The 72,089-nt window shown below is 34.8% G+C and overlaps 3 protein-coding genes, 1 long non-coding RNA gene and 1 other non-coding gene across 7 annotated transcripts; 3 read left to right on the top strand and 2 right to left on the bottom strand.

Annotated features, from left to right (window-relative positions):
- Positions 1 to 17,028: 17,028 nt before the first annotated feature.
- Positions 17,029 to 26,969, bottom strand: LOC125653509 (peroxisome assembly protein 26-like). 2 transcript variants are annotated; one of them, XM_048883063.2, is made up of 6 exons: positions 26,743 to 26,969; positions 26,368 to 26,508; positions 23,154 to 23,373; positions 22,810 to 22,903; positions 17,993 to 18,130; positions 17,029 to 17,539 (listed from the first exon to the last, which is right to left on the bottom strand). In XM_048883063.2, exons 1-6 carry the CDS (start codon positions 26,931 to 26,933, stop codon positions 17,502 to 17,504), a joined length of 822 nt encoding a protein of 273 aa, XP_048739020.2. In that variant the 5' UTR covers positions 26,934 to 26,969; the 3' UTR covers positions 17,029 to 17,501. The 2 variants fall into 2 exon arrangements, with proteins under 2 accessions (XP_048739020.2, XP_048739019.2); XM_048883062.2 differs by having other exon boundaries at positions 17,029 to 17,552; positions 26,743 to 26,967.
- Positions 26,970 to 27,125: 156 nt separating this feature from the next.
- Trnay-gua (transfer RNA tyrosine (anticodon GUA)) lies at positions 27,126 to 27,215 on the top strand. Its single transcript is given in 2 exon segments — positions 27,126 to 27,162; positions 27,180 to 27,215. It is a non-coding gene; the product is annotated as a tRNA-Tyr (tRNA).
- A 1,526-nt stretch (positions 27,216 to 28,741) lies between these two features.
- Positions 28,742 to 44,712, top strand: LOC125653518 (stress response protein NhaX-like). Of its 2 annotated transcripts, none has more exons than XM_048883081.2 (4): positions 28,742 to 29,133; positions 35,614 to 35,694; positions 38,867 to 38,973; positions 44,226 to 44,712. In XM_048883081.2, the coding sequence occupies exons 1-4, from the start codon at positions 29,049 to 29,051 to the stop codon at positions 44,424 to 44,426; spliced, it is 474 nt and encodes a 157-aa protein (XP_048739038.2). In that variant the 5' UTR covers positions 28,742 to 29,048; the 3' UTR covers positions 44,427 to 44,712. The 2 variants fall into 2 exon arrangements, with proteins under 2 accessions (XP_048739038.2, XP_048739037.2); XM_048883080.2 differs by having other exon boundaries at positions 28,760 to 29,133; positions 35,614 to 35,709.
- Positions 44,713 to 53,117: 8,405 nt separating this feature from the next.
- On the bottom strand, positions 53,118 to 55,182 carry LOC125653511 (putative ankyrin repeat protein RF_0381). Its single transcript, XM_048883065.2, has 3 exons — positions 54,542 to 55,182; positions 54,029 to 54,252; positions 53,118 to 53,892 (listed from the first exon to the last, which is right to left on the bottom strand). The coding sequence occupies exons 1-3, from the start codon at positions 54,814 to 54,816 to the stop codon at positions 53,696 to 53,698; spliced, it is 696 nt and encodes a 231-aa protein (XP_048739022.1). The 5' UTR covers positions 54,817 to 55,182; the 3' UTR covers positions 53,118 to 53,695.
- A 7,145-nt stretch (positions 55,183 to 62,327) lies between these two features.
- LOC125653520 (uncharacterized) lies at positions 62,328 to 69,572 on the top strand. The gene is made up of 4 exons (XR_008796766.1): positions 62,328 to 62,392; positions 62,623 to 62,815; positions 68,893 to 68,941; positions 69,413 to 69,572. It is a non-coding gene; the product is annotated as an uncharacterized LOC125653520 (long non-coding RNA).
- Positions 69,573 to 72,089: the final 2,517 nt, after the last annotated feature.

The following is a 72,089-nucleotide window of genomic DNA, read 5'->3' as shown; positions in this document are numbered from 1 at the left end:
CAATAGAAAAACTCAGGATGCAGCTAAAGGAGGCGGTGAGTCAGATATAGTGAAATTCTAATTCAACAATCTAAAGATGAAACATAATATTCAGTGTTAGAGTCAGATGATACGCTTGTGAGGTCTTGGATGATAAAAGTGAAATGTCTCCAAATAAGAACTTTTGTAAACCTATTTGGAGTAGTCAACTCTAGCAATCTGAAACCATTAATTTTGATTTGTAGGAGGATACTTTAAAACAAGAAACAATTGCTCGAGTAGAGGCAGAAAAACTGGTAAGTATGCATATTATAAAAGGTGTTTCTTTACCCTCTCCATGTGTAGACAAGATAAAACTTATTTTCATCAATTTATAATGAGAAATATGATAAACATTGAACATTATATATATATATATATATATATATAGGTCAATGATATTAAAATTCCTTATTTCAACAGCTTTTGATATAAAAATTCCCACTTCCTAAACCTTTCATCAGAAATAGGTCATTATTCCTTGAGACATAGCCTTTTGGACTAAGGTCATTTTGTAAAGGTCAAGGTCACTCGGAACATATACTTTAGTTTAGCAAAAAGTTCTTTATTAGTCCCCTCTCGACAAAGTTGAAGGGAATTTAGGTTTGCGCTACGTCTGTCTGTCTGTTTGTCCTGATATTTGGTACATTGCTTTGTCATAAGTTATAGATCAAGATTGAATTTCGTCTTGGTCCGTTGAGTTTTCACCAAATCATGACCCTTGGACCTAGAAAAATAAGAAAAGTCATTAAGATAGGCCCGGTCTCAATAGAGAAAGGAAGCCATGCAGAGAAAGCTTTTGTATAACCAAGTCAGTAGATCTCCTAATTAGTCGTTAAGATTGACCCGGGCTCAATAGAGAAAGAAAGCTTTTGAATAACCAGATCAGTAGATCTCGTAATTCGTTGTTAATATAGGCCCGGGCTCTATACAGAAAGGAGGCCTCTGTACATCCAGGTCAGTAGATCTCCTAATCAGTCGTTAAGATAAGCCCGGGCTCTATACAGAAAGGAGACCCCTGTATATTTAGGTCAGTAGATTTCCTAATCAGTCATTAAGCTAGGTGTGGGCTCTTTACAGAAAGGAGGCCATGCAGAGAAAGCTTCTGTATAACCAGGTCAATAGATATCCTAATCAGTCGATAAGATAGGCCTGGGCTCTATAGAGAAAGGAGACCGTACAGAGAAAACGTCTGTATAACCAGGTCAGTAGAACTCCTAATGAGTCGTTAACGTTAAGATAGGCCCGGGTTCTATACAGAAAGGAGTCATACACAGGAAGCTTCTGTAGAACCAGGTCAATAGATCTCCTAATCAGTCGTTAAGATAAGCCCGGGCTCTATACAGAAAGGAGGCCTCTGTATAACCAGGTCAGCAGATCTCGTAATCAGTCGATAAGATAGGCTCGGGCTCTATACAGAGAGGAGGCCATGCAGAGAAAGCTTCTGTATAACCAGGTCAGTAGAAGTCCTATTCAGTCATTAAGATAGGCCAGGGCTCTCTACAGAAAGGAGGCCATGCAGAGAAAGCTTCTGTAGAACCAGGTCAGTAGATCTCCTAATCAGTCGTTAAGATAGGCCCGGGCTCTATACAGAAAGGAGGCCCTCTGTATAACCTGGTCAGTAGAACTCCTAATCAGTCATTAAGATAGCCCGGGCTCCATACAGAAAGGAGGCCTCTATATATTCAGGTCAGTAGATCTCCTATTCAGTCATTAAGATAGGCCATGGTTCAATAGAGAAAGAAAGCTTCAGTATAACCTGGTCAGTAGATCTCTTAATCAGTCGTTAAGATAGACCCGGGCTCAATAGAGAAAGGAGGCCTCTGTATATTCAGGTCAGTGAATATCCTAATCTGTCAAACACTGGGTCATCAAGGAATAAAAATATAAATCAACATGGTCAGTGTCCTTCATTTTGTTAATACATACACGGGTGAATCACCTGGCCTTTCATAATGAATATGTCAGGGTGTTTATAAGTTTGGGATAATTAGCGAGGGTGATGAGATCGTTAAAATGGAATATCGCTAGAAATAGGTGATAGTGATCTTTTCTGGGATTATTAAGTCACTGAAATTAACTCTTGCTAAATATGTACTATACCCATTTTTATGGAGAAATCGCTAAATTTGTATCTCGCTAAAAATTGCACTTTTACAGTAGTTTATTGACTAAATCAGCAGTTTTGTCATTTTCATTTATGTAGGATAAAATCACCTAAATGTTTGTAGTTTGTCACAACAATAATAAACAAACAGGAAAGTAAACATTTTGATGGTGACCCTGCATTTAGCTCTTGTTTGCTAGACTGTCTGGGATTTTTCAGTTACAAGAACTTCGGGGTAACATTCGCGTGTTCTGTCGTGCCAGGAAAGACGATCGAACAGGATGCTGTCTGAAATTCCCCACAGACTCGGACATTGTCACTATTGACAACAACCAGCAGGAAAAAATGTTCTATTTTGACAAGGTGTATGATCCCAACTCTACACAGGAACAGGTATGTGGAATTGTGGGATTGGATAAGGATTGTGGGATTGGATAAGGTTTGTGGGATTGGATAAGGTTTGTGGAACTGTGGGATTGGATAAAGTGTGTGGTATTGTGGGATATGATAAGGTTTGTAGAATGGTGGCATTAGATAGGGTTTCTGGGATTGTGGGATTGGATAAGGTTAGTGAAATTGTGGGATTTGATAAGGTTTGTGGGAGTTTTTTGGAATTGTGGGATTGGATAAGCATTATGGGATTAGAAAAGGTTTGTGAGATTAAAACAAATGTGTAAGATTGGAGAAAGTTTATGGGATTTTGGGATTAGAGAAAGATTAGGGATTTGGTTATTGGCACATGTTTCTGGGATTTGGGTAGTATATAAAGGATTATCTCCCTCATACATAGCTCTTATCCTTGGACGAATTTGACTCCACTTTTTTGGCACGCTGTTTTTGGTTATATTTAGCTCTAAAGCTTCAAAGTTATTTCGGATTTCAAACATTTCGGTTGAGCATCACTGAAGAGACATTATTTGTCGAAATGCGCATCTGGTGCATCAAAATTGGTACCGTATAAGTTTTACATGTAAGAGTTTGCTGAATTGGGAAAGGTTATTGTGGAATTATTATGAGATTTAAAAGCATTTTTTAAATTGGACTTGCATGTGAAATTTGAACATTTCTTAGCATTGGACACTGCCAGGTATGATAAATTATGTGGGAAAGGATTTGATTTGGAACAGGTTTGTGTATTATGCGAGTAAAAAGTTTTGTAGAATTCTTAGATTGAAAGGGTTGGTGGGATTAGACAGTGGCATTGACACAAGCTTGTGAAAGCATGAGGTTAGGAAAGGGATTTAGAATTATCCGATTGTTAAGCGGTTCTTGGCACACTGATTTGACTGCAGATAACCCCGTTTTTTACCTGATCAGGATATGGGGCTCACGGCGGGTGTGACCGGTCAACAGGGGATGCTTACTCCTCCTAGACACCTGATCCCACCTCTGGTGTGTCCAGTGGTCCGTGTTTGCCCAACTATCTATTTTGTATTGCTTGTAGGAGTTATGAGATTGATCACTGTTCGTTATCTTCACCTTGCATTGGAGTCTATATAAAGAATAGCGGGATTTGGATGGGATTGGGGAATTGTGAGTTAGATGAATGTGGAGAATGGTTGGATTGTGATGTGCTTTTTGAAGAGTCAGATTTGGTTGTGTTTGACAAACTATGGGATTAAGAGATATGTGGGATTAGAAGATCAGCTGGTTACTGCAGTTTGAGAGGTAAATATTTGATTGTGGGATTGAAGTATCAGGAATGTAATGGGAAGGGGCCAAGTACTTGGAATTGAAAGAAAGCATTTGGAATTGGAACAGTTATGTGTGGGTTTGGAATAGATATATAAAATTTGTCAATCTAGTAAAACTACCATTTGAGAAGTTTTTCTTGATTTACAACACCCCATTCTTACTTTTTTTTTTTTTATTTTTTTTTTTTTTTTTTTATTTTTTTTTTTTTTTTTTAGATCTTTGAAGACACGAAGGAGATTATCACATCCTGTGTGGATGGCTATAACGTCTGTCTAATGGCGTACGGACAAACAGGATCGGGTAAAACTTTCACCATGATGGGGCCTGAAAATAACCCCGGAATAAACATTAGGTGAGCAAAGTCAATACAAGCACCAAATTCAATACAATCACCAAAGTCAAAGTCAATACAACCACCAAAGTCAATACAACCACCAAAGTCAAAGTCAATACAACCACCAAAGTCAATACAACCACCAAAGTCAATACAACCACCAAAGTCAAAGTCAATAAACCACGAATGTCAAAGTCAGTACGACCACCAAAGTCAATATAACCACCAAAGTCAATAGAACCACCAAAGTCAATACAACCACCAAAGTCAAAGTCAATATAACCACCAAAGTCAAAGTCAATACAACCACCAAAGTCGATATAACCACCAAAGTCAAAGTCAATATAACCACAAAAGTCAAAGTCAATACAACCACCAAAGTCAATATAACCACCAAAGTCAATACAACCACCAAAGTCAATACAACCACCAAAATCAATATAACCACCAAAGTCAATACAACCACCAAAGTCGCTACAACCACTAAAGTCAATACAACAACCAAAGTCAATACAACCACCAAAGTCACTATCAACACAAAAAAGTCAATACAACCACCAAAATCGATACAACCACCTAAATCAATACAACCACTAAAGTCAATATAACCACCAAAGTCAATACAACCACCCAAGTCAAAGTCAATACAACCACCAAAGTCCACTCAATGCAAATGAAATCAATTCATTATTGAAAATTAAGAATATTTGAAGTTTGTTAGAAAAAGTTGCCTTTACAGGAGAAATATAAATACAGCTTGATTTTCTATTTCAGAGCTATGAAGGAGTTGTTTGATGTTTGTAAAGAGAGGACGGATACAGTTACCTACACATTAAAGGTTAGAGAACTTTGTGTCAGTCACTGATTATAATATGCTGGGGCACCCTCAGTCTACCTGTATCAAGTAAGACTCCGGGTCTTGATTTGTCATGTGTAGGGTAAACCTCTAGGGCATCCTTAGTCAGTCATAACTGGTAAAACTCGGGAAGGGAGGTGTATGTCACCCTGTGCTGGGTAAAACATGATAACTGTCAACTCAGGGGTAGGAGATGACTTACTGTAGCATTGATCATGACACAGTTTTCAATTAAGTCTTACATCACAGACATTCAAATAAATTTGTTTGTGTCTTGCAGATTTTTGTGGGGGTGGTCTTGATTTGATTCCGTTTTATACAGTGGGAGGCCATTATTGTGGATTATATCAAGATTTTATAGCTATGCTGGGATATGATTTCATGGATAAGGTTTATGAATATTGAAATGTTTTATAAAACTGTATTGCATTGTGGTTTCAAATTTGTGGGTATCTACGAAAATTGATCATCCGTGAAATATTAGGATTCCACACTATTTCTTTACAAATGCAAATGTTGAAGAACTACAGCACAACCCATTTACACAGAAAATCTACAGTCAGTCAGATATAAATACCCAAGATCTCAATTTCTATTCTATAGTATTCTGTTGTGTATTCTGACTTGGCTGAATGGCCATCAAATCGAATAGTTAACTACTGATCTAAGCGTCACCTTAAAAAAGGAACATCTAGTGAAAAAGTGAGGCTGAGATTAAAAGTGAGCTCGTTTCATTTTTATTGTGTCAGTGATGTTAAGAGACTGTCAGTTTTATTGTGTAAGCTATGTTGTGATCTTATCAGTTTTATTGTGTAAGCTATGTTGTGAGCTTATCAGTTTTATTGTGTCATTGATGTTATGAGACTGTCAGTTTTATTGTGTCAGTGATGTTATGAGACTGTCAGTTTTATTGTGTCACTGATGTTATGACACTGTCAGTTTTATTATGTAAGCTATGTTGTGAGACTGTCAGTTTTTGCGCTACTGAACGATTCCCATGTTGTGGTTAATTTCCAGGTCTCCCTGATTGAGATCTACAACGAGACATTACAGGACCTACTGACATCGGACGTTAAGTCTCTGGAACTGAGAACAGCTGGAAATAAGGTGTCCATCCCACATCTTAAGGAAGTGGTCATTCGGAATCTGGATGATATCAAGAAAACTATGGCCCAGGGTGATAAAAACAGGACTGTGGCTTCAACGAAGATGAACTCAACTAGGTTGTCTATCAATGTTCTAACATAAAATAAGTTTGGGAAGACATTGTGATACCAGAACCTACGCTGAAATGCTTGTTAGTTTTTGTCAGTGTACTAAACACCACAAACCCAGGAAATATTAAAGATCATGTAGTTGTATTTTCTTGTTGGAACAGTTACATTTCAATTGTTCTCTTTTATTTCTTTTACAGCTCTCGCTCTCATTTGCTTCTGATGCTGATTGTTGAAGGTCAGGACAAGGTCACTGGTTCAGTAACCAAGGGAACGCTGACACTGTGTGATTTAGCTGGGTCAGAGCGAATCTCGAAGACGGAGGCTGAGGGTCAGAGGTTGGTGGAGGCGGCAGCCATCAACAAATCACTCTCAGCTCTTGGACAGGTAGGACCTTTTCTATAATATAAAATATACCAAAGTTATTGTATTGTCGACCTTGAAATGGTGCAAAATCCTTCAATTTGATATAATGTCGTATATTATTTGAGAGAGTTTGTGTCTTATAATGTATTACTGTTGTAATTAACTGAGTTCCTCTCTGAAAATACTGTAAAACATGCTTATAATGAACATACTTATAACGAATTCATGCTTATAACGAATTGATGTTTATAACAAATTCATGCTTATTGTGAAGTTATGTTAATTCTCCTATGAGAGGAAAGTAAAAAAAAAACTTCTGTTAGGTATAGTGAAGTTTGGTTATAACGAAGTGTTTTTCGCTGGCCCTGAAGGTTCACTATAACCTTGTTTGACTGTACAGCACGGTATACAGCTCTGGCAGACATTTATAACCAGTCAAGAAGGAACTCCTTTACATGAGATTAAATACCTTTGAGATGCTGATGGCAAATAAACTTTTCTGATTTTTAAAAAAAAATTAAAAACTGATTAAATGTTTGCACATGGTACACTGAATGAGTGTGTGTATTCTGAAATACTATTATGTATTCACACAGGTGTTCACTGCGCTCAGGACAAGTCAATTACACGTTCCATACAGAAACTCCAAGCTGACCCAGATTCTGCAGCCTTCACTGGGCGGGGACGCCAAGGTAATGTTCTCTAAAAAAGAACAGCCCGTAACAGACACAGTTAATGTGTTAAAGTGACTCTAATAGATCAGATTATTAATAAGTTCAATGTCCCTCCAACTCCACAAACCTTCTAAGAGTTCATATTAGTACTTTTGATAACACTACACTAAACTCCACTTACTTTTGATACTTTAGATTAATGAAGTAAAAGTGGTTATTTACGCTGGGGGGGGGGGGGGAGGGGGGATAAGTACGCGATTTTACATGTACAATATTATGCATGGGGGAAAAATACACGGTAACTGAATATGATATATATTATATCAGATATTTATAAATATGATCGTGGTGGAAATTTTCGCGCTTATTGCGTGACCGCATAATTAGTGTAAATTTCCCCCACGCGTAAATAACCACTTTTACAGTAGTTTGAAAAACACTGTTGGCTCATTAAGATTATGAAAGTTCTATAGTTCAGACTGATAGGTTCATAAAGGTATTATCCCACTCAGATGGCCCCAAAGAGACTGTCCCATGGTGATTATCCAACTGAGAATAAGAAACTGTACGACTAGAGGTTTCAGTTAAATGTTAAATATTTGTTTGTTTCAGGCTTGTTTGTTTGTTAATGTTAGTCCAGATGTGAACAACATCTCAGAAACAGTGAGCACACTGAACTTTGGATCCAATGCCAAGCAGATAGCACTGGGGCAGGCTAAACAGAACATTAGGAAGGGGCCGTAGTGAGAACACCAGTGGTTGTAGGGGGATTTCTGAAGATCATCATCGTTTACAACACAAAAGCTTCACTGTCCTGTTCGGCAGTCTGGGATCATCATTCACAGGAATCATAACACTTGTTGTTATTTCACCCAACGTGAAGGCTGAGTTGAGCTTTTGTGGTTGAAGTTTGTCCATAGATCTACTTTTTCATGAAATTTCATGATTTCATGCTATTAAAAACAACCCTCAACTTAGCACTTAGCAAGTGTCACCCACCCATCAAGGCAAGGATGAAAAGTGCAAACACTACATATATTCATATTGTGTATACCGATTATTATTTATACACAGGGAATATTTTAATGGTTCTAATCATTGTTATCAAGTTGCTCCACTTTGGGATTACAACAGGGATGCAAAATTTGAATAGGGGTAGACAAAGTGCTCTTCTTCAAGAACAAATTTAGAAGTCATGAAATTTAGCATCCTTGTGTAGTATCAGTTTTTGCTGGTTTCTTCTCAACATGGTTTCTAGTGGACAGAACTTTATGTATACCTACCATTGTTGTCCACATGGAGAACATCTTTAGAAACCATGTCAAGGTGAATCTGGTGTCCTGATGTAGTACCTAGGTGTCTTGTGACAGCCTATTGGCTGATGTCTCACTGTAAGGTTGCAAAGATGAAAGATCAAGTCTAACGCGGGCAATTGTTGTAGCCCATAGGCTAATAATAGTATTATGATGCTGAATGAATTGTTATATTTAGTGTTTAAATGAATGATCCCCATAGATTAGAAAAGCTCAACTGGAACCTTTTTGTAAACAAGTATATTGTATGATATTCGTAAAAAGCAACAAGGGAAATTTATTTTAAGATTTTGATTCAGATCTGTGTTGACAACGCATTAAAAGGTTTTAAAGGGCCGGCCTGTTAAAGAGATTACATATATATATATTTTAATGATACAGATGAACATATTCGCTCAACAATCATCTCCAGAAGATGTGATGTGTGTCTCCTTTGTTTTAAATGTATAAATTATTTGCAAACACATTCTACAGAAAACAATCTGTGTCTAATATATGACATGCTTGGAATAAGATTAAGAAAACAAGACCTATTTTAATTCTTTGGAATGCATTAAAATCCTATATTTTTCCATATTACATTAATTTATTGTGGATTTTGTTAGCAATATCATTACTAAACTTACAGAGGCATTATTGATGTATAAGAGTTCTTTTTTGTAGTTTTTGATTTTATTGAAATTTATTGGTGAATATTTCTGTGTTGAATGTCAGGGATTTTCGTTAAGAAATTGTTACTAACTTTAAAATTTGTGTGAATTTTTGAAGAAAAAATACGTATTGCTGTTTGCCTTCATTCCTCAGTATTTTGTTGTTTGTAACGGAATGAGCTACTTACTGAGACAATATCTGAAGAAGCCGAGCAATCCATAGAACAAAAGTCCTGTCAACTGAACATGAGAGGTTTAGTTTTTGGGAAAACTTTACAAAACTTAATGATATACCTCTGTACATTTATTTTTGTAATAATGAAAGCCTGCATCCTGTTGCCTTAGTTACAGGGTCTTTCACAATCAACAAAGATGCTGCATCTACATGTACCTTCATGCATGCAGTATTACTGATAGATGAATCGGATTCAGAAATCCAATTGAAATATTGATAATTTCCGTTCTTGCCTGTACACATGTATTTCAAATTATTGCTCAATTTTTAAAACAGTTCCAGAACTGTTAGCCATTGTGTAAGAGAGAAACTTGAGATACACATTTAATACTGCAAATAAAGAAAAATTGGTACAATATAAATTTTAGCACTTTAGGTGTATTTTGCAATGCTTCAGTAAATTCAAATTCTACATTCCCCTTTTAATTTTATTTTGGATAGTTCTAAATAATTTCTGAGTGATTGAGAAATTACTTAATGGACATCATGACAGTTTGTTTTCTGCCAGTGTTTCAGCACTTGCTTTCGCACTACATAATGTACCGGTATGTGTACCAAATTTTCTGGTTTTACAGTATCAGTCTTGGGATTCTATGTCATAGAGGGTATGAAGTCATTCTGAGATCATTTAATAGATCGTCATGCTGGTCGTGATAGATATCACCAGAAACATACCCAGACTTCAATGCAGTATTAGTACGTACATGTACCGACATGTACTGTATCAATCAGTACTGACAAAGTCATTACTGTGAACTGATTCTATCGTACAATATTTGATGGATACTAAGCTTATAATCTTTACACTGACTATGTCAGTCAGTATAGACATCACCACCTAAGCTCTAACAGCCTTACAGGGCTTATTCTCATGTTTTTATTATTATAACATGTGTAATCGTCCAGTTTCTGTGATAACCATTTTTATTTTTTGACAACCCTTTTTTTCAATATTCCGTCCTACGTATTGTGATGTACTAATGGGACTTCGCCTGTACGTGATTATATAAGTACCGAAGTCTTGTAACCAAGAAACAGAGTACTCATTGTAGTCGTGCGTACTGTTGTTTTTAACCTAGAAACACATCAACTATCCCCCCCCCACCTTTTACAAGAGTCTTCACCCCTGTACATCCTCAATCTGTTACGTAACCGATAACAGCGTCGAAGGAAAGCATGAAATTTGTAATTGTCAATTTTATACAGATTTTCTTCATTGAATGAAATGGTAAATTATGACACATGTGAATTTTTTTTTATTTCTTGAGGTTTTTAGTTGTAGCTTGAGAACTAATTGCCAATGACAATTTGTACCTCAGCCTTGGTACAATAGAGGCAAAACACAATTTGATGGTTGATATCAATAACTGAGACCAGAACTAGGTATTGTGTGTCCATCTAGTAAAGTGTATACTTTTGGTGTTTATGTTTTGAATATGTATTTGTCTTTGTCTTTCAGTTCTATTGAATTTATTTATTGTTCCGAAGAAAAAAGTGCTAAGATTTTGCAATGGTTATTATTGTCAATACTAGAAAAATTGATTTTCAAAACTTGCACAGTCAGTTTGATTGTTTTCGATTGGTGATTCGCAGACAATACTTTTATCATGCTGATACTGTACAGGGATTACGATCATGTTCGCAATCATTATTTTGTTTTTTAACTGCTATTTATTTAACATTTATGTTTGTATATGTAGTGTAGTATCACATGTATACCAGTAATGACCCACATTAACATTATAAAACAGTTATATATTCATCAAATATAGGAGCCGGTAGTATCAATCCTGCGTTATGAATAAACAATTATTGGACTTTCATTGGACATAATAAACATGTATTATGTGTGGTTTGCTCTCTGGCATACCCAACAAGCAACACTGAAAACAGAGTACATCATCTCAGATAAAACTGCTTTGAGTCTTCAAGTGATCATTATAAAAGGATGTTTTGCAGCTAAATTTCTTCAAGGATGATGAACATAAAATTCCTTTCCGCGGTAGATCTTTTACTCAAGTTTTGCCTACTATGAGTAAAATGAATAACACTTTATTTTAGTATTAAGATTTTCACATGGAACATGTCGAAAGTTGGTAAAATTCAGTTTCAGTTTACTATGAGGTTTTGACTCAAATCTTAGATATTCCAAAATAAATATTTCTATTACATTTCAGTAAATCTTTTAAAAGTCTATTTTGTATTGAAATCAAGGGAAAAATAACTTGCTACTGACTGAAACATTTGCTGTAGGGACATTCTAATGCTATATTATACACTAAATAGCAGACATAGAAACCACCTGAATATCAGTTTGCATGTTGTTGACTGGTACTTTCTGCTGACAAAATTTATGTGTATGATAAAGTACACCTATTTTTATTTTCATATCATAATTTAAAAAAAAAAAAAAAGATTTCATAGTTCAAATTGCTGTTTAATAGATCTGAGAATGAATGATTTTTATTTCCCCACCATAGTGATTATGGCATTATATCATGTTCTTTAACCATCTTGTAAAATATATTCAGAATTCTTGGTCTCTAAATACTAACCTGCTGCTATTTCAGTTTTCTTTGTCTACAAAATGAAGAAGAATCAGTTAAGATGCATTATGTGTAACACAGATTGTCCTATAGAAAACAGGGACACGGGAAATAGTCTTTTTTTTTTTTTACCTGGCTTCCAGATCATACAACCAAGAATAGCCTTCAGTCAACATTTTGATTACTTTCATGTTAAGATTTATCTAGCCCAGATCTTTAGAAAAAAAACTGCTGATTTATATTAAAAAGAATTAACTGCTAAATATTTTATTTGTTTATGAAAATTATAATTTCAAAGGTTTAGTGAAATTCGAAATTTAGACTCAATCTATTCTCAGTTTGCCTGGTCTGGTGATTGATGCCTCGATTCCTGTAAATTATATTACATACCTTATATAGCAGATCGTGCATTCATTGACAGCATGCTGAGCATTAAAGTGACATATGGTAACGTTATTCACATATATCTGTTGATATTGTATATCTGTAATTCGATCATTAGTGACACAATCCCTGTACAGTGCATAATCATTGTATTATTTAGTATTCTGTCAGTATCTCAAACCATCAAAGGAGAAAACACGATTTCTAAAATGATAACTATTCTGAAATTATAGCTGTGATCTGGATTACTGTGAAGTTGTTTTGTTTCTCTGATATAATTTGAACTGATATTCTGATGTATGAAATTTCTTCAATGTGAGGCTGTGATACCCCTCTTTATTGATTGGGTAGATTGTATTTTTGATGCAATAAAATTTTTGAGTTTTGATCTGTTGTTGTTTGCTTCATTAGCTCACCTGAGCTGAAACCTCAAGTGAGCTTTTTTCTGATCGCCTGTTGTCCGTCTGTGAACTTTTCACATTTTTAACTTCTTCTCCAGAACCACCGGGCCAATTCGAACCAAACTTGGCCAAAAGCATTCTTGGGTGAAGAGCGTTCAAGTTTATTCAAATGAAGGGCTATGCCCCCTTCATAGGGGAGATAATCACAAAATGCAAAAATAGGGTGGGATGGTTCAACAATCTTCTTCTTTAGAACCACTGAAGCTGAAATTTACATGAAAGCTTCCTGACATAGTGCAGATTCAAGTTTGTTCAAATCACGACCCCCGAGTGTAGGATGGGGCCACAGTAGGGGATCAAAGATTGTGACGTGCAAATTATGAACCATTTCCAGTACTTTTGTGCTAGAAGTCTTCTTGATTTACTTTGTTTCATTTTATCTGTGAAAAATTGAAGGTACGAACATCAATCAACCTCATAACTCCTATAAGGAATACAAAATTAAGAGTTCAGGCAAACACGGACCGCTGGACATACCTGAGGTGGGACTAGGTGCCTAGGAGAGTAAGCATCCCCTGTTGACTGGTCACACCCGCCATGAGCCCTATATTTTAATCAGGTAAACAGAGTAATCCGCAGTCAAAAACAGTGTAAAGAATGGCCTATGTAGGTGATAATGGAATATTGCTACATAAATATGGGAAGTTGACGATGGAGAAGCTGAAGTCATCCTGTTTGTCATAAAGTTGAGTTGTTAGTTTGTGTTCAATAAGATATCTAAGTACAAAGCAGATATGAAAGACTCTGTGGTATCTTTTATTTTAAGATCATTGGGATATATATCGAATTGACGTGAATGAAAATGATGAAATTGTTAATAGATAAAACATTGTCGATATATCTAAATATCGAGTTGGAAGGCTACAGCAAGAGATTTTTTCTTCACGTGTACAAGCCTTGGAATAAATTCTGCCTAGCAAGGATAAAAAACAACTGGTCAGCTAATGAAGGAGCATAGTTCATGCCCATGGGAATTCCAGCAGACTGTTGGAAGACCTGATCACCTAAGACTACGAAGATACTGTTAATGAGGAACTCCAGCCTCTTTTTGTTTACTGATCCCACACAGCACTACTTCTGCCCACTGATCTCATGTTTCCATCACTGCCACCATGTTCCTCCACTCATCTTCCATTGAAACCATTCTCTCCCACAGATCCTTCATGACCCCCTTCCTCTACTCCTTTCACATGGTACCATGTTCCACCACTGATCTTGCGCGACATTGTGTTTCTCTATCATTCTTAACAATGAACTTCATTATGGACAAATGACACTAGTTTAAGGTCAACACACCATCTTGTCATAAGCAGCCATTGTGCCGGGTACAAGATCTTAGATGTCTCTTCATAACTTTCTAACTCTTTTTATTAGTGACCTTGATTGTGACCAATGGTCATGACTATAACCATCTTAAGAGCTTTCTTTGTGCCAAGCATGGGCTTCTAATGACTGTCAGTAACAGAATTGTGGACAGGTGGGATGGAAGACAGGTGGATATTTAGATTCTTATTATTTTTTGTTTAGGTTGGTAGAACAATTGGACAAAATAAATATCACCTATGAAAGTCATTCCCTTTACCCAGGGGTGATGTTATGAACAAACTATAGCCTTCTCATAGTATTGTAATGCTCATTTTTTGTTTTGTCAGAATCCGGCAAGTAGACATAATTATTTTAGTAACTAATATTTTTTAATATTTCCAATTATCTCCCTGTATCTATGGGTTTAATAGATGTAAAAGCCTTGGGCTACAGAATACAATTATACTTTTTGATAAATTGGATATAAATTGGTCTGTCCCATCTTCCACAACATTTAGATATGACTAGCCTCACACTGCATACCATTCGATGACCACATGTTAAGTTCACTTAATCCTTAACACTTGTAAGAAGCTATTATTTAAGGGATGAAACTTAAATTTTGACTTATGTGATACATGTACAATATAATCCAACTTGGTGCTATTTACGCTTCATAATCCAACCCAGTAAAATATGTAATTCACAAATAGCGATACACAAACGTGTCCATCGATGCGACGCGACGTCATCTGGTACATTTTGCAAGATGTGAGGCATGTCATGATTTGATTGGCGGATCACGCTATCCCCCACTCCCCAAGGGAAAATATATTTCATAATGAAACTGCAAAATTTGAAAATCTTGAATGATATACCATTATTTTGCAGTGATGACACCATTGTATCAGAGTTTTTACTGATACTGTCTTGTAAGAAAATACTACGTTTTCTCTGAAATCATAAAAAAAAAATGTCCAGGCTAACAAAAATTATTTATTGTGCACACTTAATTCCATTGATTTTCAATTTCGTAGAAAGCTAACAACTTTAAAACAAGAGATCCACCTTATCGGTCACCTGAGTACTAGCTAGTGAAAAATGATCACTACTCCCAAGTCCCAACAGCTATAAAATCTAGAAAAAAATTTCTGTTCTGAATATCTTAAGCTAAATTCTAATGTTCAACAACAGTATAAAACAAGATGTGTTCTTAAAACTTCAATGCTCCCAAAAGTGCATACACTGATTAAGGTTTTACATAATATAATAAGTGTATTCATTAAAAGTCAACCCTGGGTTGTGAAATTCACTATTTTTTGTACATCCTTTTCCACTATTTCTAAGTATGTATTTAGATTTTATACAGTATCAGCAAACTTACACATATATACTTTACACAAGTTTGGTCCCACCCTGGGGTCAAAACCCCTACCTCGGGGATCATCAAATTTACAATTTTGGTAAAAGACTACCTGCTCTTTCTAAATATCCATTTAGTTTCAACTTAGTATCAATAACACTAAAGAAGATGTTATTTAAGTGTTTTACACATAAACACTATGTAGTAAGTTTGGCCCCACCCTGGGGTCAGAACCCCTTACCCCTGGGATCATGAAATATTACAATTTTGGTAGAGGCGTTCCTGCTCTACATCACTATGCAATTAGTTTTTTTTAAACATGTGCAGTTGTAAAGATTTTTGAAAATTTGTCACTTTTATGTCCCCCTTGTTTCAAAGATGCTACATACAAAATTTGAAAAGAATTGGAATGATAGTTATCTAGAAGTTAAAAATTTCTATCGTTCACACATTTGCCTCACCCCGATACCAAAACCCGTACCCCTGGGATCATAAAATTTACAATTTTGGTAAAGGACTACCTGTTCTTTCTAAATATCTATTTACTTTCAATTTAGTATCAATAGCACTAAAGAAGATGTTATTTTAAAGTGTTGTACACATAACAATATACATGTATGACAAGTTTGGCCCTGCCGTGGAGTTAAAACCTCTACCCCTGGGATCATGAAATTTACAATTATAGAAGCCTTCCTGCTCTACATCACTATGCATTTAGTTTTTCTTACATGTGTGCAGTTCTTGAGAAGATTTTTGAAAATTGGTCAATTTTGCGCAGTTTTTGCCCCACCCCTAGGAATCCTGAAATTTACAATTTATGTCTCTCTCGTCCCAAAGATGATTCATACCAGATTTGAAAAGAATTGGAATAGTAGTTATCAGGAAGAAGTTAAAAATGTTCAATTGTTAAAGCACGGCGATGGACAACAACCAATCAAAAAGGTAGTACCGTCTTGGGTTGTCAAGGGGGCGTGTCCCCATACCAAGTTACATTATAAAATATAAATTTATTCAGTGTGCTTAGCCAATCCAATTGCTTGTTACAAGTAAAATTAAATTATACATGTATATTAATAGTGCAAGATTTGTTTGCAGTGTAGTCAGGATGGAGACATATTGTAAACTATTTTAATTCCATGGTGCTAAAATTACACGATTTGTTTAATACAACCATACAATTGCAATGGTTTTAATTGCACATATGAAAATCTACTTTCAAAATTTCAATTTATACAAAAACATTGAAATATTTCTAGTACCTTATTCACTATGGTTTAATTTAGAGGGAATATCACTGGGGCTAAGCCCGTTTTGGGCCCGAACTCTGTGATACCATAAATATAGATCTGGTATCACAGAGTTCGGGCCCAAAACGGGCTTAGCCCCTGTGGGGAATATGATAAATCATAAAATCACACCCATGTAAATTTTCCGATTTACAATATGAACGACAAATTTGATCAGAAAAGCTTGTTTGCACTTATAACTCAATACAACCAACACCAGCTGGATAATAAAAGACTTTATTGCACATGTTTAAATAACATGCATACAGAGTATTGTACAGATATACATGTATATCCATGAAATTGAGACATCGATTCCATCCCTTACGGTGTAACCTTAGAAACATTCCGACTCACTTCATAACAGGAGTTCTGTGCACTTTGATGTCACAAGGTCCCGTCTTTAGCGCGTTCTCTTTTGATAGATTGATTCTTACTTCCCTCTAGGAAGCTTCATGTTCCGTTTCTCCGTCTGTTAGCAGGATTATTTATAAAAAGAGGGTTACGAGAGAATTATTCAATGTGAGGCCCAATAATGCTCAAAAGTTCAGATTTTACACTAAGAAACATCTAGACCACAAAGAGTAAATAAGAGGCAGTAAATGGCTTTATGGTATCTGAAACAGTTTTCCCTCTCATTTTCCAAAAATTTAATGCCATCTGTATTATCCATCATAGAAGTTCTCTCTTCAGACTATTCTTTGCCACAGCAGTAGGGCTGCACTTTGAATCCTGGAAAGAATTCCTAAAAATGAATTGTATAAAAAAAATCACACTTGTATAATACTATGTATATTCTTGGATTTATGAATCAACACCTACATTTCCAATGTTTCTGCTAATGCACTTTATGACGTAGGCCAGCGTGAAGCGTTACATTTTTATTTCAATAACAAGAGTGGAGTATGTCTACCTGTTAGTTTACCTTTGTTAAATCTATTTCTGTAACAGGTGAGTGTGTCTCCCTGTCCGTTTACCTTTGTTAAATCTATTTCTATAACAGGTGAGTGTGTCTACCTGTCTGTTTACCTTTATTAAATCTATTTCTATAACAGGTGAGTGTATCTCCCTGTCCGTTTACCTTTGTTAAGTCTATTTCTATAACAGGTGAGTCTGTCTACCTGTCAGTTTACCTTTATTAAATCTATTTCTATAACAGGTGAGTCTGTCTACCTGTCAGTTTACCTTTATTAAATCTGAGAGACAGGAATGCGAGGATGATGACTGCTACAGAGACAATGGCTGACAGACTGTAGGGCCGGATCTTCTGGAAGAGTAAGATGCTCAGTTTTCTGATGAAGGCCCACACTCCCTCAGGCTCACCTGTCAACAACATAGTCATTATTATTGAGCACCTTACCATAGCATCATTGGATATTATTTTTAAAAAAAAAAAAACAAGAAATATATTTGCCCTCATGTGGCAATGTCAACAAGATTGCTACGCATAGTCATATGTCCCCCACCACTGCAAGAAAGTTGAAGAAGAAAAGTCCCATAACTCCTGTAAAATTTGTATAATCACAGTTGGCAGTGGAATAAGATTAACTACATATCGTGACTAACAATCTCACAACATTTGAACACAACCAGTACAGCGGTCTCTGAAGAGTTGCATCCACAAAGTGTTCCTATAGTGTAGCACATACAAATTCAACAAAATCCCATAATTCCTGTAAAATTTGTCAAATTGAAATGGCAGCACAATATGATCAACTAGATATTGTGACTAACAATCCTGCAAAATTTGAATGAAATCTGTTGAGAGGTTTCGGAGAAGTTTTGTCCACACAAAGTGGAGTAGGACAGACAGACACATGGACATCAGTATTTCTATGTCCCCCTTCCGTATTGCGATGGGGGACAAAAAATGATCAGCTTCAAATTTACAAAGTCTGTAATGACAGTGAAAAATACAGGTTATCTACTAGTCAGGTGCAACATGTGCTAAGTTTGATCCCCATCATACAAAGAGCTCTAAAGATAACAAGCAGTATCATTTCTATATCCAGAGTGAATTGACTTATGACCTTGTGAAATTCAAAATGAAAAGAAGTCTGACAGACCTTGTGAGGGTAATCTACTCTTTAGAGGGTACCAGTGTACCAGGTTTGATGCCTATCATGCAAAGGTTTCACAAGATATTGTGTGGACAATATTTGCATATGTCCAGAGTAGTTTGACCATTAACTGTTGACCTTAAAATCAATAGGGGTCATCTACTTCTTAGGATGTACCAGTGTACCAAGTTTCATGTTTGTCAAGCAAAGGGTTCTCACAGTATTGAACAGACAATATCTTCCTATGTCCAGATTAGTTTGACCCTGAACCTTTGCCCTTGTGCCTCAAAATCAATAGGGGTCATCTTCTCATTAGGTAGAACCAGTGTACAGTAAAATATGCTTATGAACATGCTTATAATGAATTCATGCTTATTGCAAAGTGATACTCATTCCCCTAGAGAAAAATAAAATTTTTTTTATTAGATATAATGAAGTTGGGGATGGTGTTGATTTTATGAGATATAATGAAGTTGGGGATGTGTTGATTTTATGAGATATAATGAAGTTGGGAATGGTGTTGATTTTATCAGATATAATGAAGTTGGGAATGGTGTTGATTTTATGAGATATAATGAAGTTAGGAATGGTGTTGATTTTATGAGATATAATGAAGTTGGGAATGGTGTTGATTTTATGAAATATAATGAAGTTGGGGATGGTGTTGATTTTATGACATATAATGAAGTTAGGGATGGTGTTGATTTTATGAGATATAATGAAGTTGGAGATGGTGTTGATTTTATGAGATATAATGAAGTTGGGGATGGTGTTGGTTTTATGAGATATAATGAAGTTGGGAATGGTGTTGGTTTTATGAGATAAAATGATGTTAGGGATGGTGTTGATTTTATGAGATATAATGAAGTTGGGAATGGTGTTGATTTTATGAGATATAATGAAGTTAGGGATGGTGTTGATTTTATGAGATATAATGAAGTTAGGGATGGTGTTGATTTTATGAGATATAATGAAGTTGGGAATGGTGTTGATTTTATGAGATATAATGAAGTTAGGGATGGTGTTGGTTTTATGAGATATAATGAAGTTAGGGATGGTGTTGATTTTATGAGATATAATGAAGTTGGGGATGGTGTTGATTTTATGAGATATAATGAAGTTGGGGATGTGTTGGTTTTATTAGATATAATGAAGTTGGGGATGGTGTTGATTTTATGAGATATAATGAAGTTAGGGATAGTGTTGATTTTATGAGATATAATGAAGTTAGGGATGGTGTTGATTTTATGAGATATAATGAAGTTGGGGATGGTGTTGATTTTATGAGATATAATGAAGTTGGGAATGGTGTTGATTTTATGAGATATAATGAAGTTAGGGATGGTGTTGGTTTTATGAGATATAATGAAGTTAGGGTTGGTGTTGATTTTATGAGATATAATGAAGTTGGGGATGGTGTTGATTTTATGAGATATAATGAAGTTGGGGATGTGTTGGTTTTATTAGATATAATGAAGTTGGGGATGGTGTTGATTTTATGAGATATAATGAAGTTGGGGATGGTGTTGGTTAAAGTATTATTACAAGCTGAAAAATCTAAATTTTATACATAAATGTGGTTTTAATCTTATTACACATTGTATATTCCCATGTAAAATTTTCATCCCCAATGGTGTCCTTACCCTACCCCCGGGAGACAAAAAATTAACAAACTTGACTTTGTACTACCGGTACCTGAGGGTGACTAATCATGGCCATGTTGCTCTTGAGAAAAAGATTTTCAAAGTTTCACCATCTTATACACTCCCATATAAAACTTTGATCCCCTATAGTGGCCCCATCCTACCCACCTGTCACGATTTGAACAAACTTGTATCTACACTACCTGCAGATGCTTGCATATGAATATGACTTATCAAGGCCCCGTTGTTCTTGAAAACATTTTAAAGATTTTCCCTACACATTACAGCCTTGCTGTTCATGAGAAAAAGATTTTTAAAAGATTTTCCCCAATAACCCAGTGTATTCTAATATAAAACTTCATTGAACCCCTATTGTGACCTATTGTGCAGCCTATCCTCCACGGCCATGATTTGAGCAAACTGAATCTTGCATTACCTGATATGACTAATCAAGTCCCTGTTGTTCTTAAGGAGAAGATTTGAAAAGACGTTTCCCTACCAATCCCCTTTAAAACTCTGATCCCCAATTGTTGCCCTACCCTACTACCCCTGGGGCCATGATTTGAACAATTTTGAATCTGCACATGTCAAGGAAGATTTCACAAAAGTTTTGTTTTTCTGGCCTAGTAGTTCTTGAGAAGATTTTTGAATTACCATAACTTATTTTAACAAATTGCTAATTCTCTCCCCTTGCAAGGGGGCATGGATATTAAAATGAACAAACTTGGAGGCCCTTTACCCAAGGATGTCTTGTGCTAATTTTGGATTACATTGGTCCCTGTGGTTCTGGAAAAGAAGATGAAAACGTGAAAAGTTTATGGACAGACAACAGGTGATCAGAGAAGCTCACTTGAGTTTTCAGCTCAACTGAACTATAAAAAACAAGAAACTTTTATGTTTAACTTTCATTTTTTGACATTAATAAATCTTGAAATTTTGGATGATACTTTTTCTGCAGGGATTGCAGCCCCCATCATGAGGCAATAAAACTTATTTCAGTTAAAATACTCTAGCAGAAGGGGGAAGGTAATCCATGTATGCCCCCCTCAGGTTTACCACTGTTCTGTTAAAAAATTTGAAAGATGTTGAAAGTTTTAAAGAGAGGAAGGACTTAAAATAGTCCTTATTCCTAAATCAGACCTAAATATCAGAAAACTTGATCTCTTATTGATGTTGCTACGGCATGATACTGGGACTGAGAAATTTTGAGAAACACGGAGGTGTTTTATAAGCCCCAATCCATACCAGGGTAATACTCAGGAAAGTTAATTATCTTTTAATAATTCATTACACAGAACATAACGAACATTTCAAAGTTGTAATGGAGAGAAATGACGCTTCTTCAATGTTTTTAATATACACATGAAAAATCAATACAATGATTAGCAGTTTACAGTAATGATAAATTGAGTTTGAGTCCATAATTTTAGCATATGAGTAAATATCTTATAAAGCACAAATGCTATTTGATTGATGTCGAGACTTGATTTCCTAAGAACAGATCAAATTGTTTACTATTATTGTACACCTTCTCTGGTGATAATTCATGTCCCCCCCCCCAATACTGAGAACTACAAATATTATACTGTAGTGTATTGGTGCAATGAATATATATCCTACAAGCTATGGTCTATTCAAATTGTAAAGTTCAATGTGATTCAGTGTTTTTCATACCGATTATAAAAGCTACCTTTTATCCTATTAATTTGGGAAAAATCACCAACATATTTGTATATGGGGAATGTTTCAATGTTTTAATTCTTTCATGTTTGAGAAATTACATACATATATAGAACTATTGATTACTGTAATTATAGCTTTGTTATACAACCTTGTCCCATATTAAAGGCTTCAAATTTTTTTATGCAACATCATAAAATCAACTTCAGACAAAGTTCTAAAAATGCTTGATTAAATGACAAAAACATCAAGTTTCTGTCCAATATTTTCCTTATCAAGATGCTATTTTCATCGACATAAAATTTCAATTATTTAATCTCCTTTAGGAAATTTTGTCACCATTTTGGGAATTTTTGACAATTTTTGTGAGGGGAAACTGTCTAAATAAGGTGGTATGTCTGAAAACCACTGTTATTGCAACAGTCACAAAATCTAACTTAATTACACAGAATAATCTTCCCGAAGTCATTAAATCTACATGCACTTACAATTTGCAGTATCTCTCACCATTTTTCCATCATATGACTGCCACTCCTTCACTACAACTTACTATTATTAGCAGTTTCTGTGTTGTTTACCGATCGGTCAGATGACCACGAGACTTTTCACTATCACCTACCTTTAGCAGTTTCTCTGACCACTGTTTCGTCCGAAGACTGTGTAACATCTTCACTGCCACTCTTCAATTCTTTTTCAATGCAAGTTGCATAATCCTGTACAAACATTTCAAATCTATCATGTCAATAAGACTTTATATCTCAATTATCAGTCACTGAAATCTATAATCACTGAAAAGTTTGCCTACACTGGAAGAATATAATATCTGAAACTTCATTATCTTCCCTCATATAATTAAGATACCTATGAGATTGTAAGTATAGTGACAATGATAACTACAAAATGAAACATGCAGATTGGGTTATATCCCCTCCTCCAAATTTTGTTTGAAGACTTTTTATAAACCTGTATCATTTGTTGTTTCTGTGAGACATCCAATCCATGGCAGGTATCTAGAAATGCTGGGACTAAACTGTGCAGTTTCCGTGGAAACATTGCATGCTGTACATATATATCAACAATTTGTGGGTATGCAGGGTCAACGTAGTTGTCCTGGTTACGGAGCCAGATGTTGGCTAGAGCCTGGCATTGTGGGTAATCTTGAAGTTTAGCATACAGCAGCAAACTGTAAACAGAAATATCTGATTAACTCACAAATTACAACACTCAGACTGATTCAAGTCATAATAATACTGAATACTTTTAAGAGTTATCTCCCTCAATATGATGAACAAGAGACCCACAGGCCTTATTGGTTAGGCCTTACCTGAATATTTAGTTAAAAGTATCACTAGCCCCAAGGGTAATGGAATCTATAATAATTTTCTGCTGGCATTTTTCAGATGTATGTAGATCTATAGGCATTTATAAATGCACATTAAAATACATTTTTGTAAAAAAAAAAAAAAATATTTCAAATTCTAGTAATCATTTACTTTGTAATTTATTTGCATTAAAATCATTAATTCTCAAATGAGGATTTCCTCAGCTGCTGAATGTCCATATTGAATATACTACACAAAACTGCTCTTGGGTGTAAACCGACCACACCAGATGTACAATGGTGTAGACAAATAAAGTGCGCCCAATGCCTGCACGTTTTCAGCTGACGAAAAAAGATAGCAGGGGTATAATAGATCTATTTTGAAAAATGTTTCAAGCGTATAGTTTGATATTGGAGTCGTTTCTCGTCTGTGACAGCATTTTAATTGACAGGTCCGAAATCTTCCACACTAATCTGAATTTCACTGCTGTCATGGGCGAGAAATCACTCTGTGACCTGGACCGGTAAACGCCCAAAACGGGCTTAGCCTCTGTAATATGAGAGTATATTGCAGAATAATGACCGTGGCATTCCTTTGATCTTTGCAATCACAGCAGTAGAATACTATAGAATATGATTTATTTCCAAATTAGGGCCCTCTCGGGCATACAGCATTGTTAACATTTCAATGTGCAATGTTTATTAAAAAAAATGACGATAAAAAGAAAAGAACAAAACAAGAGCAAAATATGCACTATTAGTATGAGCAATGTTCATACATGAGACATTTTGAACATGATAATACTTATTTGTATTATATGTAAGTACCACTGTGTATCCTAATGCAAAACAGTCAGAAATACAGACAGGAAAAAAAAAATAAAATATATACATGTACATAACAACACTACATGTAATAATAGTAAAGGTAGTATAAGTACATATGATTAACTCCACTGTAATGCAAAAGATACCACGGGACGGCGCATTGGTACTAGATCAACATGTCATGTTTATAATGAGTGCATGTGTCAGGGGTCGAAATTAGCGAGAAATACTCGCAAAATGCGAGTACATGTGAAAAATAGCGAGTAAAAATAATGGACACTCGAAAATCTTAGCGAGTGGTGATTTACAAACTATGATCGTATCGTATCCGTTTTATACGGTGATGTGCTATTCGCTTTTCTCAAACTTGCACTCTGAATCATACAAACGCTTACATGAATGACCGATTTCAATAACCGTTTTTATCCGGATTTTTCTTTTATGATTTTTTAAGAAACTCGGAGTCAAACAAATGCTTTAGAGATTGGACATCGCATATCGACATGTGCCACGAGTCCTGTTCACCTATAGGGGTGATTAAATTGAATAATTCCAAGTATGACGTTTTTGTTATTCATTTATCTACAAAAAAATATTGGAATCTATGTTTTACCAAGTCTTCCGGTAGTTATTTTTATCAGAATCATGAGAATGTCATTGTCATATTGAGGTCGGGTTGTAGTGACGACACGGGTGTATTTCTCACCGCGTAGACGATTATCAAAAAAGTCATAGGACTCGTGATCGTGCTGCTTATAAAGCCATGAGTCCTGTATTCGCTTTAAAAAATCACTAGTGACAACCCTGATGTGGCATGAAATTGGAAGACTGGATCTAGACCTGCGGTAAACAAGTCGTGGATTAGACTGTTAGAGGTGCGATAATCAAGAGACCTAGACATTGCACCATATGACTTACGTAACTTAGTGTCTTGTCCAAACGCTGCCTGTTGACCCACTAGGCTCAGTAATGATGGGGAAAATCACTGATTGAAAATATATATATATAAAAAGAGCACTGCTTCATTATTTTCATTTTAGCTTGTAGGTTTTCATTTTAGCCTGTGGATTTTTTACCCACAGGCTAAAATTAGCCTGTGGTAGAAAAAGTTAATTTCGACCCCTGTGTGTGCAAATATGGTTTCATAGGGTTCACACATAATATACAGTAATACTAGTAGTATGAGCTTAGACAATGTACATAACATGAGACATTACTTGATGTAATATATGTAAGTACCACCGTGTATCCTAATGCAAAACAGTCAGAAATGCACACAAGAAGAAAATAATAACAATATATGAAATGACACATAATAATAGTAAAAGGCACGTAGTACAAGTACATATATGATTGACTGTAATGCAAAAGATACAACGGGACGGTGCATTGGTACTAAGTCATGTTTACAATGAGTGCATAATTATGTATAAACATACTGGTTTGAACTTTCACATGCTTCATTTTATATTGCTTCTTTAATCAAATCGCAAACGGCTACAAGTACATCAGTATTTTCACAATTGAGTAACCATATTAATCTATAATAAACACATTCAGGTTCATGAGCCCAGCTGACGTGCTTGACCGAATTTGTCCATTAGGCCAAGTAAAATTAATTAGTAGATTATCATTCCCACCCGCCCCTCGAAAATCGCCCTGCCCCGATTTTTTTTATTTTTCAAAATTACGATTTCCGGATATTTTTATGTCCGGTCCGGTATCGTAAACGTACTTTGTTTCACTTTGCCTTTTAGAAACCCAAATACACATGTATAAAGCCTTTTCTCAATGAGAGAAGGCATTTTCAAGGTCAAGAATACCATGGCGAAAAATAAAAAATAAAATCCTCCCACCTGCCCCATTTTTTTGTGAAGTTTGAATGATAATCTACTAATTAATTTTACTTGACCTAGCTTAGGGCTTGATCTATAGTACCCGTATTTGATTGCCGAGTGGGATGGGTTTTCTTTTTTTTCAAGGGAGGTGGATTTAAGTTGATGGGTCTGTGATGTAACTGATACATACCATAGCTGTACAACAGCTGCTGGGGAATGCTCGATATCACCGTACACTTTCTGGACAAATGGGAGAACCTCCTGCCACGTGTTTCTCTCAGCATGTGCCTGGACGGCCAAAACACACAGCTGTTCTGTGTACTCCTTTGGACTACAAGAAAATGTTCAACGTCATACTTATTTAAATATCTGTGTTCCGTCTTAGCTCAATCTTTTGAAAAATACCAGCATAAGCAGTCAGAACTGAACATTTGAATTATGGCGTGATGGCTGATAGAATGTATAAATTTATCACCCCCTCCTTCTCATTAATACACAAGAAGACACTCCACAGTGTAAGTTGTGGCAGAACTATAAGGTCAGAAACTAGACTGGTCTTCGTTACCTGAAATTATCCTGTTCCGAGCACAACTTTACACGGCTCAAACCGTATTCACAATGTTCAATGCATGCATCGAAGTTTTTGAACAGTAATGCAGCTGTCGCACCATCTAAATATTGCTTGAGTGTGGACTGTACCAATGGAAAGCCTGTTTGATAATTTTCTGTGGGAAGAGGTACTTCTTTAGACGCCATGTTTTGGTCATGTGACCAAGAATCTAAGTAACAATCTACGAAAAAGCCAATATTACTCCATTGAATTACGATTTTTATTTCTTACATATCTCATGCAATATTATGTCAAATAAACAGGGTAATAAAATTTCCCCAAAAATGGTGAAAAAAATTAATAAAGATAAAGTTTAATATTTAAACGCTATTTTCTATCCCGTGATAGCTCAGTTGGTAGAGCGGAGGACTGTAGTGGGTTGTAACATTGTCATCCTTAGGTCGGTGGTTCAAATCCGCCTCGCGGGATTCAATTTTTTTTTTTTTTTTAGGAATATTTCTTTATGTATACATACTTTCTATGTCTTTTGATATGAACATTGACGCGCGAAGAAAAGAAAAGAAAAAAAAAAAATTACTACCCCCTCCCAAATACAAGAGTTATATCGCAAATAATGGTAACACTGACAAGCGAGCTTTTAACTTAGAATTAAAAGCTCACTAATTTCATTAAAACAGAAAAAGAAAAAGATAACTAACAGCAAAAAAAAAAAAAAAAAAAAAAAAACTTTTAAAAATACTTTCATTGTCTATCCCCTCATAATATAAACAACTTGCACCTCTATTCCTTAATATAAAAATCAATCCGATTCCGTCAGCAGAAATTTCTATCACATGCCAATTACTTCTTACGTGGATTTTTAATTTTTTTTTGGTTTTGTTTTTGTCGCTGCCTATACACCACATTCCTAAAACTTCCTGTTCAATCATCCATTTGAGATATTGATGAGAGAAAGAATCTTTAAACTGTTAATTACATTGTAAGTAGCCTCAAATTTTAATAACAGCCAGAGAACCAGAAATTTGACTGTTTAGAAAGAATCCTCTTGCCTTTCTTTTAGGTAGAACATTTTGGGCGACCAGACGTTAATTCTGTTTACATGTCACGAGTGGATACCTCCTTCGTTTTTCAGACTTCTGAAGACGTGCGATTAACCTTTGCTAATATTTACTCACTTAATCAACATGATGAAACGAACGCTCAAAAGTTATTTGTTTTGTAAAAATCGCATTAATTGCAATACTTTGTAATTTATATTCATACCAGTAATAATTAAAAAATACAACAATATAATTCATATTAATATAATTCAAACAATTGCATACTTGTTCCATATATTATTTAAAAAGATAAACGTCTCTTAACAGTGACGGATTTAAGGGGGGGGCGCAGTCGGTGCTCCCCCCCTCCTAAAATTTTCAAAATTAAGGTAAATCGTGGTCTCTTGTTTAGGAAAATGTAAACGGTAAAAGAAGCAGTGATTTCTTCCACTTTCGGAGAAATAAATGACAAAATCTTTTGATTTATCGAATTACTTTTATTGGGAGAACTAATTACATTTTGTCCAAAAATCCTTAAAATTTGCGTCATTTTATTATTTTCTCCTATATATTAAAAATGACAGAAAATAGTAAAAATGACTACGTAGGAGACATATTTCAGGCCCTATAAAATTTGTAAAATTCAGGAGCTTCGGGCTTCGCCCCCTAGACCCCCACCAGGGTTTCGCCCTGGACCCACTGGGGGACTCAAGGCGGCCCCCGACCCCCGCCTCTTAAACTTGCGCCCACTAACCGCAATTCCTGGATCCATCCCTGCTTAACATAAATGAAAAAGAAATACATTTTTATTGGTACAAAAATAGATACTTCACACAGATTCAAGAAAAATAAATGTTACTAAAAAAGACACTTCCGTCATTAATTTTCGTAAAACATGTTAAATACAAGCAACTAAGCGCAATAATTGGAACTGTGGATTTTGACATCATGTATTTGCTAATGTTTAATCACAACACCACACAGAGAACAATGGGGGACGCCATTCTTATACGGCGGGACTTAGACAGATGATTGATTCTGGGGCAGTGATGGGGGGTAGCGGGCAGGGACAGGATGAAGAACGCCGTTATTGATTGCCAGGAGCTGCTGGAATAGGACGATCTATCCCGCCTAAGTACACGCGCACAGGGATTCCTTCACAATACTCTGAATGTACAGGGTGCCTGGACAATATTTATACATAAATGTATCTCCTCGAGTGAACGTGTTGGGATTATTATTTGCGGTAAGGAGTGAACTATGGCCGAGAGTCCCGAGAACAGATTGTCCAAGAACGTGGTGATAGCATTTGACGGAAGTGAACACGCTAAATATGCGGTGAAATGTGAGTACGATTGTGTTGATATATAAATAGTTCTCTTGCGTCTTTTACGATGTGTTGATGGTTTGTATGGTGGGTGAAGTGTGTATGTAGTTCGGGTGACGGAAAGGGGGGGGGGTTCAAATTAAATTTATCCAACTCTGTCAACTTATCTGAAAACATTAGTAACATTCTCCGCAGACCCGAATGTATGTAATTTACGAAGTGTAGAAAGCTTCATATCGAGCCTCTAATATAAGCAGTACAGTGATATATAGTAAGGTTAAGTCTCTCTCTCTCTCTCTCTCTCTCTCTCTCTCTCTCTCTCTCTCTCCTTGTAATGATCATATTGACCCCGCGATAACATACAATTCCATTATGACAGCGCCAAACGGACTACAAAAACATCAATAAACCATTACAGAATTCTCCACGGAGCTATAGCTTGTTCTTTGAATTAATCCTAATGCATATCACACATTGACAGCTCATCTAAAAGTGATAGTGAGGTCAAAGAACGCAGTTTGGACGTAAAATATATCCCTCCTCTTCCTATCAGGAACCCTTTTTTACCCGAGAAATGGTTTGAATTGTTTTGGATATGTTAGCCCCATATACTGAGGAGAAGTTAGATGTAGCCTATGTATTTCAGCTGATCGCACGACTTGGAATTGTGCTCCTCACACCCAGATTAATTGGATAATTGTGTATGGTATGCGTAGGAATACATTACATATACTTGTAGATATTCACACAGAGCGTATACAACACTGTTGCCTGACATCAGAAGGCAGTTAATACAACCAGTACATGCGTCCTCCCAAACCTATTGTCCTCTCCGGCATATTGTCCATTTTCTATGATGAAATAAAATACTTCAGAGAGGACACATTTCAATGCTCATCCCATTTTGAGTTATTTTACCCCTCCCGTCAGACAGGTCCATGTGGACAGATATGGCTACAGGTGCTTGTGGACAACAGGAATCTGGCCCCTCCTCACCCCCTCCTACCCCACCCCTCTATTTTTGAAGTTTTAACGCCTTGGATATTCAATGTATATTTTTCACAAGACATTTAACTTAAGAATGTTATTATTTCTTTTCCCCATAACAAATCAAATCCCACATAGAAATCGTATTTATTATGATCAGTGGCATTTATAAACATGGGTTATATGTGGGGTTTGTTTATTTCACTGAAATAAAAGCACTCCTAAATTTTTAAAAATATTTGTGAAAAATACCCACGGTATTGAATCTTACACTCTACAGGGGGTGAGGTGGGTTGTTGTTTACAAGTACATGTACCCATGGATATGACAGCAGGACTGTATGCTCGATTATTCAAACGCATATCAAATTAAAACGCTTACTGACCAAACACCATTATATCGGCACCAGATAGCCATGCTTTCCTTAATAAAATCGCACGATTATTCATTTGATGATCATATATTCATCCTTGCCGATTAGAGGTTTCCGTGACTCTATGATTATTATTTTCCTTTCCAATGCATTGAAAAACTAGTCTGTCCTTCTCGTTTAATTAACATCCTTCCTATTTTGATATCATACATATCCTTGCACATTTTATTTACAAGACATCAACCAATCAGTAAATTAGAAAACCACAGGCCATAGAACAGTAAATAGCAGGAATCTTCATACCACAGTCTGCCGAATACATCACCAAAACTCGCGATTATTAAAGTTTACTGTGCACCAGGCCTGTAGGCAGGATTTTTCAAGGGGGGGTTACATAGACTCGCAACGCGAGTCTATCACCTCGCACCGCGAGGTGCCACTACGGCAGGGAGTCTGGGGGCCTTGAGCGGCCCCCAGAAGCTCTGGGGTATTTGGTGCAAAATCCTGCAATCTAGCAATTTCCTGGCACTTAATTTGAATTTTGGAATCATGCCTTTTTTCCTATGAATTTTCATGATTTTCATAAAAAATCCCGACTTTAATAGTCACAATTCAAACAAAATGCCGACTTTAATAGTACTTAGTAGTTTTCAAGGGGGGGGGGGGGGGTTCGTACGAACCCCACGAACCCCCCCTGGCTACGGGTGTGCGCACCCCCCCCCCCTCTCTCACACACAGATAATATTGCATCATTTTCAAACTTCAGTTATAAATACAACACAAGAAAAATAAAATAGAAAATAAATGAAAAAAATATGAAAATTAAAAACAAACAAACAAATAAATAAATAAATAGATGAAATTAATAAATGAATAATACCTGATACAGGTACATTTACCGATATACGAGGAATGATCAAAGGATCATAGACGTGTGTTAATTATGAAGGGAACTTTATTCCAACTTCATTCCAACTATTAAAGCCATTCATAACAAATAGCACATGCGGACAATGAAAAACATATATAAAAACATACATTTCTGTGACTTGACGTGAGATCAGAAACATAGTACATTTAATCATACAAAATATACTGTTTGTTAACATAATTCTTTTATATGTGAGAAAGTGCACTACACTCTAATATGTAATGAAATTCATCTGCTATACCCCCGGTGTTACGATGTGAACATAAACACTTTCCAGCTCGACTGCTAGACGGGGATTCCAAGTATGAAAGTTATAAGTATTTTCCCGAGTTTAAGTGGCAATGCGCTTAATTATTTGAAAAGCTTAGGCCTATACAAACTCGTCCTTCAGTCTTTGTTAATTGTGATTATATAAAAACTGATGATTAAAAAATACTAGGCATTCTACATAATTTATATATCTTATTTATCCAGGGGCACATACCAAACAATTTTTAGACAAGCCGATGTTCTGTGTATACCCAAATAATTATTAGACAACAAGGGCGGATCCAGAGAGGGGGGAGGACCGACCCCTTCCCTCTTTTCGCGGAACAAAAAGTTTAAGAGTTATTCAATTTTAACGAGTTTCTGAGTCAAAATGATATGAAAGGTGGATACTTACATGTAATTGTATAATTCAAATTTATAAACACCAGTACATCATTTAATTCATAAAAGTTTTGTTTAAGAAGTAGACAATTTGTAAGTGAAACAAAAAGAGCCAGGGAATGCTCAGAATGTCGGATTTTGCACCATTTATCCCCTAGGCGGCCCTCAGACCCCGGCCTCTTCGGAGTAACCTTTGAATCATTCTTCTTTCTTTCCAATACAAATTCAGAACTGAGTATTGCGATTAGAATGACTAGAATTTTGGAAACAAGTAGTAAATAAACTAAACACTTTCATGTGGAAAACTACATGTATTTCAAGATATCCCCTATGACGTTATGTACAGAAGCAAAGGATGTAAGTGAAGTAGTGGTGGAGGTTGTAAAAACTACCTAACAGATCAAGTGCTAGACACCCACCCCCCATTTCACAAATTCTTGGATCTGCCTATTGACAAGTCAATTGTCTAGGTACCCAATCATTAGACAAGGCAATGTTTTGTATACTCAAACAATTGTTAGACAAGAGAATGTCCAGTGCCCAACATATTCAGGGAAGAGAGGAACCATGAGAAAACGACCAATAGCATTTCCAATTCATTCAACCAATAGCAATTCAAATAACATAATACATTCTAAATTTCTGTTCGATCAATATCTCACATTTTGAATTCGCGTTCGACCAATATCATTTTACTAATCGTATTTGACCCGTATAATCAATTTCACACGCTCGGAAACTTAACATAAAAGAGAAATCCATAACCAAAGTCCACAGAGACACTGGCCATATATTTGCAAGGGGTCCTGATTTCTATGAATGATTAATAACTTTTTATCCAATGAAGAGCTTATGAATACCCATTTAGTTTCAAGGATGAAATCAAAATGGAATTTGTAATTCAAAATTAAGATGGCTTGGTCGATAAACGTGACATGAAACATACATCATCCACGCGATCATTGCACAGAGAAAGCAATCGATATGATTGGAGAAAAGCTGATCATGTTCAAATCTGTTTCACATTCTCTCTCTCTCTCTCTCTCTCTCTCTCTCTCTCTCTCTCTCTCGTACCCCCTCCCACCTTCTCCACTTAGATTGTACTCAGTCTTCCAAAAACTCACGTTCCACGTGGTAAATAAGAATACATATTCTTTATCGGAAAGTCGATCTGCTCTTTACCGGAATAAAGTTTGACTTTAAAGAGGGGGTATCTGGCAGACTGAATGTTATATTCGCGGAGATAACAGCCACTGTTAACGCGGAGCATGAAAACAAACTCAGAGCGTTACTCTCCAGAAGTCGGCATGTCGCGAAGATAAAACTTGCTATATCTTTTTTTTAGTGTTAATGGAGGAAGATTGTATCTTTTAAATGAAGTTTTAAGAGCTTATTATCAGGTAACACTGCACCGTGAGCAACTGCTCTTCAGATTTTTAGATTCAAAATTTTTGAGTTTTAAAATCTAATTATGTAGTTACTTTAGGACACAATTATATTATAATCATGTTATAAATAATACTTCAAAAAATATATATCTGAAAAACGTTTTTAGTGCAAATAAACAATAAAAAAAGAGATGTACGTATTTTTCCTTTGTTTTGCATGACATGTATTTGGAAAGAATCGATGAATCGATATAGTAGCATTTCCAGAAAAATTCCCCCGACATCCGCTTTGTGACGTTAAGAAGTGAAATCCGATCATAACTTTTCCCTGAATCAACTCCCCATGTATTCTTGTTATATCAAGCTAATACGATTACTGGTACCATAGAAACAATACCCTGAGAACTCGAGAGTTACGAACATAAAATTGTACAGAATCTGATATCGACGGTAGTTCCTGTTAATATTTCTATTTACCAACACTAATAATCCAATGTAGATATGTTAATTACACTTCAATTCTCGGTACAATGTCAGTTTTAGTTAGGAGAAATGAAAGATGATGTATAGTTCTGTTGTCATTGCAAATAAATCGAATTGGAGCAAGTTCGGTATGTTCAGTAGCTGATCAAATACTACGCAGTGGTGATGATAGTTATCAACTACGTGGTATTTATGAATTCTAATTAGATCTGACCTCTCTCTATGATTGGCTGAAATGAAAACAAATAGTATTACGGCAAAGTTTTATTAATCCTAGAATTCAACCAATCCTGAAAACACCATCTCCACAGTGTAGAATTTTCTGCGAGTACTTAGACCTGCCTGGCTCCTATTGAGCTCTTGCGTCGTTGTTAAAACCACCGATTTACCAAACACGTTGGACGTTAGCATCGCCGGTATTCTCTATTAATAGCCAAGTTCACTGAAATCCAAATTTTCAAACTTTTCATTGTTCCCATTCTCAAACTAGTTCAAATCTTATGGAACGTCAAATTAACATATATTCAAATATTTGAACCTATATTTAAATTAAACCTATCTTCAATTCATTTGAAGATAGGTACAGTTATTTGATGATAGGTTAAAATATTTGAATATATGTTAATTTGGCGTTCCATAAAACCTTTACTTAATATTAAATAACAGACATCTGTCCCGCAGAACGCATGCGACTTCTGAAATCTTATTTCATATAATGGACCGACTCGCACCGGCCCATAACCATCCGTGTCCATTACCGTCTGTCTCGTTTAGAACAAGGCACTATATGCCGATACTCGTGGGATTGGAAACAAAATATGTGACCAAGAAGCGGGAAAATTTTGAATTCGTCATCACATGACATCATACAGACCCTCGTGCTATCATGTAACTAGGGAGACTTTGGTTCGTATATCCGAGTACATACCTATGTATTTTCTAGGGTAAATATTCCAGAGGTTTTTCTTACTCCCATGTATATACTCCAGCCAATCACATACATCGATTAAAAAGAGACACATGCGCAGTATCATAAGAAGCCCCCCCCCCCCCTATTGTTACCACACTACCTATTTAGTAGCGTGTTCTCTCTGTTCTAGTACCAGAGTACAAAACGAGGTCGCCCATAACATACATCGGGTTCAATGTCGCGTTATATTGCGTTGTCACGTTCTGAGCGAAGTGAAAACGGACAGAGCGGAGTGTAACGTAGCGCCCTCTAGTGGAGTGGAAAGTAGAGCGAGGGGACCTAACATCTAATGTTAATTAGATTGGTTTTGTTCTAGACTTTATCAAAAAGATATATTCCTTAATTATATCTGACGTAACGTCTTGGTTATCTAGTTAAATTACATAGAATAGCCATCTGCATGGCTAAAAGTAGAAATAAGTATTGATTGATTGATTGTATACTGTTTAACGTCCCTCTCGAGAATTTTTCACTTATATGGTGATCTATCTGGCTAAATTACAACACCTGGATAAAAGGAGAAATGATTTCAACCATTTAGTATAATTTAAGATATGTTTTTCAAAAAAGAAATGGTGTTAGGTATCTGTTTAAAAGTGGAAATAATCTAGCTCCTTGGTATACTCCAATATCTGTTTAAAAATCGAAATAATTTTAGCTATCTGTTTAAAAGTAGAAATGACTTTTAGTAAATATTTTCTTCTTTAATTTGCAGTTTATGCCGAAAGGTTGCACATGCCCGGTGACCACGTGTTTCTTGTGTATAGTGTAGAGGTCAGTGACGTCATACAGCAAGGTAAAGTACAATCAGGTATAAAACAAATTTCAGGTACGTCATATCCGTGTCCTTCACCCGGTGTCACATGTAGCTGTTACGTACATCACGTGTCTCGTGTGTCCTTCACCCGGTGTCACGTGTAGCCGTTACGTATGTAGATGGCGTGTCCTGTTTTGTGATGGTATCTGAAATGACTAAATGTGTTATTTATATACCGTTATTTAGATTAATATTCATGGATTTGTTGTCAATATTTTGTATCGTTCTCATTTTTATTCTGGTTGCTCTCGGGATACAGTATATCAACTTCAAATTAGCTTCATTAAGTTGTCTCGATTGATTTTTTACGCTTCATCTTAAGTCTGCTATCATTACTAGGTTTTCAATCATATAAATATGGATCATAAAAAAATGTATCATTTTCCACTGTTATTCCAATCTGACATTCGTTACAGTGGTAGGTCTTGTACACTTAAGAAATTTGTTTTTAAAGGTCAAAGATCAAGGTCACAGTCAGTATATTGATTGATATGTCAATGTTCAATGCGGACATTATATAAAGAGTACAACCGTTTCTTTGAAATCTTGTACAGTGAATGCATATTATGCTTTATGCATGTTTAATTATGTTCGCAGATTTCACATGTCCTGACAAATATATGTAACAGCAATGAGTAATAATTCAGTTTATATTATTCAAATTATGCTTCGTTTTGCTACTTGGATAGAGGGCATCGGATCTGAACTGCAAAATATCACAGCTTTAATCACACCTAGGAGACAAGATGGTACAAAGTCTAAAATATTTTATGCTATAAACATATCACAAAGCAAAATCTTACAATAGCCTCTGGTTCAATATATTTTTGGGGTAGCATATTTCTGTCCTCACCTGTCAGGTAATTATATCAAAACAGTATTCATGTAGAGCATACTATTGACATCTAGTCGACATCTTTTCGGCAACTTACAACAAATATTATCTTTAAAAAGGCATGTAATAACCAGGGCGACATTCATTTTATTGGTTTCATTTTTTGCGATAAGCTACAAGACATCTTGTTCATCTAAACCAAGACGAGAAAAATATGTTGTTCAATGCATAAAGATGAAGACTTGCTGAGTTAAAAAAAGTCGTTTAATTGTGAAGTATTAAAGCGACATATCGACTTCTTGATATCGACATGTTGATGTTAAAAGAACAAGACAAGGTATATAAACGTTTCCGTACACATCAGAATAACTGGAAATAACAAGTCGATATATTCATCTAATAAGCTTATGTCTATATAAGCAACTGAAATAATTATCTGATATCTGACAAGTCGACATAAATTGTCTGATATCTGAAAACTCGACATAATTATCAAATATCTGATAAGTCGATATAATTATCTGATATCTGACAAGTCCACATAATTATCTGATATCTGACAAGTCGATATAATTATCAAATATTTGATAAGTCGATATAATTATCTGATATATGAGAAGTCAACACAATTATCGGATATCTGACGAGTGGACATAATTATCTGATATCTGACAAGTTAACATAATCATCTGATATCTGACAAGTCGACATAATTATCAAATATCTGATAAGTTTATATAATTATCTGATATCTGACAAGTCGACATAATTATCTGATATCTGACAACTCGACAAAATTTTCTGATATCTGACAAGTCAACATAATTATCGGATATCTGACGAGTTAACATAATTATATGATATCTGACAAGTCAACACAATTATCTGATATCTGACAAGTCATTACAATTATCTGATATCTGACAAGTCGACATAATTATCTGATATCTGACAAATCGACATAATTATCTGATATCTGACAAGTGAACATAATTATCTGATATCTGACAAGTCGACATAATTATCTGATGTCTGACAAGTCGAGATAATCATCGGATATCTGACAAGTCGATATAATTATCTGACAAGTGATTGCAAAAATATGCCACCGTAATTTTCTAATATCAACATTTCAAATGATTTTGCCTTTGAAATCTCTACAAAATCTTATGATAGTCATTTCCTTATGAATACGCTGCAGTTGTCGATAATATACGTCGTATGAATCTTGACAAATACAGTATGTCTATTTCAACGGTTGGAGATTCAACAGATATGAAAGTAGAATGTAAATTCAAGAAATAAACTTCATTTTGAAAATACACGAGGTTATGAACTGCAACGCTTTACACTGACCTACTTTTCATGAAGTACTAACTCATCCCATCTTTAGAAGATGACATATTGATGTATATTTACTTGGATATATATAAGATAATGCGCATTATTTCCTTTTCTTGGGTATAGAATTGTCTGTCTTGAGGCGCCATATACGCATTGTATGTAGATTTATAGATCTAAATGTTTATTTATTCATATTCTGTATTTTGATTCTTGAAGCTGATTACAGAATCATAAGTATATTTAATTGATATAATTCATAACTGCATAAGAATCTCGAGCTTTCTAACCAGCATACATGTACACACACATGCGCAGTGGCGTTACACACATAAGTTTTACCTGGTGCCTTATTTGTTGAGACTATTTGATCCACTCTGACATGTGCAATTAATCCAAAGAACATCGACCTCGGGATTTTCCCTCATTCATTTACACTCTTCCTATTCAATACTTACATGTACAACTATTCTAAGTACTGTTTATTTATGTACTATCCATACAAGAATCGTTAAAGGACAAATGTTTCTAATTTCTATTATTGATATTATCTTTTAAAATTACAGTTATTGTTAGTAAAATGAAGACGGAGATGTTTTTGATATGGCATTACACATGGCATGCAGGTCTATAATTATAATTCCGCTTATTTAGTGAGTGTTTAGAGAAGTCAAAAATGAAGTCCTCCATCTTATTTAGGACCCTATGAAGCAGTCACGCATTCCGATAAAAGTACCATCGTCCCAATAACAGTGTATCATTTCATTTGCTCTTGAAAGGTGCACATTTTTGGACTAGCCCTCTCATAAATTTATTCTCAGTGGCCAATCACATTGAAAGAATGGCATAGCGTGGTCATGCAGCCTCACTTTCATTCAAACTATACGGCCTATTAAGGGAATGAAATTCGCATGCTAAATTAAGGGGAGTGACACGCTGCCATTGGAACGATAATATCCCATTGTTCTTTTTAAGCGCCGTTTTCCATGGACCCTGACCTGTTTAAGGAGCTCGTGCAAAAGGAAGTAAAGAGGATACAGGATGATCTAATAGAGTTCGCAAAATATCTCAGATCAATGAAGGTGAGTAAAAAGTTCACAAAATATCTCAGATCAATGAAGGTGAGTTAAAAGTTTACAAAATATCTCAGATCAATGAAAGTGAGTTAAAAGTTCACAAAATATCTCATATCAATGAAGGTGAGTTAAAAGTTCACAAAATATCTCAGATTGATGAAGGTGAGTAAAAAGTTCACAAAATATCTCAGATTGATAAAGGTGAGTAAAAAGTTCACAAAATATCTCAGATCAATGAAGGTGAGTAAAAAGTTCACAAAATATCTCAGATCAATGAAAGTGAGTAAAAAGTTCACAAAATATCTCAGATCAATGAAGGTGAGTAAAAAGTTCACAAAATATCTCAGATCAATGAAAGTGAGTAAAAAGTTCACAAAATATCTCAGATCAATGAAGGTGAGTAAAAAGTTCACAAAATATCTCAGATTGATGAAGATGAGTAAAAAGTTCACAAAATATCTCAGATTGATGAAGGTGAGCTGATGAGTTAACAAGATATTTCAGATTGATAAATTTGAGTATTGAGTTTGCAAAATATTACAGAATAATGAAGGTGATCGGAGTTCACAAAATATTTCAGAATGACGATGAGTTTAGAGTTCATACAATATCTGAGATATTATATTAACTCTTTACTTCACCCTCATCAATCTGGGATACTTTGTTAACTCTATACTCTTTATCACTCTGAGATATTTGTGAACTCCCTGCTCACCTTCATTAATCTTAGATATTTTGCGAACTCTATGATTATAAAGTCTCAAACTTCACAGATGTTAAAGTTATGTCTAATTGGTAGACATACAGCTTGCAAAATATTTCTGGTTGTTGAAGGTAAAATTCGGTAAAAGATCCCTATTACGAATATATAGAGAATACTGTTTTGTGAGCATACCCTCACGTGTTATGTATAACATACATGGATTTCATTGAGTACAAAACCCAGATCATTACATTTAAAAAGGGTTGTAATTTGAGAAATCTCTATGTAATAGTTCAATGTATTACGATTATTAACGTTCCTTGCATTTATAAAACTTGTATCGCGGTCTGTACTATTCAAGAGAATTTTAAGCTTAGTTTCTCAAACAGATTTGGTTAGCATATCTATAATTACGTTATATGATAAGTTATGCCACATAAGCTATTTGATTTCATCCCAGATGAAGTTCATGCATACTTGACTAATTCAATTCTGAGACATCTTTACTTAGCTTAAATTGTATGATGTCTGCATTGAGCGCGCCTTTATCACACGAGGCCGGAAAGAAAACATGACGTCAGTATGTTTATCGACTGTAGATAGAGGAATAACTAGGACCCACGAGACCAAAATCATTGTGCTAGATCATATGTAAAACATTGAAGTGTAGTTGGATATGCACAGAACCAAGAAATTTGTGCAAAAATAGAATGATAAATATGACAATCACGTGATCAGCACTCGCTCGTTTCGGAAAGAAAGTGGTGAAATGCATATTGTGAAACTTTTAAGTTCTGAAAAAATGAACATAACAAATGGCGATTAATCTCATAGATACAATAAACAATGCATAATTGAGATTAGGGCAAACACGAACTCGTGGAAACACTTAAACTTAAACTTATATCAGGCCTGGATTTCTCGAAAAGAACTTAAGTCGAAATTTGGACTAAGTCTGAGATTTTACTCAAATCCAAGCCAGGTGCCTAGGATGAGAAGGCATCCCTTGTGGACCGGTCATACCCGCCTTGAGCTCTGTATCTTGATCAGGTAAACGGAGTAATCCGTAGAGAAAATCAATATGGAAAGGACTGTTTAACATGTCAGACAACATTTGATCTAATGACAGGTTGTAATTGCAAATCAGATCACTATAACTACCATATAGCATTTGCAAAACACTGATTTTAAACAAGACCGTTAAAACCTCTGTAACATCGACGTATTTTTCAGTATCCTATCTCGATTTAATATTTGATCATACGCAGAACACCATAATTATAAAGGTAATAATGGAATATCGCTACATCAATATGGGAAGTTGACAAAGAAGAAGCTCCCGGTTGAATTCATCTCGTTTGTCGTAAAATTGAGTTGTTAGTTTGGCGTTAATGTTTATGATCAATAGAATATCCAAATATGAAACAGATATAGAAGACTCTGTGATGTCTTTATTTCAAGTTCCCTGGGATAAATCGAATTGGCATGTGAATGAAAGTGAGTATTGTTAATTGCTAATACGTCGTCGATGTATATGATTGTCGAGTTGAAGGCCACAGTAAGATATTCTCTTATGTAGAAGATTTTGAATAAATTATGTCTTATAAGAATACAAAATCAGGTCAGGAAATAAAGGAGCACAATTTGTACTCATGGGAATTCCAATAGACTGTTGGAAAGCATGGTCATTTAAACACTACCTGGACATTGTCAATGAGGAACCCCAGCATAGTTCTACTATCTTTTTATATCTCTACAATCGTATTTTTGTATGCATATTCATTTCATTCATAGAATACCGTAGTATTGATATCGTTTTTAAACCTTTGAGTACCAAGTTTGCATGAAGAAGCTTTGATCTGTATTTTCTGAAATAATGCAACACAAAATGTCAATAAATATGAATTACATATCAAAAACAAGCTTATCAAGAAACAGAAATAGGCATATCATCCTGGTCGGCACAAGTATTTATATTAGTCTAGAGAATGTGATTTGAATATCTAGAAAACACATTTATCGCGTGGGACGTTCTCAGATATCGCTAGTCGTCAATTGTTCGTTTAACTTGTTCTTGATGCACATGTATCATGCTTTCTTAATGCACATGTCTCATGCTTCCCACACAATATGCAACTTATTCAGAAATATTTGAGAAGAGAATTTTGATATGTAGTTTTTGAGTAAATGTATAAGACACATGAGACAGTGGAGATGAGCAGGTGTTTACTAGAGCTGGAATATAGAAGTATAAAAGACTGATGAAGAGGCAGCTATTGATTATAAAGCACTTAAAGACTGGCTTCATCCAGACAACCTATTCTACTTTAATTATTTTAATCATCTGACGTGAGCCGCATGTCATTTCATCTTTAGGTTGAAGTGGTCAGCTGGCTTAATATAAATTCCGACCACGCTGAAGATCAATACAAGACACAGCACTACGGAGACAATTTGTTTTTCTGGGTTCAAATTTATTTCTAGAAGGCTTTGGTTTTGATTGTATGTGACGTCAGAATCGTACGAAATGTCTATTTTGCCAGTATGAAATAATTGTTTAGAAAATACAGTAATGGTTGTCTTTAGCGTCTTCCCCGAGTTATACAGATCAAGTTCATTGAGTGCGTAAGATGTTAGGGATTTATTAAGATTATATAAGAATATTTCTCTTAAAATTGATTGAAGGAAGGAAGTCATACACAAGAGTAATATATGATAAAATTCATAAAAGACTAAGTACCTTAGACTGACAGCAGATGTCAGGCGTGGATTCAGAAAAGGGACCGGACCCCCCCCCCCCCTCTGAGACTATCTTAATGCAATATAATTTGTAAAAATAACTTCTTTAAAGATTGAACACCTCTGGCTAAAAAAATATTTAGGGATGATCCCCTTTAAAAAAAATTTTAATCCACGCATGTGTTTAATGAGACGATAAATTGGATTTGATAAAAAGATTAAGGGATATTTTTCATCAGGTACAGATTGTGTCACACTGATAATAATTAGAATTTTCAATATCAAATACATAAAAGAAATACTTTCCTGTTGCTTCCCCCCTCCCCCCCCCCCCCCCCCCATAGCACCCGCATACATATACATGTATGGTAGGAAACCGAAAGTAGAGAATCTGGGGAACATAGAAAAAGTTTCAGGTCTATAGTTCAAACGAAATTTTTTAAAATTACCAACTATATATATACACACGTATGTTATCATATCAGAGTGCAATATGTAGAACAAACAGGAAATACACAATTCAAGGAAACAGTTTTACAAAATCTCTAGTGATTGAAGTCACAGTAATTGTACATAGTTGTTGTGAAAAGTATCACAAAAAATCAGAACACGGTCATCACTAGAAATAAATAACCCAGAGAACGGAGAACCTGTCACCAGGTAAAGTTGGGTAACATATCTCTATTTACATTACATACTGGGTATCAATGAAAAAAAGTATACTTAGCCAAAAAGGGGGTGGGGGTGATTAGGGACAATAGGGAAATCATGTCCCCACTTCTATAAAAAAAAATATACACTAGTATTTCAATGATTACATACACTGATATATCTATACCTTGATTTTAATTATCTCATTTACTAGGTATGGACAATGTATTATATTCTTATCTCGAGTGGGCTATAAGTAGATTCCAATGGTCAGACTTGTTATGTCCTGATTAACGTAAGTGCCCTGCTGATTGGTTAGGAAGCCGGGGTTAATCACCTTTTTCCTACGCAACTACGATAACGCATTCTGATTGGCTAACAAGTCCGAAGTAAACAACCGCTCAAAGCTATTGTAAACAATATGTAACATTGTTATATCTATACTATTATATCATATATCACAGAGGAAATCTGTTAGACATAAAAAGGAATTCAGGAGTGCTTGGGTCCCGCGGTATATTGATATAAACTCTTAATTCCTGCACATCCCTGATCAGACCTAGAAAGCTAATACAAATTTTAATAATAATGATGACGGAAGAAATACAGATTGATGCGGTTTGTTATCACAGTAGTAATATATTTGTCATCATTCTATACTTTTATGTAAATCAGTTGGCTCTGATTGGTTGAGAAACATTTAATAAAAAATACTATTACCATAGCTCTGAATGGAACGTAGCAAAGTAAAGTAAAGTAAAAGTAAAGTAAATTTTATTTGAAGTCGGCACTATATACATTCAACATGTCAAACACAAGCTCTGTAGAGCTTTTTAACCGACTATCACATTCAAGTATATCAAGGACAAAGACACATAGCATGCATGTACACATATACACAGACATATCACAGTAATTATCGTTTCTTCATGAGAGTTTTTAAAAATCACGTACAGTATGTATGTACATGTACCGCTACCGTGCGGAATTTTTTCCTTCGGTGTTCATTGTTCGTTAGTAAGCTGTTGCTAACTGAAATTGCTGTGTGGTATTGTGACAAATTTAGATATTTCACTGATCCCATGCTTCCTATACAATTATTATGTTTGTTCTAGAAATGAAGTATGTTTTTTTTTTTTTTTTAATTTGATTCCTTTTTTTCTAGTTGGAAGGGACAGTTAAAAGCACGCACGCACAGAAGCCAGGAGAAGGCATCTTAAGCATCGCAAAAGACGTGCACGCATCCCTTATTATCACCGGATGTAGAGGGCAAAGCAAGCTGCGCAGAACATTTCTGGGCAGCGTCAGTGATTACGTCATGCATCATTCTCCTGTTCCCGTTCTTGTATGCAGGAAAGAAAATTGATGAATGCTTACGCTGAACACACAAAAACTGGTTTTGCATTTGGAATGTGTTCATATTTTATTGTCCGCAAACACTACACCGTAGACCGATATCAATCTCTTACTCTGTAAAGTTTCTTTTGTTTCTCTTTGCAGCCTGATTTGTTACGTGTTCGTTTTGTGTCCTTGTGTTGTAAATGTATTCTTGTTTAAATTATTTATGTGAACTACGCAAAATATACATTTTTGACATTCTGAATAAATATTATGATTTACTATTTGTGAATAAATGAATCCAATAACAGAAACTGCAATATACATTTAATGTTTTGTAATGAAAGCCCATCACAAAAACGTAGATTTAATTCTAAATCTCAAGTCGCAATCCTGCAGATTGGCGCTGTTCTTCATGTTTGGTAATCAGATTTGTACTGATTTGCTCTATAGACCAAATAATGAACAGCTTTGACTGTCAAATTGTTAGACCCCACTATCTTAAACACATACATAACTTGATATGTAATGTGAAAGCTTAGCACAAATCTGTACATGTGATAAAGATAGGCCTGCCTGAAACGTCATCTGTCTTTCGGAAATATTCAAAGGAGACTCGATATAAAACAAAGAATCTAGATGTTGGTAAATTCTGAAAATACGAAAGATAATCATTTTAAAATGTAAAACTAGATGTTACCAAATTCTGGATATTCCATTGGAGACCCAATATAAACCTAGAATTGACTGGTGATATTTTTTCTGGAATTTCCAGTGAAACTCGATATATAACGTAGGATAATCATTCTGGAATTGCTAATGAAGACTTGACATAAATGTACAGCCCACGTGATTATAAGCTGCGATACTTGCGGTTTAAAGATTTGATATCCTAAGGTGTTTTCTAGGTTAATAAACCTTATTGCAAATAATAGAATAAGTTAGTCCAAAATGGATAAAGAAATGTACATGTATATGTACAACACAAATAAAAGAATTTTCGTGTGTGTGTTCACTGTTTCCTTAGATAGACTGAAAACGTAATTTAAAACATCGTTTTTTTTTGCAATTTCTTTAATATGATTCAATAGCTACCTGAGTAACATAATTATTTGTTTGATTGAAATACCTTGATACGTTCATTGTAACATAACAGTACTTGTGATTTTTTTTTTCATTTTTAAGTAATAAATGGTTGGATAAATGTTTGTTATTGCGGGGGGTGGGGGGGGGGGGGTCTTCTGCCCAGTATTGGTATATAAAACCTAAGTTGGATATTGATGTAAAGGAAATTAATATTTAATGCAACACTAGCGGTCATTTTAGTGTCGAACATTTTTGTTGTAAAAATAAATTATGATTTACCATTTCAATGACAGAAAAAAATAAGGTTTACAAACTTTTTAAAAATTAGTATTTGTGTTAGAAAACCTATCCAGAGGCTCCGAATGAAGCAAAATTACATTATTGTCTTTCCGTACTAAAATTTATTTCTATATAATGCTATACATGTACATGTATATTCAGTAGAACCGAAATCTTTATTTCGATAAAATCTTCAACTCAGTTTTAATTTTATCAATGAGTATGGTTAAAGTTACATACAAAGCTATCATTATTATAGCACATTTTTGAGAACATAATAAACTTTTCAGATTTAGAGCTAATATCAATTTGAATAGAAGGAGCTTCCTGATCTAATTTTTTAAAAGTTACATACAACATTTGATGTATATAACAAAAGTATACCACTATTGTATTCAAGGGGAACTGCAATGTAAAGAACGAAAGAGAATGGCGAGTTCGATTGTGAGTGCAAATCGCATAATGTTATACATTTATTTTAGAGTTATCCCTCTTTGTTCCTCTCTATTCTATTCAGTCGTATTTGGAGAGGGAAGGGGCGGGGTCAGTGGATGTCACAGTCGCTAAATTTTCATTTCATTCTGGTAACCTTCTCCTAATGTGCACATAACAATCACAATTGTGAGATATGTACCACATGGCAGATTAAAAAATATAATTTTAAAAGTGAAATCAATGAAGCACACCCGGTTCGCTAATAGATTTATGAACTATTTCGAAACAAAAGCATAAAAACAACAACCAGAAAGAGGAAAAACGCAAAAAATAAAAAAAACCCAACAAAACACACACACACACACACACACACACACACACACACACACACACACACACACACACACACACACACACACACAAACACACACACAAACAAGAACACCCCCCCCCGCACACACACAAAACAACAAACACTAAAAAGAAATAAAAAAAAAATAATCCAAAACAAAGCTGAAACAGTATCCCTAAACAGAAAGTGAAACTGGAGGGTGTGTATTTATTATTTATAGCTGCTTCGCCTAATCTGAAAAATTCATGCGTTTGGATATTTCCAATTTTTTTTGGTGTGCACACAATGAATACATGAGTGACGTGGTTGTCACAATAACTGAGTACGCAAAATAAAAATTGTAGTGTAATTTAAACACGTACATCACGATAACATGTTTGCCATAGACATTTTAGTAGTTTTTGAAAAAATATGTCTGATTTATGCTCTAAATTCCCTTGTTTCCAAAGTTGGAGAACTTTCAGTGTTTTGAACTTCACGCTGATGTAGAATTTTCCTGCAATGTTTAATCATGCATACATATAACAATGGAAGCTTGGAGGTTACAGAAATTTCTCCCAGATTACAAACAAACAAGCCATCCATTCCTTCAATGTATATTTTGTAATGTATTTGTTTCTGTGTCAAGTCGAGAGGTCAATGCTTCTATCACAATGGAAAAAAAACCTCTGGTTTTTTACGAACAAAATATATAGGTAAATGTAAATGCATGTGTATACATACATGTACTGTATTAGATCTATTGCAATAACTCTTTGTTCAACAGATACTGTCCAACGTGAAGATGAATACATTGAAAATTTACTGTAAAACTAGAAAAAATATAAGACCAAGCACTACATTTGAAGTATAGCTTATCTAAAATGCACGGGACAGTGACATAACATTCGTCAAATGCACGGGGCACTTACATAACATTCTTCAAATGCACGGGACACTTACATAACATTCCTCAAATGCACGGGACAGTTACATAGCATTCCTCAAATGCACGGGACACTTACATAACACGTGCTAGTTCGGGCTCCTTTTCTTGTTTATATCTCTCTTCGCACATATTTTCATTCCCAAGAGCGAACAGTTTGTCCCGAAACTTAGACAATTTGTAAATTTTCGTGGGGTAATTTAATCGTATTCCTTCTCTATTCCTGAGTGTTGAGACTAAGATTTTGTTTACTTTAAAACGCATGACTGAAACAATTATTCACGGGTGACATGTTGTTTTAGTGTACATTAATGACAACTCGGCCATGTCTTGAGGAGGCTATTATATTTGAACTTTTATCTTTAATCGTTTTAGTATATTAAACGGAAGGAACTTAAGAGTTCAAGTGAGCGTCTTACACCGGGTGCAATCGCCAGCATCTTACCAGTGATTGGCCACTCGGTTAACCAATCGTAATCCTACCGACGGAAAAACAAGATGTTACAAGCGATTCATATCAAGTGATAACGGGTGATAATTAACTGATACACGTCGATATCATTTTCACTTTGCACACGCTTAAATGTTATATATTGATGCGATAATGGTATATGTAGATTGCTAATAGACCGTTTACATAACTGGGTGTGGGCATCCTGTCTTTTACACACGCTTAAATGTTATATATTGGTGCAATAAATGAAAAAGAGGGTTTATTAATGAATATACTTATTTACATAACTGTATATGAATGAAGACAACACAACAAATTAAGAGCATGTTTTATTTTAAATATCTTTAAGATATATTATATTTTCATATAAATCTCTTAGAAAAAGTCACATACACTTTATAAAAATAGGAAACAAAATTAATAATTTATCGCTTTTTATCATTTTTAGAAAATTAGATTTTTTAAAGTTTACAAAGGGTGGAGAGCTTTTCAAAAAAAGTTTCAAGTACAAAAAGGTCAGCTTCTAGTCGTTTACCAGTCATGTAAATTTGATCTATTTCATCAAGATTTAACAATAAACATTTATCTTGATTTAAATCATTCAAAATTGTTCATTATCCTTTCGTTATACATTGAATGCATTAGTTCGACAACTATCTGGATGTTCTACAGGAAATCAGGTCGCAAACTAGCAAGGAGTTTGCTTTGGAGAAGGTATATTAAATTGTCGTATTCAATGTTTGTTTTCAGCGTAAATTTAAAAATATATTTTTGCAGGTATAGCTCGATAGATTGTTTTAATAACAAGTCATTGCTCGACTTTACAAACGCTGAAGTGAGAATATGAAACTGGTGAAGAATATTGACAAGAATATGTCAATATTCTTAATCCGATTTTACATGAGGACAATTTTTCTAGCACTTGTAAGAGGAAGCCAGGTCATGTATGGCTGTTTTCATCAGTAGAGTAAGTGTATAATATTACAATGACTTGTGGTGTATCAATTATGTACATGTATTATTGTACTTGCATTCTCTGCATTTTGAATATAGCAAACATGATCGTGTTGCGTTTGTTTGGGGTTGTGTGGATAAAAAATCCATTCTAGGAATTTAGAATACCTCAGAAGTAAATGATGTGGGCAATACAGTACTTTATATTTTTCTAGGCAATTGCAACATAGAGAAAAGGCTAAAACGTGTGTTTGCTCTCGCCCAATCGACTGAAATGAAGCTCCACAAATATTTTTCAAACTGATTTTTATAATGATGTGCCAATTTTATCAGAAATGTACATTTGTACATGGGTTTGTAGTAAAACAAAATAATCCTTGCTATATAGAGCCCGTATTTGGATCTTCAACAAAACAAATCCTGTCTGACCAACCAATACAACAAAATATTGACTTGATTTGGTACTATACTGTTGGGCATGATAGACAATAATAAGAAACAATATGGCGATGCTCTTGTGGACAATCATAATACATCAAAATACCGAGTTGTGTGGGTAATATTTTTATTGTGTGTGCAGTCACAATACAACATGGAGTTACTTGTTTTGGTGTTGATGTTATGCAGATAGTCATGATACCAGGATTGAGTCGTGTTGCTAATAATGTTATTGTAGGCATCAGGATACCATACAACTGTTGTAATACAGTGGGGATACGGGTTAGAATAGGTCCTCAGTACCCCTTGCTTGTCTTAAGAGGCGACTAAATGGGGGCGGTCCTTCGGATGAGACCGCATAAAACGAGGTCCCGTGTCACAGCAGGTGTGGCATAATGATCCTTCCCTGCTCAATGACCATAAGCGTCGAGCATAGGCTTAAATTTTGCAGCCCTTCACCGGCAGTGAAATATTCTCGAGAGGTACGTTAAACAATATCCAATCAATCAATATACAATTGTTGACATTTCGTGATGTCTACTTGTTATTATACGGGCCAGGTCAGGTATTGGTTGACCGAGGCCGTAGGATGAGGTCTATTCGCGACTATACGGATCTGGTCAGTATATGGTTGACCTAAGTTTCATCGCAATACAATAACTGCATTTCAAATGATCAGAAATTTTACCACAGTTTTCACAGTATTCTTTTTATTCAACAAATAAACCATATGCATTATAACACGTTATAACAATATTTCAAAAGTCAAAACCTAAAAACTGTAACAATAATAAAATGCATTCTCAATATTTCTTTTTACATTGTAGATGATAGTGATTTGATAGTACATATTTGGTAAAGACATTTACGGCATTAGAATTGACTTACCGAATCATGTTTTAAAACGCGTTATTTGATTGCTCAGAAAATGTCAGCAAACTTATGATTGGTTGAGAGGGAAATCCCTGATAAACCTCTCAAAGTTGATATTGTGGTGAACTCACTCTACTAGATCATTTGATAAAGCAATATTGATTTGTGTTGGTGATAATGTTATTTTAGGCAAAATTTTGCAAAACAGAATGGACTCGTCGTACTGGTTTACCTTATGAAACGGTATATGCATGTAAAATACTGTTTTGATTGTTCGTTTGTGCTTTGTTTTACGCCCCATTCGAGATTATTTCACTCATATCAACACCTCACCAGGTTATGGTGAAGTACCAGAAATTTTGACCTATGCATGTCGCTTACGGCCGTAACAGCAAGGGTAGCTGCGGACCTGTAGCTCTCAAGTAAACTATTGGGACAGACCAGAGAGCTACAGATCCACTTCTTCTTTAAAAAAAAACAACCCAAAACAAACAAACTTCGATCTATTGCGCATGTTTTTCTGCGCACGATTGAGGTCTTTTAATATCGCTGTATTTTTGCATCGCCGTTTTTAAAAATTTTGATTTCCAAAATTCTTTCAATATTTTCCCTTCTGGCGATGTGTTTCAGATGAGCTATTCCTCCAACCAAGCCTTTCCAAGTTGAGTAATTTTTTAATCCAGATACAAAAGTTGTCAGATCTACGCATGGTTTGATGACTGATATCACTGGTCTAATTTCTTTATCCAACTCTGAATTCACAAGTTTATAATTTGGACCAAGGTTCTCTGGTTCAGAATATTCCATATCATCTGGATCTAAACGTTTGGTAAACCAGCGGGTTGGTCCTTTGAGCCATGTGGTGTCTGTCAGAATTCTTGTGTCCAAGTTGTGTTCAAAGATACCTTCAAACTTTCCATACAGCCTCATGCGGACGGAAAACGCACAGCTTTTCCCTGAAGAGTTACAGATCTGCAGCTTTAGTTGGGGATCTTTATCATGCAAAAGCCTGTCGTGACGCAGGAACTATTTTTTCTCTTTTATTTGCAATACATATATGTTCACAAAACAAATATTGAACGTTAGATTTTTCATGAAAGTATTCAAATCGTACTGAATGATAATGTTCGTAATAAATAATTACAAAATAATGTACTATGAAAATCATGTTCTAAATAAATTGCTACTAAATAAATTAATACATATTATATGTATATAAATATATGATATAAATCATATATGAAAGCAGTACTGCTGTGACACAGGAACTTTGTTTTTAAGGCCCTGTCCAAAAGACTCTTGACTGCCGGGCGCTTGGCGAAGGAACAGTCACGGTCTATGGTTTAAAGCGATGAAGGGATCAAGAATTGATCTATGACCTCACGGTTGCTAAGCGAGCGACCTAACCACTAGGCTACCGCGAAATAATGTAATTTTATGGTGACTAGTATTAGTGTTGGTGAGAGCTAAAAACAAGAATTATTTATTATAGTTATTTATTTCTCCATTTCTTACTCAGTCTCAAACTAAAAAGAAAAGTGACACAGAAATATATAATCTTAAATAATAATTAGCAATTTATTACATATTGCAGGTGCGTCAATTAAAGGAAATCTTCAACTATCCATTTTATACTCTTACAACATATTTCAGAAAAACTCATTTCAACAAGTTTAAGTATATATGTAAGATGATACACATCGGAATGATTGGTCAATTTTGAAAGAGAAATTATTTAGATTTCGTTACATTCCAAATATTAGGTGTACTTTTCTATTGCGTGCAATATTCTGCATGCAAAACTTAAGCACGTGTGCAAGTCCATTATCCACCACAAGATTAATGGCTTTCTATTGTACCTCGGAATACTTTCCGTTAATCAATACACATTTTGCTTTGCATTTACATCATGAAGTTCAGTGTCACTTAATCATACATCGCAGAGAAACCCATGAGCAAATTCATTGAATCTCCACTCATACAATATGTAGATATATTTTGAGTTACACGGAATGGAATATTGTGAACTAAGAGACAGGTGAGAAACACCCCACTGTCATACTGTGTGGAAAATCAAGAAGAAAGCATGTGTTTAGCCGATATTATGAATAGAAATATAGAACTTTTCTATACTTCGTAAACACTGGAATTTTATCAATTGTGTGTGATTTTTCATGATATTTATAAAGAAGCACGCACGCAAAGTATCTGCATACCTAGTCACTGTTGTAGCATAATATTCTTAAGATGTTGGTGAAATGTGAAAGTCACTAATCTTATAAATCAAAGAAACCGCATTTTACTAATCTGCTTCCGACCCGCCAACGTCAATCTGTTTCATGTCGTCAAATAAGGACGGTTAAACTGAAGTGCCATTAAATCAGATGGTCAATAGTAAACTTACATCTTTAGGCGTTACGTGTGGTGTAAATTTAGACTACTGGAAAAAATGTTTTCCAGTACTACTTTCCAGTACAAGAAAGCAAATATTTACATGCACTCAGATCCACATAAACAAGACGTTGATGACTAATGAAATGTTTTATGGAGGTATTTGATAGGAGTATATGATACGGAATGACGTGGGCGCTTTAATACTTGCCTTTCTATTCACTCCGGTACGTCACATTCGTATATTTAGGTCAAGTTATACACATATCAAATATTCTTCGCTCTACAGTGCGTACAAACCGCGGCCCCAGTTTGTAACTATCTAATGTTGTCATTTTAAAGTTGTGGCTTCCGTTCTCTGATGATACATAATTGACAATAGGTAATGAAAAACTAATTGCTTTACTAAATTAAGGAAACAGTGCTGACTTGTCTAAAATAAATTCCGGTGTATGACATATATATTGTCAAACCTGACACAGATAAAGACTGTTGGTTGTTTTAATTGAGATACCTTAAATGGACGAAGAAATGTCTTTTTCAGATTTTATTACGTATAACAATGTTGAAAAAAATAAGTAACAACAGCAAGAAACACACCGTGTTTCCAGTAAACACAATACCTCTACATATAAACTCCAACGACTTAGAATATACACTTGAAAGACAAATGGTCTCATATAGTAATAAAATATAGGGATGTAGGGGACTGTAATTGCTTAAAAATTAGCACCATTCAATAACAACATGGAGATAACAACATTTAAAGTCAAAATGGGAATAACGACGTATATATGTATATAACAAATCACTGAGCTGTCTCAATCGAGTATTGTATTCCGCTAAATCAAAAGGGGAATTGTAAGTGACCATCGATGTATTTACGGATCAAATAATCAATGGGTATTATGCTGTGTCGCGGGACAACCAGGAAATGAATTGAAAAATTCCACCAATCACAGCGCGTTTGACATCCTTGTTGTGCACCATTGAATACCTTTATCCAATGTCGATCCGGAAAAATATCGAGTGTTTACCTGTGTGTTATCTCTATTCGTTATGCTCTAATGTTCTCACATAATGAATAAAAATGTGTCGAAGAAAGGGCTTTCAAAGATTCCGGAAAGTCATTTTTGAGGAAGGCTCGCTATGGGATAAGAGCGACAGATTGTTTTCGGATGGAACTGTGAAATCCGAATTTTGTTCGCTATAATATCCATTGCCGTTTTCACTAACAAACTGGTGCACCGATGATGTAATCTGGGACTCCCAATCTGTCTTAGTGTAGGGATGTTGTGATTCAGAGCCTAAATTAAGAAAAAAATCAATAATCACTGTAATTTTTTGCTGATGTACCATCTTATCTCCTAATAAATGTTAAATATTTTCAAAAGTTTTTTGTTAAATGAATATTTTGGGAAATTAGATGGAATATATACATACGGATTTTGTTAACTGCCGAGAGGTATCGAGCGATGTCTATGTGAGCCTTGTTCTGGGCTTCCTCCAGGGGTGTTCTGAACTTGTTGTTGACCACTCGTAGTGAGGCTCCGTTCTCCACCAGAAGCTGGACTAGCAGAGAATGCCCCCTGTAAGCCGCCAGGTGGCAGGCTGTGTCCCCGCTCTTCATCTGTTGGTTAATGTTGGCCCCATACTCCAAAAGCAGTCTGAAATTTAAAAAAACAAAATTTGCTACAAAATTCCTTACATTTTGAAATGTTCTGGAATGCACATGATAAGTATGTCGACAAAAAAGTCCCTCTATATATTGAAAGAAAGGTTATCTTATCAATCACCCTTTGTACTGATTATATACATGTACTACACACTGTATGTTTATTCAGGTAACACTTAATGAAATGCGTTACGAAAATTGTTATTAAAATTAAATGGAACCCTCAAATAGAGGCAGTGCATTTTCAAATGAAATGCAATTTCCAACAGTAAAATACTTACTGTGCAACTTGAACTTGATTGTTGTCACAAGCAGCATGCAAGGGGGATCCTTTCCACGAGGTCAGAATGTTCGGGCTCGCCCCCTGCTCCAGAAGAGACTGAGCCAGTCCTAAATATCCCAAGCAGCAGGCCCAGTACAGAGCCGTCCCGTCAGTCCGTGCGGTCTGTGAATCTAAGCATGTAAATCTCCTCTGTGCTAATAATTTTTTCGCTAGTGTAATATTGCCGCTACGAATTGCTTCAATAAGTGATATGGCCATCTCGTTCGAGAACATTTACTACATTGTACACAAGAACACAAGGTAAGTACGCTTATAGACATTATCAAAATATGGGAGGAGCTAATGTTCATTCGCCTTTTACTTTGACCAATCACAAGCTGGATAATTGTGTCATACAGATTTAAGCCATCGAATGATCAAAATATCACGATGAATTATAACGCGTGGTTTTTGTATGTAAAGTACCAGAAGATGTATAAAGTTTATTAATAAACTAGATTGGCATGGCCTTGTCTGTTTGTGACCTAGTTTTTCACCGAGCTTGTTCCACGCGTAATGTAAATATGTGCATTGCGATGTATATTCAGCGTTATCCATATTCATGTCCCGATTCGATGTAGTAAAAAAAAAAAAAAAAACAAAAACCAAAAAACCACACCAAACAAACAACAAACAAGCATGGTTCACCGTAGGTATGGTTGTTTACATCATCAAGTATTTGACTTAGGCATATGTAGGTATTGGAGAGACAAAATTTGTCCTTGATACTTTTCAGAAATATTACAATGAGGAAGATGTAAAATACAAATTTATATAATTAGTTCCGTGATCCAACTATACAAAATGTAAGAATCTTTAAAGTGTCTAAGCTGTCCCCCCTCCCCTGTGTTGTCTGTGTTTGTTACCAAACCTTCATCAGCATTACCCTGCATCCACCTCTGTGTTCTATTTCTCAGTATAATTTTCTGCAAAAGTTCAATATTTGTTTTAAAATATGAATGTTTAATGTGTTTATAGGAGTATAAAACACTGGAAGTATGAATGTTTAATGTGTTTATATTATAGAGGTATAAAATATTGGAAGTGTGAATGTTTAATGTGTTTATAGGAGTATAAAACACTGGAAGTATGAATGTTTAGTGTGTTTATAGGAGTATAAAACACTGGAAGTATGAATGTTTAGTGTGTTTATAGGAGTATAAAACACTGGAAGTATGAATGTTTAGTGTGTTTATAGGAGTATAAAACACTGGAAGTATGAATATTTAGTGTGTTTATAGGAGTATAAAACACTGGAAGTATGAATGTTTAGTGTGTTTATAGGAGTACAAAACACTGGAAGTATGAATGTTTAATGTGTTTATATTATAGGAGTATAAAACACTGGAAGTATGAATGTTTAATGTGTTTATAGGAGTATAAAACACTGGAAGTATGGATGTTTAGTGTGTTTATAGGAGTATAAAACACTGGAAGTATGAATATTTAGTGTGTTTATATTATAAAAGTATAAAACACTGGAAGTATGAATGTTTATATTATAGGAGTATAAAACACTGGAAGTATGAATGTTTATATTATAGGAGTATAAAACACTGGAAGTATGAATGTTTATATTATAGGAGTATAAAACACTGGAAGTATGAATGTTTATATTATAGGAGTATAAAACACTGGAAGTATGAATGTTTATATTATAGAAGTATAAAACACTGGAAGTATGAATGTTTATATTATAGGAGTATAAAACACTGGAAGTATGAATGTTTATATTATAGGAGTATAAAACACTGGAAGTATGAATGTTTATATTATAGGAGTATAAAACACTGGAAGTATGAATGTTTAATGTGTTTATATTATAGAAGTATAAAACACTGGAAGTATGAATGTTTAGTGTGTTTATAGGAGTATAAAACACTGGAAGTATGAATGTTTATATTATAGGAGTATAAAACACTGGAAGTATGAATGTTTATATTATAGGAGTATAAAACACTGGAAGTATGAATGTTTATATTATAGGAGTATAAAACACTGGAAGTATGAATGTTTATATTATAGGAGTATAAAACACTGGAAGTATGAATGTTTATATTATAGAAGTATAAAACACTGGAAGTATGAATGCTTAGTGTGTTTATATTATAGAAGTATAAAGCACTGGAAGTATGAATGTTTAGTGTGTTTATAGGAGTATAAAACACGGGAAGTATGAATATTTAGCGTGTTTATATTATAAAAGTATAAAACACTGGAAGTATGAATGTTTATATTATAGGAGTATAAAACAATGGAAGTATGAATGTTTATATTATAGGAGTATAAAACACTGGAAGTATGAATGTTTATATTATAGGAGTATAAAACACTTGAAGTATGAATGTTTATATTATAGGAGTATAAAACACTGGAAGCATGAATGTTTATATTATAGGAGTATAAAACACTGGAAGCATGAATGTTTATATTATAGGAGTATAAAACACTGGAAGTATGAATGTTTATATTATAGGAGTATAAAACACTGGAAGTATGAATGTTTATATTATAGGAGTATAAAACACTGGAAGTATGAATGTTTATATTATAGGAGTATAAAACACTGGAAGTATGAATGTTTATATTATAGGAGTATAAAACACTGGAAGTATAAATGTTTATATCATAGGAGTATAAAACACTGGAAGTATGAATGTTTATATTATAGGAGTATAAAACACTGGAAGTATGAATGTTTATATTATAGGAGTATAAAACACTTGAAGTATGAATGTTTATATTATAGGAGTATAAAACACTGGAAGCATGAATGTTTATATTATAGGAGTATAAAACACTGGAAGCATGAATGTTTATATTATAGGAGTATAAAACACTGGAAGTATGAATGTTTATATTATAGGAGTATAAAACACTGGAAGTATGAATGTTTATATTATAGGAGTATAAAACACTGGAAGTATGAATGTTTATATTATAGGAGTATAAAACACTGGAAGTATGAATGTTTATATTATAGGAGTATAAAACACTGGAAGTATAAATGTTTATATCATAGGAGTATAAAACACTGGAAGTATGAATGTTTATATTATAGGAGTATAAAACACTGGAAGTATGAATGTTTATATTATAGGAGTATAAAACACTGGAAGTATGAATGTTTAATGTGTTTATATTATAGGAGTATAAAATACTGGAAGTATGAATGTTTATATTATAGAAGTATAAAACACTGGAAGTATGAATGTTTATATTATAGGAGTATAAAACACTGGAAGTATGAATGTTTAGTGTGTTTATATTATAGGAGTATAAAACACTGGAAGTATGAATGTTTAGTGTGTTTATATTATAGGAGTATAAAACACTGGAAGTATGAATGTTTAGTGTGTTTATATTATAAAAGTATAAAACATTGGAAGTATGAATGTTTAATGTGTTTATATTATAGGAGTATAAAACACTGGAAGTATGAATATTTAGTGTGTTTATATTATAGGAGTATAGAAACACTTGAAGTATGATTCATTCTTTTATTCATTATGATACAAATAAACTCGAGATATATTCCTTGTGTTTAATTTTGTGCAATTTCACAAAGTTTAACGGTCACTTAAAAGTCATGATTATAAAGAACTAAACATCATTTAGATTATATCTGACCCCAATATATGACGGTCAACTGATATAGGAATGAAGAAATTACTATATAATATTGGTAATAAATTGCATTGATCTAAAACCAAAAAAAAAAAAAAAAAAAAAAATGAAAAACAAAAACACAACAACAAAAAAAAAAAAAAAAAAAAAAACCCCCCAAAAAAAACACACACACACATACACAAAAATCATAATCAAAATCTTAATTTTACTAGCATTTTAATAAATCAAAATTTTACAAATTCAATCAGAAACACGCGTTTGTCTTGCAAAGAATATAAAATAACGATTGTTGGATTGGATTTTCAATCCGTGATCGCTATTGGCCATGAAAAGGATATGCTTCCTGGATCTTAAATCATGATCTTCTGCTGAAGCAGACAGCAATGCGTAATTTCTGATCATCTGAAAGTTTTCTATGTGATCTGCGGCGATCGATTTAACCGCCATGAATTCCCGCTCACAACACAACACGGAAGACAATTTCGGCGTCCTATCGATTACAGGTTTGTGATATTTATCAAGTTGTTTGTTTGTTTAGTTAGGGACAAGAGAGAAGTGATCGATTTGCACGTTCCAGGGATATGTGTAAGATTACACTAGATTAAAATAAATGACGTCTTAACACATGCGGTCTAACAAATAATCTGCTTTAGGTCATTACGCTTGTAAACTTGCTGTATCAGTTATTTCCACTTAACATGAGGACTGGATAACCTGCCCTTGATTAGACAGCTAGGGCACTCGCACTCGTAGTCAATGACAGCGGACCAATCTGATATAAGAATAACACCAACAAGGTCGGTGAACAATATTCTACAGCCAATGAATGGTGAATAAAATTTCGAAGATGACATCTTGCATCACAATATTCTTCCTTTTTTCATGGATTTTTTTTAGAAAGAATTATTAATCCCACTTTATTTGAAGTAGACCACTTCAGATGTTCCTGATTTGGCGGACCTGGTCCTGATAGTGCTAAGTACAATGATTTTATCATTTTTTGTTGAACATCAAATCCGCTGTATTATATAGTGGACAACGAAGTAGGACGTTTGCTATTAAAGGAAGAATATAGATTCGACGAAATAAAGAAACAACGAATTTGTATTCAGTGCCGATTTTAAATAAAATTTACTTTCTTCATTCTCCGACTTTCAATATAATTGTGGGTGTGTGATAAGGGCGCGCACCTGTGTTCATATCAGGGATGCAGAAATCCTTTATTATATATAACAAATATATAATGCAAATAGAATATTGCATGCCAAAATCCACATCATATGTCATATCAGCCCTCGGACCCCATATCAACCCTCGGGCTGATATGGGGCCACTCGGGCTGATATGGCATATGGTATGGATTTAAGCATCTAGCATCGGTATATACTAGTTATGGATGTATCAGCGCCATTTTGACGTTGCATTGTGGGTTGTAATTCCGTACTTTTTGATCAAGGAAGTGATACTGTGCTCCCAAGTCCTTAATTGTTATGGCAATCCCAGAAAAAGAGCTACTCTACTATGGATTCCAATTTGTAGTCAGAAATACGGAGCACTGGTATCAGTAGCTCTAGTGGTTGAGCGTTCGCTTCGTAACCGGGAGGTCGTGGGTTCGAACCCCGCGTCAAATTTAAGACGTAAACATAGGTTTTGCTCCTTCGTTTAGAAGTGAGAATCATGGGTCTTTCGGATAAGACGTGAAAAACTTAGGTTCCATATCGCGTCAGGCGTCGGCACGTTAGATAACCCTCACTAGGCATAGGTCTAAATTTGTGGTACATGTACTTCACCTACAGCTGGTGATGTCTCAATACGAGTGAAAAATTCTCGACAGGTCGTAAATAACCAACCAGCCATAAATACGATGTCTTGCCAGCAGTTTTCATTCTAGAAGCAATCTGACGTCATAGTCAACTACCATGCAAAGAGATTGAAACAAGGTACATTGTATATCAGGTAATTCTGTTACAAATGGGAACATTTGAGAAATAATGTTGACCCTGATATATGATACATTGTATGAATTTTCGGGGCATAGGAAGCTTGTTTTGTCGCATTGGCAACAGATCGAACTCTCGTGGGCCAAATTGATTGTTAGTGGTTTGAAAAGTCATTTTGTGAGTTTGAACTGCATTGTCTAAAATCGTGGACCGAGTTTCTGAGTTTCTGGGTCGAAATGTCAGTTTACTTGGATCAAATGGTATGGATACTTGAACAAATTACTTATTTGCCACTTAGCGTTATTGCGAAGAATGTCCATTTCATGTTACATTGACGATGGTTTATTTTGCATAGATCTGTGACCGTTCGTTTTCCATTGGTGAGCATTCGTTTGCAATGGCGACTGATTATTTTGCAGTTAATCTTTTGTCTCAAATATTTCGTTGCTGTTCATGATACATAAACTTGGTTTTTACCCTTTTCGCCGCCCTGCTTTTTCTACAACCAGGACACTCTCTCTCCAGAGGGCGCATAACACAACCTTCAATTGAGCGCCCTCTGGTGAATGTCCATAGGGGGTGTAAATTATCAGATCAACTTAGAAATACTCATGTGTTCTTCGGTGCATGGAAAAGTTGTAAATTAAACTTGCACAGTCAAAGTTACATGGTGATTGGGTCATTCCGTTAAGAAATCGAAATATGCAGCATTTCTGTCATGTAGAAATTGCATATTCTTCCGGTTCCAAGTTAAGCTAGAGATACAAACATCATTTCTAATTTGACAGATAACGAAGCAGACGAACTGAAATCACAAATGAATCATAACTCTTTCATGTTTTTGACATTTCTCAGTCACAATGGCCGTATCTATGCGTGACAGTAAACTACTCATATCCGTCTAAGATTCCAGTTTGATTCCCATCAGATTTTGTAAAACAGCTTAGTGGTTCGCTTTGCAAATTAAGAGTAATGTTCATTTCGTGTACAGATGGACTGTAAGCCTAATTCACATAATACACTTTGTATCTTTCTAATTAAATATAATTAATTCTAAGCACCAATGGACAATGCATATCTCTTATAGATATATATCAAAACTGTACATTGTACATGTAAAACGTCTCTAATCCAAGTACTGTATCTTATGGTGTAATGTTGGTTAATCTTTTAAATTATTCTAAATAATCCAAAGATATTCACAACTAATTAACAGAAAAAAAAGTATATGGAAACAATATCTTAGAATACTGCAGACTGTTGTATCCAGTGAATCCGACTGTCACGTGCATTAAACAAACGCAGTATGAAATGACAAACACTGGTTCAACGTTTTCCAATAGCGGCATCTTCCTCATTATACAACCAAGTACAGGAAACAGAGAAAGCAGATTTTAGAAAATGCCCAATAGCTATGAAATTTTAACCCATTCTGCGCAGTAGAAGGAGCGGGAAGATCCCGAATTTGTGTTTTAAGGATAAACAAATGCTCTGGCCTGCCTTCACCACAGCCTCTCTTCCGTGTCATCCTCGAGGTAACCGGGAAAGATTATTAGGAACCCGCAGGCTATTCCGATACGTATGGCTCTGTCATTTTATTTAAGGCGAGTTTCAATAATCATAAGAGCAGCCGGCTAGTGCATGTCCTATGAAGCAGTTGCATACATTCCATGATTAATGGAGGTCATTTACATAACTTACTAGTGTATATTTAAAATGATGAAAAATGTTTGATTCTGATTTATTTTTTAAAAATAGCCTAAACGTGATTAAATAATAAAAACAATAATTAAATAACAATAAAAAAGGTTAAATAATAAAGAATTTTTCCTGTCATTTGATTATGTTAAATGATGTGGAAAACGATGACTAGTATTAGCGGAATTTTAAGACAAATTTAATGAAACTTCATCATGCACATTTCCCCCACACGTTTAAACGATAACTCTTTTTAAACCCACTCCGCAGATATACATGTAGGTGGGAGATATTAGGATTGATTGTCTTTGATTTATTACACGTCTTCGACATATTTGCATTTTTTGTGTTGATCCGAAATATAGAGGTTTGGGAGTGCAGTTCATCTAAAATCTGCAGAGATTGGTTAACGGTCGTCATCAATGAAATTATTTATTGGCATAAAAGCACAAACACATATCCTAAAGTTTATCACGTGAAAGGGACCGACTGGTATGGATTTCATTTGTCACTTTAAGAAATAGCAGTTTACTTAAGACAAGGTGAGAGTTATTCTGGTGTGAAAGTTGCACGTGAGATTTACATAATTATGAATGATCGTCATCTCTAGTTAAAGATTACCTGTGTAGTAGGTAGCACACTTTTAGGTGCACAAGAGTCGGAGTCGAATTAAAATTGGATGCAGAAGAGAAGGAGGTGATTGAAATCTCGATGACAAACAAAAGAAGCCTTATTTGGGAAAGACTGACTTCATCAGCCATTTTGTTTTCAGTCCTGTAGAATGGAACCTACCCAGTCTGCATACTCCGCCTTGCTGTTGTCGCGTCCATTTGAGATATTATCCCACTCATAATATTTAACAGAATGTGAAGTAAGCTCCGTACAAATGAAGACCTCTTGAACCAAGTCATTCCTCTCTTACTACATGTACAAACAACCAGTGCAATTGCGGCTGAAGCTTTAAGGTACTATAGTTTCCTATGTATGAATTTCAGATCTAAGCGGGTAGACCCAATTTCATTAAAGTATGAATCACATCATAAAGAACAAAATAAAATGGTTATGGTCTCGTAACCGTAATTCAGATTAAAATTAAATTCTACTATTCTGTTATATTTAATTAACATAAGTTCATAAATATTGATATTTTCACACTTTATAACGCATCAAAACCAATGGCAATGAAACTAATAATGTACTCTAACAAGATCATTGTATGACTGCTTGTTTACGAGAGTGATTAACGCAGCACTTCAATGCACTTCAGAACCACTACAAAGCAATTTTGCCCCGCGAACCTTATGACCGTATCCCATATTTTAATCCGCACTTATTTGTCACAACGAAACCTCTTCCTCCTACAAATACTTATAAAAATAGGACGAACGAGACGGTTTAGGCTCCCTCCCTTTTATGTGTGTTAACGACCTTCGAACGGTTTCGTATGTTGTGAATGTGTGTCATAATTTTCACTGAAGTTTCAGTTACAATCGTCCCCACGTAAATCCAAAGTCCATGGTGATTGCAACATACAAGTACTGGTATTAATGTTGTCAAAGTCTAAACTTTTACGACTTGTCAAACCTTTGATTTAAATACAATGTTGAAAGCATTTTTAAAAAAGATAATTCGGAAAATTATTATTGTCTAAAAAAAAAAAAAACAACACAAAAAACCAAACATTGAATTTGTTTTCCTATCGATATTCCTCATGTGAGTGCGTCTGTACTGTGTATATATTGACCCTATGGAGGAAGAGTTTACGATATGAGCAACATACACACAGGCGCATTTTCAAAATTCCTACTCCACTCCATAATTCATTATCTATAGTTTCATAAAATATAAAATCAATAAAATTACTAAAAATAAGGAGGACATGTTCATTGTAAACGAAGGAGTGGTTTAATGTTTTCGTATCTCCATTCGATATTTCTTATTTACCGAGACCAGAAAGATTACCGATTTTACTGGGTACAAGATATTTTATTGACCAATGAAAGGCCACGAAAGGCATTGTTAACACAAAGAAGCATAATTAAAACATTATTTGTATACAAACTCAACAATATTGCATATCCAGGCTGTGTCTAGTGTTCATGATGAATACCCATGTACATTCAAATGTTCTTTTGCCTTTAACAACAAAAGGATAAACTCCCAGAAACCTGGATGGACAAGAAAATGCATATGCTTATATATTAGTTTCAAAAACGAAATTTTCTAGCAAACATAAAACTTTACTTTCTATATCTAAGATTCATATTAGTTCCTTAGTAGTCGTCAAAAAAAAAAAAAAAAAAAAAAAAAAAAAAAAATATATATATATATATATATATATATATGACATGGTTCTTCAGATGGTTTCCATGAATTGTAATCTCTCATTGTTATATTTTGAACAAATAAACAAGAAATGATGTTCATCTGCATATCACATTGAAAGCATTACTCTTAACTCAGGGGGAAGTCCTGTATGTCTTCCCCTTTCAATGTCGATGTGCAGAAATGCGGACTTAAGTTATACTCTTCCTCTGATCAAAGTTACTAACAATAGAGAGCTTGTGATATTTAACAACTTCATTTTAAATGAAATGGGACTTTGTTCTGATAGATCTATATTTTAAAGTTCAGATAACTGATCCAACATTGTTTGGATGGATGCAAATCATCATGGTTTATTTTAAGGACATGGGTTCCTTGACACTATTAAATATGCTTCCTTCAATAAAACAGATGGATTCTGTAATGTTTCGAGTTGAAACCAGTAATTCATCATGGCTTTAATGATTTGACAATACAGTGGAAATCTTCCAAGTTCAGATAGAACTGCAAAATTAGTCGACTTTTTCTGTAAACCAAGAATAGTCTTACAGTATTTAATATACAGTGTTTCACATTTCAGTTTGTTAAACATATTGTCCATTGTTACTTCTTTATCTTTAGATTTGGAAGCAAAGGCTTAAAAGCCCCCAATTTTCACAACCATACAAAAGAAAAGGAACATTGATATGGTGCAATAAATGAAGGTTAATATTGCCGTTGGGTGTGATTGATCACTGTTCGTTATCTTCACCTTTCATGTGACTTCCCTCTGTAACTTTGAGCATGCTTTCAAAGCCTTTTTATTTAATCCATTTTCAGCAAAGGTAAAGATCCTGAGCTACAGAAGTAGACACCGAGATACTTGTATTGTTGAACACATTCAATCCACTTGTTTTGAAGAAAAACTTTTATGACAATTTTTCACAGGTTTCTTAAAAATCATTATTGTTGTCTTGAATGAATTAACGTTAAGGTACCAGTCATTGCAATAGTTGTCTAAAAGATCTAGGTTTGATTGCAAACCATTTGAAGTGCTTGTAGAAAGATTAGATCGGCAGCATACATCAAACAGTGAATTGACAATATTTTCGTGGTGTTTGATGATCAGGTCTTCCAACAGTCTGTTGGAATTCCCATGGGCACGAATGGTGCTCCTTTGTTAGCTGACCTGTTTCTATATTCATATGAAGCAGATTTTATTAAAAAACTTCTACGCGAGAAGAAAAAATCTCTCGCTGCGGCCTTCAATTCGACATTTAGATATATCGATGACGTTTTGTCTATGAACAATAATAGCTTTCATTTATATGTCGATTTTGTATATCCCTGTGAGCTCGAAGTAAAGGACACCACAGAGTCGTCCACTTCTGCTTCATACTTAGATATTTTATTGAAAGTAGACATTAACGGCAAACTGACAACTCAACTGTATGACAAACGGGATGATTTCAGCTTCTCCATCGTCAACTTCCCATATTCATGTAGCAATATTCCATTATCACCTGCATATGGTGTTTATATATCTCAACTGATTCGATATGCAAGAGCTTGTTCTGCGTATAGTCAGTTTTTAAAGCGAGGTAAGTTACTGACAAACAAGTTGATGGTACAGGGGTTTCAACATTCTCGATTCTCGATTGAAGTCAGCATTTCGCAAGCTCTATGGTCGTTATAGCGATTTAGTTCGTCGATACAACCTATCATTGGGTCAAATGCTGTCTGACGTGTTTCATACCGATTGTTAAGCCGTTCTTGGCACACTGATTTTGATCAGAATATAGGGCTCACGGCGGGTGTGACCGGTCAACAGGGGATGCTTACTCCTCCTAGGCACCTGATCCCACCTCTGGTATGTCCAGGGATCCGTGTTTGCCCAACTAACTATTCTGTATTGCTTATAGGAGTTATGAGATTGATCACTGTTCGTTATCTTCACATTGCATGTGATCATTAAGAGTAACAGGATCTCTAAAGTCATCCAGGTACTTAGGCGTATCATCAAGAAATATTTCAATAGATTTGGACTTGAATCATCCCTTTGCTTAACATCTTGTTGAATTTGAAAAAAAAATCAGTAATTTGATTGTTGATTTTTATGCATGAAAGATTTTTGTGTTCATCAAATTTCTCAGATTTTTTTTTATTTATAAGTAAAAAGGCCCGCTGTGGATAATCGCAGAAGTACGGCAGAATGGTACCGGCAACATAGTGAAGTAATATAATTATACTCACACTTTCTAATGAAAGTTCAGGTATATATTGTTTTTATCCCGGTCCATCCGTCTGCTACACTCAAGACTTCTTTCTCAAACAATTCTTACATTTTAAGCGCAAGCCAAATAATCCTTTGGAATATGATTGGTAGTGTCCTGTAGATGTGTAGTAAGGTTTCAGAATTTTTATTTTTGTCCAGCAGGCCTAATTGGGGTGGGGGTGGGGGCTGAAGAACAGCGTTTTCTCTACAAAACCATGTTTCCAGACCTCCACCCCCCTCACATTTCAAACAACAGCTAAATCATATTTTTCATGATTTTTAGTCCTGTCCTTTAACTGTGCAATAAAGGTTTGGAAATTTTAAATTGATTCAGGGGACCAATTTGGACCGAAAAACGACGTTTTTTCTATAACAAGAGGCCCATGGGCTGGGACGGTCACTCAAGTGTAATGCAACACTACGAACAATGAATATATCTATGCTTCATTAAATTCTTTACTCTTAGATAGTAAGTGATATATTAAGTGAAACTCTATATACATTTGAGAGACCCATGGACAACATGTTCACCTAAGCTTATTATGCTCAATTTGATACATGTATATTCACGTAAATAACAGAATACCAAGGTAATTCGTGGTCGTGAGTTCGAGCCCCGCTAACCTAGGACGTTAAAATACGTAATGATTGTTTCTAAAAGTAGGTTTCATATCGCGTCAGGCGTTGGCACGTTAAATAACCCTCACTAGGCATAAGTCTAATACGCAATTTCCGAGTTGCGCACTAGTTCCTTCCTTTTGTGGAACTCTTACGCACAGTGAGACGCAAAAACACTATCGTCCACTCGCGGTGGGTACAAATTCATATATTGCCTTAAGGCCGATTATCAGACATCATGCAACCACCCAATCTACAGGGACACACACTAATAGGAAGTTTATTAGTATTTAATGATAAGTTAGCTCAAACAAAAATCGATAATCACCATTTTTCTTTGATTAAAATATCACTCGTGCAGAGGAGGAAATAAAAAATATTTATATTAATAAATTGGCCTAACTCAAACAAATATTATTCTTGATATGGTCAATTAAAGTATACCAACGGCTGATATAAACAAAATTTACACTTTCATGACTTTTATCCGTATTTACATAGCTTGGCTATGGTACATTGTATATGTATACATCTTGTATCCACCCAAGCGTTCAACAGGACACTTAATGTACCTCCTTCACAGAAGAGCCGATATATCGGAAGTTGCGTATTTTGTGGTACATGTACTTCACTTACAGCTGGTGTCGTCTCAATATGAGTAAAAAAAATCTCAACTTAGGTAGATTGACATGCTTTCTTCGCTAGCTCCCGAGGTACAAAGGCGAGTCCATTTAGAGGCAACCTCTTCTGTGCAGTTGGTGTAAATGCATTGTACTACTAGCATTTCACGAGTAAATAAGTTTGATTCAAGGAATACCCATCAGGTACTCATTGATAAAGGTGAAAATCAGCAGTCTAAATGATACGTTTGAAACAGAGCACCATTAATTGCAGAAGTGTGATAGGAGACAATTCGGGACTCCATCAGTAACAATCCACATGTAAGTGTGATAGAGAACAAACTTAGGTCCCTATTGATAACCTACCCCGGGGTCCCATAGATTACATGTAATTAAGTGTGATAGAGAACAAACTTAGGTTCCTATTGATTACCTACCCCGGAGTCCCATAGATTACATGTAATTAAGTGTGATAGAGAACAAACTTAGGTCCCTATTGATAACCTACCCCGGGGTCCCATAGATTACATGTAATTAAGTGTGATAAAAATTGAACCGGGTCACAGATAAAATAATTAACGAAGTGTGATAGAGAACAAACCGTGGCCCCATTAAGTGTAATCTATTTGTAATAGAAAATAAACTAGGTCCTATTGATTAATTTTGATAGAAAATAAACCGGGCCCCGTTAACTACATTTATGATTGAAAACTGCTGATGATATCGAGTCTTGAACAAGGTGAATGGAAACACAAGTTAATACATGAAAGTATTAAGTTTTTAAAAATGTTATTCACTGTAAATTAACTTCTTTTTATTTTCCCCAACAGTGATGGCGTATTTGTCAATTGATGTAAAAACAAGGGACATTTATTTGTTTACCAACTTCATTTGTCCTTTACGTACATGTATATAATTATTATATAAACATGGCATCCTTCACGTCATCTGTTTAATTTGTTACTTTAAACATGATTTGGATTGATGCGAAGTTGTCTCGCCCTATGATGATGCACAGACTTAGATGAACCCACTCTCTGTCTTATTTCACGTACACTAAAAATAGGCATCGAGAATATCTTAGATACACCCTTGTATATACATGTTTAGTGCACGCGGGGAATCCCCAATAAATTTAAATCCCTCTTCAACTTTACCTGACAATGCGCATTTTGTTCGTATCTTCTGAATGGGTATTGAGTGGAATGTCTTGCATAATCCACAGGGGGCGTGGCACAGTGCACCATTGCCGTGGTATTACTCCCACTCGCCAGGTAAGCAATGCTACTCAGGTACGGTAGATCTAATCTTTTAACTGTTTAAAGGCAATATTTAGAAGAAAAAAAAATTTCTTTCACCATACTCATATATGATGACGCGCTAATTAGAAAGAAAGGGGAATTCCCATACATGTGGTCAATGTGAATTTTTTAAAATGATTTATGGGAAATTTAGTACATACATAATTAGCGATATTTCAAACTGTTACAAAAGCATAGCGCTGATCAGCAAAACCACAGGAGAGTAGGTCAAACTTTTATTGGGGAACCCCCAGAAAATATATTATGTTAATGTGTATTGCTTTACTATGAAGTATGTCCATTGTGGACCCTCTCATTACTATAGCTTCACGTTACATGTAATACATACAACATTAGGATACAGACAAGTGATATGCAATTGCTAACACAATTTGAATTTATTTACTATTTTAATTCTTGAATTTATATTGTTTATATGTACAGGTATGCTTTATGTGCTTCGTGACTGAAGAATAGAAGATATTGTGCCGGATTAATCATATCATTCTTCCAGACCATTATCATTATAGAAATCCTTGACACGCGTGTACATGTATATGATATAAGTAAGGAATACAAGACGAATATGGTCTATTATGTCAGATACGGGACTGGCACGAACCGCGTAGCGGCGAGTGATCAGTCCTGTATCTGACATAATAGACCATCGGAGTCTTGTATCTTACTTAAAACATTTTTACTGTCAGTCCAGTATTTCTCATAATATTGGCCTGCTCTTAATAATACTGGACTATGTTCAGTACAGTATGAAAAATAAAGTACTGTCAAGACAAAAAATTGACGTCATAACAATATTTTAATTGTGTATATGGTATCATGTAGTTATAATGTTTAATTGTTAAAATTTTATATGCCCCCTGAGGACCCTTGATTGGTGAATAATGAATAAATGTACGCATCTGTAATTCTTCAGAAATATTAAATTAAATCAATTCTACATATACATTCCATATCACCATGCAATATCCATATCACCATGCAATATATAAAATGAATAAATAAATAAATTAAAAATTCATCTCAATTGGTATTTACTCTTCATGAAAAAATAATAATAAATGAAAATAAAAGATAATAATAAAAAAAGCTGCGTTTTGGATTGGTGAAAAAATAAAGGAACAATATTACATGTATGTATTTCTCTAATTAAAAAATCTTATTAAAATTTGTCACTTCATATAAAAAAGGAGAAACGATGGATTCTTTATCAAGCATGTATTGATACACGTAATATGTAAAATGCATTCTTCAAATGGTAGTGTGAAAATATACACAGGTGTGTGTCGGATGGACTTTACACTATTACTGTTCTTTAATACAATTAATTAAGACGGTATTTTACACTAATACACGCATCAGATCTCCTACAGGGTACACACTCTATCACAGGAAATAAATCCACAAAATGATGTCGTTCTTGCTAGTATGTTTCTGAATTTACTGAATTTATTTCTCATCACAATTACACAATTGTATACAGAGATTTAGTACATATATTTTATATAGAAGTGATGGTAATATATCACTAAATGTTTTAAGGCGTGAGTATGGGGATTGGCAACATATGCAGTATTAAATTCGAGTAGTCATTGGGTCGGGGATCATAGTTTATTAATATTTCTCATAAAGGAACACAATTTTCTTAGAAAAGATTGCTTGTTTGAATTTATCATATTTTTAAAAGTGATGATGTTTTTGAAACGTATTTGTTTTGGTGATAAACATTGTTTTCTTATATCAATCAGAGATTTGCAATTAAACATGTAGTGGAATTCATCACCAATTTCATTTAATTCACATTTATTACATTGTCTTGTTTCTCGGGACTCGTTTCGCCAGCGTCCACTTTCAATAGGTAAGTGATGATTACAGGTTCGAAATTTACAAAAGGTTAAAGCATCTTTATTGGGTAGGATATCCAAATATTTTTCAAATTTTAATTCATCCTTGCAGATTCTATAGTTTATAGTTTTTGATAGCGTTTTGATGTCAGAATTCCACTTTTGCTTGAATTGATCGAGTAAAATAAGTTTTACTTTTGACTTTAGCCAGTTTGGATTACATGCGTTATTTTGCCAAATGTTTGAAAGTCCGCAATTGTTAAGGATATTTGACACGTTCTTGAACCAAGCAATCTCTTTCGTGTATTGGTTTGTAACATTATTACCCAGTTTTAACAGGAGATTCGCTATTTTTGTTTCTTTACTACCGGTAAGTGCAATTTTGTGTCAAAATGAGATATTTGTATGTGCATGGGATGTCGGCGAAGTTCACCGTACACCATGTTTCTCATGCATTGTAAATCTTGACTGCCTATGAAATAGTTGCTTTTAGATCTAGAATATTGCCCAATCTATTTCACTGCAGTAGAATGTAGGCTCTAGCAGTTCGAATTTGTCTATATGACTCGCAGAACTTTGGCCCCAATTTTCACTGAATAGCGGATACAATTCGAACAGTCAATAATTATATACCAAGTATGTTACTATACACAGCCCACATTATTAATTTCCATTGAGAAAATTCAAATAAAACATTATGTAATTTTCCGTGAGTTTTGAAAACATTATGAATAACGTCTACATGATAAAGCATTCAGAGCTACTGGTAACACGGCAAACACAGTATAACATGGATACCAAAGCCGGTTACCTGAGTACGTCATCAACAGAAGGAAGACGGAGTTCATTCATGCTTTGGAATTGTTTTTAACCATTGAGGAGAGGGCATATCTTTAAACATTTTGTAGTCCATTTGAAAAAAAATCAATTCTTTATTGTTATACAACTCATCGGAATACATCTAGTGCACGTATGCACACAATATATCTAATTGTATAAGGTAACAACGGATGAGTGGGCAGGAGAATATAGAAGAAGAAGAAATTACAAATATAATATAATCACATTATGAGATGCACACGTTATTAGAAAAATACTGTAATTACAATATTGACTTTTAACGCTAAACTTCGTATTTCCAAAACCTTTACTCAGAATTTCCCTATGTTATTGAGTTCTTTAGTATCGTCTACACTAAGAAGCTGAACTAATTTAAAGACACTTTGTTTTGTGTAACAGAAACCCTTAATATATTTCTT

This window comes from Ostrea edulis, chromosome 7 (assembly GCF_947568905.1).
Source record: "Ostrea edulis chromosome 7, xbOstEdul1.1, whole genome shotgun sequence".
In the NCBI taxonomy this organism is placed as follows: domain Eukaryota; kingdom Metazoa; phylum Mollusca; class Bivalvia; order Ostreida; family Ostreidae; genus Ostrea; species Ostrea edulis.
This window is presented reverse-complemented; position numbering and strand designations above follow the sequence as displayed.

Excerpts from the sequence above, each read along its gene's own strand:
- LOC125653511 (XM_048883065.2), bottom strand. The coding sequence starts at position 54,816 with ATGTTCTCGAACGAGATGGCCATATCACTTATTGAAGCAATTCGTAGC. Across the intron at positions 54,253-54,541 it reads AATCAAGTTCAAGTTGCACA|ACTGCTTTTGGAGTATGGGG; the intron begins GTAAGTATTTTA and ends TTTAAATTTCAG. Across the intron at positions 53,893-54,028 it reads CTCGGCAGTTAACAAAATCC|GCTCTGAATCACAACATCCC; the intron begins GTATGTATATAT and ends TTCTTAATTTAG.
- LOC125653518 (XM_048883080.2), top strand. The coding sequence starts at position 29,049 with ATGGCCGAGAGTCCCGAGAACAGATTGTCCAAGAACGTGGTGATAGCA. Across the intron at positions 29,134-35,613 it reads CGCTAAATATGCGGTGAAAT|TTTATGCCGAAAGGTTGCAC; the intron begins GTGAGTACGATT and ends TTTAATTTGCAG. Across the intron at positions 35,710-38,866 it reads GCAAGGTAAAGTACAATCAG|CGCCGTTTTCCATGGACCCT; the intron begins GTATAAAACAAA and ends GTTCTTTTTAAG.
- LOC125653509 (XM_048883062.2), bottom strand. The coding sequence starts at position 26,933 with ATGGCGTCTAAAGAAGTACCTCTTCCCACAGAAAATTATCAAACAGGC. Across the intron at positions 23,374-26,367 it reads GCAGCTGTTGTACAGCTATG|TTTGCTGCTGTATGCTAAAC; the intron begins GTATGTATCAGT and ends TTCTGTTTACAG. Across the intron at positions 17,553-17,992 it reads GTCTCTCAGATTTAATAAAG|GAATTCTTTCCAGGATTCAA; the intron begins GTAAACTGACAG and ends ATTCATTTTTAG.